The sequence below is a fragment of the Manis pentadactyla genome, chromosome 4, assembly GCF_030020395.1.
Source record: "Manis pentadactyla isolate mManPen7 chromosome 4, mManPen7.hap1, whole genome shotgun sequence".
Lineage (NCBI taxonomy): Eukaryota > Metazoa > Chordata > Mammalia > Pholidota > Manidae > Manis > Manis pentadactyla.
In genome coordinates this window covers 148,932,426-149,004,514 of record NC_080022.1, presented here as the reverse complement: position 1 = coordinate 149,004,514, position 72,089 = coordinate 148,932,426, and the positions used below count along the sequence as shown (strand labels likewise).

At 45.5% G+C, this 72,089-nt stretch overlaps 1 protein-coding gene across 1 annotated transcript; it reads right to left on the bottom strand.

Moving 5' to 3' along the window:
- Positions 1–22,772: 22,772 nt before the first annotated feature.
- LOC130683247 (acid-sensing ion channel 2-like) lies at positions 22,773–24,240 on the bottom strand. Its single transcript, XM_057499505.1, has one exon. It carries the CDS (start codon positions 23,370–23,372, stop codon positions 22,773–22,775), a length of 600 nt encoding a protein of 199 aa, XP_057355488.1. The 5' UTR covers positions 23,373–24,240.
- Positions 24,241–72,089: the final 47,849 nt, after the last annotated feature.

The window sequence follows — 72,089 nt, the reverse complement described above, 5'->3', positions numbered from 1 at the left end:
GCCTGAATTGTGGTCTGAGGCCTGATTGTGGTCACCCCAACTTAGTACCTGACTCCCTCCTTCGTTATGAGAATGGACTGAGATCGTCTGTGTAAAGGGAGAAGAGAAATACCAATTATTTACTATTTATTATATGCCAGATCCTGTGCTGGACAATTATGATCTGATTTAATTACATGTCCATAAATATGTATCATATATGTGTATAAAGGAGATATACATCATAGGACATATGTGATATATATATGAGAGAGACAGATGTATTTGCTCAATTTAGATGCAATGAGAGGATATGATTCAGGCCTCTTTTCTTGCTGGTTTTCTGTTCTTCTTTGTGTGGCGCCTGGGAAGGAGCATTTCCCTGGGTAGGGGTGGGTAGCGCCATGGTAATAGTAAACGGCAGTTATTCCCCTCTAAAGGAGGTGTTGGGAGGAGCCGCACTCCTGGGAATCCCCAGGGCCCTGGAAGTAGTCCAGGGTGGCCTGGCCCTATTGGACTGGCTACAGAACATCAATCCACGCCCTGTGGAGCAGCCCTGGCGCTGAGCTGCAGGGCAGAAGCCCAGGAAGCCAACACCCACGTGATGGCCACAGGCCAGGGGACCAGAGGTGCCAATGAGCCTGGTGTCACCTGGCTTGGGAAGCCTCACAGGGCCTGCCACCAGCAGAAGCTGTTCTTGGAGGCAGCCAAGGGAACCCACAGCCTCCCTGGGCCTTGCTGTGCCTTCTAAGGCAACCTGCTCTGTGCCAAGTGCCGTCTCCAGCAAACCGCACTGCTTTACACCTGCAGACAAGCCTCTGACTCAGGGTGCTACACCAGTGCTTCTCGACCAGGGACAATTTTGCCCCCCAGGAGATACTAAGCAATGTCGGGAGACATTTTTTGGTAAACAAAATGTAGGGGGAGGGGAGCTACTACTGACCAGATGTACTGCTAAACATCCGCTAGCGTGGAGGACAGCCCCCTCGTGAAGAAGTACCTGGCCCAAAATATTAACTTGATCAAGGCTAAGAAATCTGAGAGGAGAAACTGACCCTTGGAGACACCCAGTTCACACAGCGGATGAGTACTGATCAGCCTCCAGGTACTGATTGTCTGATTCCAAAGCCAAGGCTCCTCCTTCACGTCTGTGATGGGGAGACTAGTCCCAGCCCAGGCCATGGAAACTGCAGGATGGGCAAACTGGCATTTCTTCCAGCAGACGGAGTTGGGAGGATCCCGGCCCTACCAGGAAGCCCCCAAAGGCTGGAATTCCCATATAGGAAATTCCTGAGTCTTTGGATGGTGTGGTTGCCATTAAAGGTTTGGGAGTTGTAAATGATGATTTATCTGCACCTGGGATTTCATAAGTGGTCGGTTCCCTCCATAGCCGTTCCCCCCGGCCCCCAGGCACGGCACCTGGGGGAACTCCCTGAACTGCAGAAAGGGGCACACTGTCCTCTCACCAGGACCGGACAGTCATCTTGATCAGCTTTCTAGGGGCAGGTTAGATGGCCTGCGCCACAGGGAGAGAGAATGGAGGTCAAGAGCCTGACACATAGTACGTGCCCAGTAAGGGAAGGAGAGAGAGGCAGGTCAGAGTGAGAGCGCAGCCACGGCAGCAAGGAGGCTAGGAACACCGGCACAGCCAGGTCATGAGCACCATGCAAGCTCCGAAGTGGGACACTGCACCCGTCTTGTGATGAGGCTCCAGGTCAGCAAGTGCCCTGACCATTTTTTCAGTGCCGCTTGGCACTATATACCCCAAAATCTAAATCTCTGTTTATGATGGTCCCAAGATTAATCAGGTCTGACCTCAGTAAAGAAGCCTTGTTTTTGACTATTTTGAAGGACAGAAAGGCAGCCAGCTATTCCTAAGAGAGGGCAGCTAAGTGCTGAGCTCTAGTCCTTACGCAGAACCCCTGGACCCCTTAACCTACACCTAGGCAGTACCTTCCAGGGCCCTTGCAGTCTGTACCCCTCACTCTGGCAAAAAGAACAGCACCCTGAACTTTGGGATCCTAATCTACCAGGCAGCTCCTGCCAACCACGGGCATCATACTGAGAAATTGGCAACCAGAGAGCAAACTTTGAGGCACAGATAAGCTAGTCATTGCTCTGAAGCCAGACAGAATACCTGAAATACAGGCTCTCCCTGCTGGAAAAGCTGGAAAGCCCTTGATTAATAATTCCAGGAGCAGAACCTCCCAACTTCTCCAAGTTCTAGCCTGCTATGGCCTGGCCAGCCTAAGCCGAGAACAGCCATCTGTCATCTATAGCCAACCAGCTGCAATCAGGCCTGCCCCTTGGCAACTGGAGTGCTGAGAGCAGGAACGTGACAGGCACAGAAGACGAGCTGCAGACAGAGAGTGGCTAAGGGCTAGTGCAGGCCTTGCTGTGAAGGACAAGTCAGCAAACCTAGAGCTGCGTTTTGCTTCCAAATCTCCGGGATGGTGGTTCTCTGACTAGTAGTATTCAATCTTGGCTAAGCGTCAGAATTATCTGATAAGCTCTGAAAAACCCTGATGCCAGACTTCAACTGAGACATCTTTGGGGTGGCACCCAGATATCAGTAGTTGTTAAAGCCCACCAGCTATTTGAATGTGAAGCCAAGGTTGAGGATCACGGACCTAAACCTTCCCTTTATGCCTTGATTAGCTCTCTTAGCATCTTAGCATGTGATGATTACATTTTTTACAGCCAGAGTACTGTTTACACTCTGTCAGTGATTCACACCAAGGATTTGAGCTCCACAAGGATCTGATTAAAAGGTAAGAAGTCCAATAAAAGCAAGACTCTTATTTTGAAAATAATAACAGAACAATCCAACAGAAACCATACATTTGCAACATCTTTCTTGTAGAAACCATCCTCAACCAGGATGCTGCCAAGAAGGATTCTTAACAAAAGTAAACTGTGATCCTGTCACTCAGAACCCTCAAGAGCTCCCCATTCCTACTCAGACAGCTTGGGGTTTCTGCCTACCCTTGCAGCATTACTGCCTGCTCTTGACACCATCCAAGTGCACCCTTCACACACCCCAGGCCCACCTGTCCTGTACTCTCATACGCACAGCTCCTGGCCTGGTAATGTCCTTACCTGTCCCTTTCCCTTGTTAAAATTCTGCTCCTCTTGAGGGCCTTGCTAAAATGCCACCTTCTTCCTGAAGCCATTCAAATCCTCCCATTTGAAATGGCTCCCACCCTCCTCTGCACAACCCCCACACCATGCATAGTATGGACAATTCTCTCATCACAGTTCTAATGAAAAGTATGTGTTCATGTACCTGCATCCTTCTAAAATGTGAGATTTTTTCCCCCATGGCAGGGGGCTTGCCTTACGATTCTGGCACAAAGTAAGCCATTAGGGAATGCAAAATGAGTGAATGAATGAATGGATGGATGCATATGTAGATATGTGCTTGGTTCTTAGTCATTCCTTGCTGTTTAGTTGTGAGATGCTATGCCAGCAGACTGAATTATACTTTTCCAAGAAGATAGCTTTAAATCCATCAAGTGAAATTATCATTACCCATGTTCTGTGTTAATCCTCTGGGCTCATTAGCATGCCAGATAATTAGCAGCCTTGTGCAGGCAAGGTGGGAGCAGGTTGTGTTTGCTTGTGGAATATGTGGTGAGTGATGCAGAGTAAGGGACAGAGTCACAATGCCAAAGTTCCTGGAGACAGTCATGCTTATGTTCCCTGGGTACCTCTCCCCTTTGTAAGCACCTTGCTCCACCCACTTTGAACCTGGAAATTCCTCCCTCCAAGCTCAAAGCCAGAGAGCTATTGAATCATCCAGTTACCCAGGCTGGAGGCAGGAGGATATGAAGCTGCCCCGGCTGGCCCATGGCCCTCTGCCCCCTCCTAGCAGAAGCTCTCTGTCACTCCTAGACAGGCAGGCAAGTGAACAGAATCATGGACTTCAAGACCTTGGCAACTTCCTTGCTCTCTTGTGCCTCCGTCTTCATACCCAAGAAGCCAGGAGTGAAAGGACCACCCTCAGTGCACCACTGGGAGATGCTTTCAATGCTGCCTGGCACCTCGTAAATGCTCAGTGAACGTTTATCTCTCATCATTTATCCAGGTAGCTCAATTAAATGGAATCCACCTGTGAGACTTTCCCTTCCTGCTGCACCTCTGCTTCCACTGAAGAGAGGCTGCTGTGTGAATTCCGTGGAGAAAGGTGCAGGCAGCACAGATACTGGGCATCGGCAAGCCTCCAGCAAGTGAGGAGATACCAAGGGACAGGCTAGGATCTCTACCGCTAATGCCACATGACCTGCCTTTTGCCATGTGGTCAGTGTTGTTGCAGCACTGTGCCAGTGACCCTAGCGCCTGCCACCTCTGCCCCAGGCATGCCCAGGTTCAGGACCAGTGAGAACCATGTCTAAAAGATGAACAACCCCAACTTGAGATACCACAGGATTTGGAAGGAGTCTGTGGTTGCCATGACTACAGCTGAATGAAATCCTACTAACTTTCCCTCTTCTCTCCCACCCACAATCCTTCTCTAGTGAATTCTTTATCCCTTGTCCATCTGAGAACTCATCATCCCTCAGAGCCCAGCATGGCACTTATTACACCAACTCTATGCTCTGAAAACTGGTAATTAAAGGACAATAATAAGCATTTATCCTGCCTTCATAGAAGGAACTGTAGTTGATACCTTGTTGATGTGGAAAAACTCTTCTTTACAAAAGAACATCAACTAACAAATGTAGAGAGAATGAAGGAATTGGGAAATCACTATTTTTTAATCTTTCATGGAACTGCCAATTCAGGTTCAAATATTACGGTAAATAGAATATTTGCAGGTATCATAGCAGCTATCATCCCACAGATGATGGGAGAGGACTTGGTGATGGGCCATCTATGATGCAAGATCCAGCAGGTGCTACCTTAACCAACAGATCAAAGCTAGCATCTCTAAGAGTGGGACAATCACAGAATATTCTCTTCCTGCTATGATGCAATGGGAGGCACACAGCTTCATCTGTGCAGTCCTTCATTTGTGCAGTCCTCTGGCCAAAAACATTAACCTGAATCTCATCAAGTCCTTCAGCCTCACTCCCAGTTTATAAGAAATATAGGGGAGTGAGGAGCAGGTTAAGTGAAACCACAAGGAAATAATAATCAGATTCACAGTGTGGGTAATCGTATAGGTCAATCAGTCTGTTTTCTTCCAAAAGTCGATACTAAAAGAAGTGTGAAGAGCAACATTATTCATAATCGCAAAAAAATGGAAACAACTCAAATGTCCATCAACTGATGAATAGATAAATAAAATGTGGTACGTCCATATAATGGAATATCATTTGATAATAAAGAGAAATGAAATACTGATACACACTACAACATGGATGAACCTTGAAAACATTATGTTAAACAAAAGAAGTCTATCACAAAAAAAATATGATTATGTTTGTACAAAATGTCCAGAATAGGCAAATCTACAGAGACAGAAAGTAGATTAGTGGTTACCTTGGACTAGGGTATTTGGGTTTGAAGGAAATGGGGGAGGGGAAGTGGGTGGTGACTGCTAACCAAGTTACTTTTGGAGTTAATAAACACATTCTAGAATTCACAATACTGTGAATGCATTAAATCCACTGAATCTTACACGTTATATGGGTGAATTGTACAATGTAAGAATTGTATCTCAATAAAGTTATGTTTAAAATCTGTGTGTGTGTGTGTGTGTGTGTGTGTGTGTGTGTGTGTGTCTTTGGAGAGAACTTTTTGATGAAAGAGACAGAATAACTACTTTAGCACATGAATCTGGATTGTATCTTCAATGAATCCTGCATTTCTGGAGTTAAAAAATTGAAAAAATGTTTGGGGGACAATTGAGAAAATCTGAGTAAGAATAAGAGGCAGTGTGGTGGCAAGCAGAGCCCACACCAGGAAGGCCCTGGGGTGGGGCAGGAAGAGAGCCGGACAGGCCTGGGCCCTTGTGAAGAGGCATCCAAGCAGAGCAGGAGTCGGTGGGGGCGGGGAGATGGTCTCCATTCCGGGGAATGGAGCAAACAAGGCAACAGGACAATGGGAGGCAAGTTCCCTGCTGCTGGAGAAAGGAGGGACCGACCGATACAGAAAGAGGAAGGACCTAAGGTGAACCCTGGGGTCTTGGACTGGAATTGAAAATGTTGTCATGAATGCACGGTTTTCAGTGTCCATGTAAATGTTCATTCCAGCTCTTTAAATACCCAAGCTCTGTACACTGGGAGATCTGGGAGCAGTGGCACCCCAGTAGCAATGAGAACACCTGGAACCCAGATTTTAGTTCAAAATAACATTTCCCACTAAAAGGAACCAGGCCTCTTGGAAAAATAACTAGTTGCAGGATTAAAGAAGGACAAGAGAAAGGTGGACCTGGGACAGGCAAACAAGCTGAGCCAGAAATTTTACAAGTACTCAAAAGTTGCAGGGAAACGTCAAAAGGACAATGAAGTCAGCTTAAAAGGGTTCCCAAATATGGGGAATTTTGAGTTTTGAAATAAATAGTGATATTAACAGATTATAACCCATTGAATGAAATCGAAATCTCATTCTACACTGATATAAATAAATGAATAAAAAGGGAGAAGAGAAAGTTCTTCTGTATTCTAGAAAGCCAACTAAAAAACATAGATGAAATGACAGAATTAGAAAATCACCATTTGGCAAACATCACTGTAATAATTCAGCAAGGAAAATCAATGGATGATAAAACCAGAGGGCGAAAGAGGGATGAGAAATAGAGTGTTACACAGTCTAAGTACCTCCCTGGAAGACACCATGTTAATCAAGTGATAAAAGTTAACACGGTTAAGTATTGGGATGAGTAGTCACCGCATGCCTCCAGATAGACTGCAATGAAAAGAATTCTGCATCAGTTCTGTGAAATTCAGCCAAAAATTCATTATCTGGGTCCAATCAAGAGGAAACATCAAAGCCAAACTGAAAAGCATTCTGCAAAATAGCTGGCTTTTAAAAAAATGTCAAGGTCATGAAAGTCGTGGAGAAACTAAGAAGCTGCAGAGTGAAGGAGACTTGGGAGATTTAATGACTGAGTGATCCTGGATGGGGTCCTCTGGCCTGAGGGGACATCGGTGCGGCAGCTGGAGGAAGGCTACGCAGGCATTCTTGGCAGTCTTGCAACAGTCATATGTTTGAAATTGTTTCAAAACAAACAGTAAGAAAAAAACTAGAGTCTCATCTCCTTTTGGAAGATTTTTGGAGCCTACCCTGTGCTACCTCTGGACCTTATATAAACTTTGGTTGTTTAGTGTAAAGTAACCTATTTGTTTCCTGCTCAGCCTCTTCATTAAACTGTGAGCTCCTTGAGTTCCTGGCCTGGGCCTTATTCACTTCCGTTTTCTCTAGAGCTAAGCCCAGAACATAGAAAGCGTTCAATAGATGTCTGTTGAATCAATGTCCTGGGCAACGCATTACCTCTGAGATTGGCTGGTATATATCCATGGGCATACTGACTGTTGGTAAATTCCTCCAGACATTAAGCTGAAATATGCCTTTCTGCAAACCAGAGAGCATCTGTCTGCCCTGCAGCAATGAGCTATGTGTCCTGGACAGTGTCTGGCATCCAAGGGGCACACTGCCTGAGATGACAGGCTCCAAGGAGCAGTGTTCTTGCCTCATTGCTTCGGGGAGAACGGTGGCCCCTGTTTGTTTAATCCCAGCCCACTGTGGCAGCCTTGACTGCACAGAGCTCACTTGTGATTCATGTGAATGTCACTTGAGCTCCCAGAGGTTCACAGCCATAATTCAACGTTTGTTAATAGCCACTTAAAATGTCCCTGAAATAGCTTACAGGCCCAGGGGATGGAAGGTGTTCTGCTAAGAAATCATTCCAGGACAGCAGAAGCAGCCTTGGCCTAAACTTTAGAAGACAGTTACTTCCAGCTCATGGAGATGCTTCTCTCTCATCGGCTGTCTTCCTGCCCTCCATCAGAGAGGGATGGACATCTATCCGGGCCACCAGGGAGAAAGCAGGAACCTGAAATTCCCTCCATCTGCCTGGTGGACATGACATAGCATGTTCTCTGGAGAGAGGTCCCTCAATCATCATACCCGGTGTGGGAGAGAAAACACAAGAGAACCAGCCCAGGGGACCCCAATGGAAAGCCCCCAGTTCAGAAAGGATGCAGCAGAAAAAGACAGTACTGGATGAGAAGTCAAAAAGTTAGCGTGTGGCTGGAGCTGGCAAGGGGAGAAGGGTGGGAAGAAACTCAGGTAGGTTGAGGCCTACTGTGCTACATGCTTTATACATTATTTAATTCTGACAAAATCAAATTAAATAACTTGCCCAAGGTCATCCAACTAGCGTACGATTGTCGAATTTGAATCAAAGTAGTCTCATTCAAGAGCCCAGACCCTAACCACTGTGCTATACAGCTGCCACCTGCAAACGTGTCAGGCAGAGCACACCTAGGCTGGCAGGTCATGGTCAAGTCACTGACTCAGAGAAAGAAGTTGAAGCTCTCAATGCCAAGCTCTCAACCCTGGTTCCTTGAACATATTATCTTCTTATCCCAAAGTTATCGTTTTTGCCAACCAGAGTCAGATTGAAAATGGGGACATGGAAGTGGAACAAGCCAGAGGGAAGAACACATGCACAGCTGAAAACCGATGCTCATTTCCAAATGTCAGATTCCTGAGCTCCCCATTTGGCAACTTGGAGAGACAGCAAGTGGTACCCTGGCAAGAAGAGACTTCTCCAGCTCTTCCACTCTTCCAAAGCAGGTGCTGTGGTCCGCCTGGGCATTCCTGAGCCGAGACTGGGCAGGAAAGAACAAAGGATGGGGCACAGTCCCAAGAGCTGGGAGGACAGGAGGACCACAGGCAGATGTCTGACTCCCAGTCAGGTGGTGCTTTCCATAGGCAGAAATCATGGCAGCAGAAGCCAGAGCCTACCTACCCCTTAAAGGGAAAATTCAATTCACGAGGTTGATGCAGTGTCCCAGCTGTGCTCCCAGTGAGACCAGCTATACCCAAGATGCATGACATCAGCCCAGAAACCACCTGCAATATTCATCAGAGGAAAACGCCTAGGGTGTGCCATCTCTCAAAACCAGGCTTTTGACTGAGTTAGTGCTACTCCTTCTCCTTTAAGGCCAGAATTGTAGCGGGAAGGTCTTGTTCTAGAAAGCTAGAATATTCTCTTGCAACATAAAACCCCTCATCCCTCCCTCAGAACAGAGCACTGGGCTGCCTTTTCTCCTCTGTCAGTTCACGTGCACAAAGGCAAGGGACACAGGAAAGGGTTCAGAGGGCCACATGGGCAGCTGAACACTACAGCTTCAAGCTGAGTCTTCCCCTCCACCCCACCGTCCTGCTCTGGTTCAGCTCTGGCAGTTGCCAGGCTCCTGGTCCCCCGGGGAGGATGCAGATAAGTTAAGATTTGTTAGGTAAGTTAGAATGTGAGTCTGACCTCTGACCCTTTTGAATTGAAGACTTGCTGATGAATGGCACGACTTCACTCAGCTCAGCTCTGTACAAATATGCTTGATGTCTTTACAGAGAACCTACAAAGGGAATCAAAAGGCATGAACTTTTAATCCCCAGCGGGTGCCACTTCCTGACTGAGTGACCCTGGCCAGTCACTAGACTTCTCTGACCCTTACCTATGTTCAACTGTGAAACAGATACATTGTTACCTTCCCAGTTCCAGAGTTGTTTCCAGAACCAAATAGTATCTTATAAAGAAAGCATCAAGGGTCTAGAACCAGAGTACCTAGTTCAAATCTCTATCCCACCAATTCCTACCTAAGTGACTTTACCTTTGTCATTTAATCTTTCTGAGACTCAATTTTTCCCATATGAAAAACAGAGCTACACTGTAAAGGGGTTTATAGGGGGGACCTGGTATAGGAGAGAGCCTAGTAAACATAATATTCGTCATGTAAGTGTAGATTAATGACACCAAAAAAAAAAAAAAAAAAAAGGCAGTTCCTGTGTGGAGACCTCCAATGAGTCCTACACAAGGGTATAAAGGGCATATAAAAGTGTAGGCAAAGGGTCTGTTTGTGTTTATACAGAGGATCAAAGCCTAATTTGGCTACCCCGAAAATGAACTAAGATACGATATGAAAAAGAACTTCCAACATCAGCACTCTCTGCAAGACTCATGCCAGAAGATGATCATCAAAAAACCCCAACAAAGATCCACGCACTGCTACAGCTGTAGATGCACTCATCCCACCAGCTCCTGGACTTGCCATGGGAATGAAGGAGATATCTAAGCTGGCCTGTGCATACAGTAAAACAACAAATTTGACTGGATCTATACTGTTGGAACTCAATCAAGAATTAGGAGAAGTGCAAATTGTAGCACTCCAAAATCTTACAACTACAGACTATTTACTGTTAAAAGAACATATGGGATGTGAACAGTCCCCAGGAATGGGTTGTTTTCATTTGTCTGATTTCTCTCAGACTGTTCAAGTTCAGTTGGACAATATCCACCTGAAATAGATAAGTTTTCACAAATGCCTAAGGTGCCTGACTGGTTTTCTTGGTTTCACTGGAGATGGCTGGTAATTACAGGTATGCTTTGGTTATGTAACTATACTCCTATTATGTTAATGTGTGTGCGTAATTTAATTAGTAGTTTAAAACCTATACATGCTGAAGTTACTCTACAAGAAGATATGTCAAAGAAATAATCAATCTTCCCATGTTTTCTTCTGCCTGCTACTTCTATAGCTTTTATTCTTCCTTCCTAATTACAACCCTTAAATAGAATTCGTGCCTCATATCAAATTTACCGAGTATCATAATTAACAATAAGGCTTCTCTCTCACTTACCAACTTTACATTTCCCTGTATGGCCCCGGAAGATGACTGGTTAGCCAGAGACGGGTAAGATTCCTCAAGGGAGGAACAACCTAAGACAGGCACAGTCGCAGGGAGGCCATAAGGTGAGAAATTGGGGATCAACAGAGGTGAGGCTTAGAACCTCACCCCCCCTGTTCTGAGAGAAATCTTCTGCATCCATGGATGTTTTATTGCCCTTGTCTAGCTTGGATTAACACATAGTCTACAGGCACACACCTGATCATCTACATTTGCTCTCTTACAACACTAAACTATGTTTTCTACCTTTATCTTGTATCTACCTACCACTTCAGCATTTTATTAAAAATAATAATAATAAAGAGAGAAATGTGGTATCCACATATAAATCAAGTATTAAAAATCAAATGAGTATTCAGATTTGAACTGACTGTTTATAGTTCATAATGCATGAGCAAAACCAAAAGTTTCTGTGATGACTGCCCTTGTACTGCTCACCATGTAACTTATTCACTATGTAAGAATTTGTTCTCCATGTAAGAACTTGTTCGTTATGCTTCAGAAGATCGGAGACTGACGAAAATTAGGCTTGGGGTGGATTAATGATTGTGCATTGAGCATTGACTCCCCTATACAGAATTTTATGGTTGTTAACAACCATTTGATCAATAAATATGAGAGATGCCCTCACAACAAAAAAAAAACAAAAAAAACAAAACAAAACAAAAAAAAAGTACACACTTCCAATTGTAAAATAAGTAAGTAACCGGGATGTAATGTATAGCATAAGGAATATAGTCAAAATATGGTAACAACTTGGTATGGTGATAGCTGGTACCTAGAATTATCATGTATATAAATGTTGAATCACTGTGTTGTACACCTGAAACTAATGTAATGTAATACTGTGTGTCAACTACCCTTCAATAAAAAATAATTATCTACAAAAAAAAAAAAAATACCGAGCTACAAATATTACATATTTTGCAGGGCTGTCATTAAGACTGAATGAGTAAAGTGTTCAACTTAGAACAGTGCCTGGGATATACGATGTGCTCAGAAAATGATAGCAGCTATTGACAGGTTTTATAAACAACACGGGGCTGACCAAATGGAGGGAATTCTATTTTTTGATGCAGTCTGTGTCTCTACAGTAGATTATGCCCAACAGTAATAGCAGGAAGGGATGCCTGGCTTGATTGCAGCCTCCTTCCCCAATCTTACACTCTGGAGATTTGCTGATGTCAATACGGATTTTCAAAAAAATTGTTTTGCTCTCAGATCCCGTCACTATGTTTTATCATCATCTCAACTTAATAATAATAAAAATAACAACAGCAACAAAATAGTTGGTGCCCTACATCTGAAACAATGTTAAAAACTCCTCATTTTCATTCAAGAGCCAAAAGCTGTCCTACAAAGTAAGTGCCAATATTATTATTTAACAGATGAGGAAACTGAGGCCTGGAGAGGGCAAGTAATTTGTACAAGGTCATTACTAAGATATGGTTTATAGAAGACTAAACTAGAACACTTCACTTCTGACACCATATATGTAAGTTTTCCCCTCAAACCAAGCTACCTGGAGTTAGCACAGACCCCACAGGTTAAAGGCTCAGTTCTAAGACTGCCCCCAACATCAAGCATCAAGCACCTGTACTTCTGACCAACTAGTTATAAATCAGGGATTCCCACCACCTCTCCTCAGGTTCAATAATTTGCTAGAACGGCTCACAGAACTCAGCAAAAATGTATTTACTGTTGCTGGCTTATTAAAAAGGATACGGCTCAGAAACAGCCAAATGGACAAGATGCATAAGGCAAGGGACGGGGGAAGGGGCACAGATTGCATGCCTTCTCCAGGTGCACCCCATCACCCAGCACCTCCCCATGTTCACCAACCCAGAATCTCCAGATTACATGGGCACAGATGACTAAATCATTGGCCATTAGTGATTGCCTCAATCTCCAGCCTCTAATCACAAGGCTGGTTCCTCTGGCAGCAAGTCCCCATCCTGACACTACCTAGGGGCCACCAAGGCCACTTTATTAGCATAAACTCAGGTACAGTTGAAAGGGGCTTATTAGGAATAACAAAATCCCTATCCCTCAGGAAATTCCAAGGGTTTTTAATGCTCTTGAACCAGGGGTGAAGACCAAATATGTATTTCCTATTAATCAAAAAATCACAGGTGTGCAATCCTAGAGCCTACACCTGTCTGGCACTGAATTCAATGATTGCACCACAAGGCTAAAATCTTCATTATGTAATTACCTCAAGTGCCAGAGCCCCTCCACCTGTCCAACCCTTGCTGTGCTCTGGGGAGGGCATTCTCCTGGCCAGATTAGCCTCCTTCCCAGCCCGGTAGCTGTGTCTCTCCAGCCCACCCTCCTCAGATGTACTCTAATCCAAGTACTTCTCAGTCTCTGCAGCCCCCATATGGAATCAGGCCAGGCCCAACCACACCCAAGATCTGCTCTCTAGGATTAGACCTAGTGCCTAGAATTTATGACAAATTCCTCTGGGAGCTGCTTTGCAAGGTGTCACGGGTACTCATTTTGGGGGCCAGGTCACTGAAGAGCCACTCAAGCCTTGGCTACCACCCCCCACACACTTCCCGCACTCTCTCTGGATGATCTGAATATCTGCTCTTTTGTCCAAGATTCTCCCACAGCATCATTTTTATTCCCAGCTTCTGAAACACCTAGCCCAAGGCTACACAGTTTTGGGAAATGGGGTGTTTCTGCAGGCTGGATCTGCTGGCTTACATCTATTATCAGTCCTTTCCAATGCCATCTGCTCATGGCCCCCACCTCTGCCCTTAAATATCTGTTCAGGAAGGAAATGAATCAAAGATACTCAGAGTTGGAAGTAACTGTAGAGGTCATTAAACCCAACTCTTTACCTGGCACTGATCTATCTCTGCAGCATTGCCAATAAGTAATTTTGTGGCCTCAGCTTGAGCTGATGACAGGACAGGTACTCTAAACCCCAGGACAGCTCCTTCCAATCAGCTGGCATCCACATCTATGAACTTCTGCCTGCCCATTGGGGCTAGCTCTGCTCTCTGACCTCACACAGAAAAAGCCTCATTCCTCTTCTCTACCATTGCATTCTAAGTGTTTGAAGAAGGCAGTCACCTTGCCTGGAGTCACCCACTTCCCTGTTCAGACGAACCAGTCTCAGTTCTTCCCCACGTTCCTCATCACTCATGGTTTCTGTGACATATGCGGAGCCTCACCCCTGGTCAGCCATACATCTCTCACTGCCTCCTGCTTTGCAGATGGGCCCAAGCCACTGCCAACACCAAGGGCAGTCACCACCTCTTCATGGCTTGAAGCCAGGCTGACGCACATCCATAAAGAAATAACAGAGAAGGCTGGTGGGGGGTGGTAAAGAGGAGTTTTCAGAGAGAGCAGAACTGGGAAAGGATGGAGACATAGGTTTTGGTAAAGGTAGGAGCTGACATGTGAGCAGCTTGGGGTATGTAGCAGTGGGGAGAACAGGGAGAGCTTAGCTCTTAGGATATGGGCAATTTTGGGAAGGGCTTTCCTTGGGCAAAAAGCTCTAAAGAGGAAGAAACCAGCTGTGCCTGTAGTAGTGAATCCCAACCAGAGAGATGCTCGTTTGAATCATTAAAAAATCTCCCTTGGACACAGTTGCAGGCCCCAGTTGAAGACACAGATCTAGAAAGTTCAAGGTTTAAAAGACTTTTGAAACAAGGATTTCCTTCTTTCTAAGCCAGACATGGGTCCATATGCCTAGGCAATTCTCCATGTTACCAAACAGATGGAGAACCTAGCACTAATCACTACACAGATTGGGCTCCCCAGCCCAGCCTGAGACGGGATTTCTCATACAGGTGATTTATTGAGGGAATGACCTCAGAAACAGCCTGGAAGGGAGTCGAGGCATGCAGGGTTGGGCAGGGAGAAAAGGTAAGCAAAAATGTGGTTTTAAGAGTAGTCTAGCTCAACCTGATCCCATGGGAAGCTCTGGTGTACAAACTACACCACAATTTGTTCCATCTTAAGGCAAGATGACTGGCATTTTGTACTCCTGTGTCAGTTAGTCGCTGGCCACTGGCTGCCCCCAGGCGGAGAGGAGCTTAATTTCCCAGACATCTCCAGGAGAGGCAGTGCCAGTCAACTAAGGCATTCCTGCTCTCGGTACAGATGTGAGCCATCAGGAGCTGTACCCCCAAAGCAGTAAAAGGACTCTGGTCAGCACACCAATAGGTCTTCCACCAACACCCTTGCTAACTCACGCCTGCCTCCCCCTCACAAGTTCACAACTACTGCAATGAAAACTTGCAGTTAGACCTATGAGCTGCAGCCAGACATACAATGCCTCACGGACTGGGTTTTGAAAGTAGGGTTCTGTGTCTCCCTTACCCCACTACAGCCACACAGGGTGCCAAGGTGTTTTGGTTTCTGCAGTACAGATCTATCCACATAAAACAAACAAATGAATGGATAAATATATCTGGTTACAAAATAACACCAACTCTCCCTCCCACCAAATATAAGTTAAAGTTGTAGTTTCAGTGAACACTAATCTGGGGTCTGAAAAATTAATTTGGTTATGTTCTACTGCCCTAGAGTTTTCAAGTTGACAAGTCCTTGGGAATCACTTAGTTCAACCCCCTCATTTTACAGACAAAGAAACTGAGGTCCATAGAGGCTAATTACCTTGCTCAAGGTTGTGCAACTCAATCAACAGAAGCCAATAAATCCAAGTAAATAGGCTCCCTCTGTGTTTCATCCTTTATTTCTTCAGAGTATAAAATCATGGCCACTGGGGTAATCAATAGAGGATATATCTGAGTCATGAGAAAAAAAATGCTGGGAAACGGAAAGATGCTTTAGCATCCAAAAGATGACACTTTTCAGACTGTTGTTCCCAAATAAAGCCCAACTTGACAAACAGGTTTCCATCACTGGCTTCAGATTTATTAAATAAAGAACATGTATGTCTGGAGGCATCCATTATCCATTAACCAGTAAGTCCAGAGAACAGTTTGAAGTCTATTGTGTGGGGGAAATGTGATCTCTGGATTTTTAAACTTGCAGGGGTGATGCAGGCTGTTAGTTTCAGGTCATAATAATAGATCATGGGTCAAATGGCCCTGCTGGTCAAGTTTGGTATTTCAACCCAGCTCCATCACATGAACAAAGGAGAGAGAGCGCACAGCACACTTTCACATATCTGCAGACCCAGGTGGTGTATTTGTGCTCCAGTGGAGAGAATAGGATACTTGGTTCTTTGAAATATGAACTGCTCTGTGGAGCAAGACCTCTGACAGCAAACTTGGGGCTGAAAGCTACCAATTCGGTCACTGGTTTTGTTGTGTTTTGTTTTAATGGTATACCATTTCTGCTCTTACTAAAGAGATGAGCACCAAACTAGGATTCACTTTAATAGAATTTTCCTGAACTCATCCCTTCATTCAGGGAAGGACTTTGTACAGAAAGGAAAAGGGAACCACTATAGAGAGGGGTAAAGAGACCAATTCCCAATTCAATAAGGTCTTGGGTGGCTGTCTTTCATCAGCAATTCTGGAGGTCTGAGAACCCCCAGGAACAGAGGTGCAGACATACAGACTGACCCCACAAGCAATGAGGCATTAGCTCAGTGGTCTGTGCAGTAGCTCCAGCTTTGCCCTGTAAGCAGATGTTGTGGGCCATTACAATAGTCAGTCCCTACTCATTGTCCTATCCTTTTATCTCATCAGAGAGAATTCAATACACCCCTGAAAGCTTTACTTCCAGGGAGCTATAACCAAAGTTCTGCAAACTAGATGATCCCAAACAGAGGCTGGCACCATGGAGAATACTCACCCAGCTTGGCAGAGGTCACGTCTCCTGGGACATGGCAAATGCTCACAAAACTTTGGAAGTTTTTAAGGTGCTTGGGCATCTTAAGGAATATGACCAATCATCTAATTTGCATTAGGTGCTACTTTGACCATTTTTATATACAGCCTAGAGACTTCACAGGGGAGGGAGAGTCAGGGTCTATACCCGTGTGCTTAGGTGCACAGGGACGGTCATGTGAGGAGACCCTTATGGTCCTCGTGGTCCACGGTTTCTCAGGGTCATGAGGACTTGGGCTTCATCCTGGACCAGGCTCAGGCCATCTGCTTTGGTGTCAAAGAATACGTTTCTGGTTCATCCTAGCAAACACAGAACAAACAGTGGCCAAGATGGCTTCACATAAAAGCACAGCTGGGACTGACAATAAAGCGCCATCAAAGGAGAGTGACTGGTGTTCACTGGCGAACCTAAAAATCCAGGGAGGCTGAGTTAAGTGGGGCAGTTACCACTCCTTCTCACAGATCATCCCTGGGTGCTTCCAGCAGATAAGACATAGCCTGCTGAAGGAGTATTGATAACACCCTTTGAGACATATCTTTATTTTATTTTAAATAGATGTTTGAAGGAAGCACTAACACTCTGGACACTACTCAGGGGATCCAAGAAAAAGACAGAGAGCTGACACTGACTGGGTGTGTACTGCACACCAGAGGAGGCACCTGATGGACAGAGAGTGTGTGATCCCAGGTGTGCAGACACACACATTATGTCACTGAATGGAGCTACTCCCAAAATGCCAAAATAAAACGTGTAATTATATCTGGGATGCTAATTATGGGCAATTTTTCCTTCCTTCTCTATTCTTTCTCACACTTATCAAGTTTTCTCCAATGAGCATGGATTGTTTCTATAATCAGAAAGTATATTATTAAAATAATAACAATAATGAGACAATTCATTCCAATGCAGGCGAAATTCTGGGAACCTATACTGAAAAGGGAAGCTGAAAAAGCGGGTAGTTCACTTTATGTCAGCTGTAGAGCCACCACACGTTCAAAAAACTTTAAGCCCACTTAACACTCTGAAGATATATTTTGAGAGCTTACCATGTGCTAAGTGGTTCTAAGTCCTGAAAATATAAAGTTAGTAAAGACATCAAGTCTTACAGAGCAGATAGATAGAAAGAAGTAATGTATAAATATTATCAGTGGTTAAAGAATTGAGGTATTAAAATAAATCATCTCTAAGGTCCCTTTTAGCCTAAACACTTCATGATTCTAATGCAAGGGAAAGAATAATGGCTGTTCTATCTGAGGAGTAAGCCAAATGCTGATTAGAAAACAGAGGACAAAGAGATTAATTTAGATTATGGTCATGGGAAGATGGATTGGCAACGGTTTCCCAGAGAAGGCTACAGAGATATTAAATCTGGATTAAAAAGGATGAGGATGATTTAAATAAGCAGCCAAGGAGAGAGAGGTACAAAAGGTAGGAAGCAGGTAAGAAAGGCCCGTGAGCAAAGGCTTCTAGGTCAGCTCAGGAAAGAACAAGTAATTATTTTATCTCAAAATTTCTCCTGGGCATTTACCATGGGCAGGCCCTGTCCTGGCATGATGTATATAGAGAATGTATCTAATGAGACAAGATTCCTGCTTTCAAGTAGCCCCCTGTCTGAGGGGATGGGAAATGGGCTGCGATCTCTCTGACGGCAAGGACCTGGGGAGACTTCATCACTGCTGCATAGCAGGTGCTCCTGATAAGGAAGGGATATGCATGCACTGACATGGCACACTGTGATAAAGCTGGGTGCCCTACTGGAGCTGAGGCAGCTGGGCTTCCTGAGAGGAGGTCAGAAGCATGACCTGGAATGCAGAAGCCAAGATGGGGGCAAGGAGAGGCTGTTTAGGCAGCAGAACTGGTATGAACAAAAGTACTGAGAAAAGTGAACGTTGAACATATTATGAAGGTAAGAATGCCACAGATACTGTCCTCTAAAGCTGTTGGTGAGACACGGTATGAAACAGTGGAAACAGCCGTGGCCTGGAGTCAAGAGAGCCAGTGCCTGGCTCAGGCTCTGCCAACCCTCCTGTGGTACCCTAAGCAAAGCAAGAGGTCTGCCCCATACTTGGCATCTGCCACGCACTAGCCCCCTTGGCATATGCAGGACTTCACTGGCTCAGTACAGCTCTGAGCAGTGGGTACTACTGATCCCATCTTAGAGATGGGTAAGTGTGGTTAAGAGACCTGCCTGAGATTACACAGTGAATCGGGGTACAGTTGGAATACCAGCTCAGATCTCTCCCCAGTGCCCACATTCTCCACACGCCTGCTTCTCATGCAGTAAGTAATGAGAGATTGGACCCACTAGCCTTGGGCAAGAATTCTAAATGTGTGAGCTTCTAAACCTGCCCTCCCCATCTCTGCAACACTATGGGATATAGATGAGTAAGATCTAGAGAAGAGCCTCTAACAAGATCTCATCATGGAGAGATCTTTCCTTCAGTGAGAAAAGAAAGAAATCACCTTTCCTAAGAAATCTCAAATTCAAATCACAAACATCCACAACTAAGGAAATAAGGTTAAGAGTGCCAACTGAAGGGTCGTTTGCATTCCTGAACTTGGAGGTAGATAAACCCATTTGATGAGAAGAGAAACAGCAAGAAACGGCCATGCTAGTCACAAACGCTGGGCTGCCACCTGTCAGCAACAGTTGGCTAGTGAACCCAGCTGCAACCTTCACTCTAATAAACCCCATCTCCATGAGGCTGGGCTTTAACCTACTGCCCTGACAAGCAAGCAGCAGCCCCCTCCCTTCCTGGTTTATCCTCGCAGCATTACTCATCGCTGACTCCTATAGTGGGCTCAAACATGGCAGGTAGGCTGGACAATAATAACCCTCCTACTAATGTTGAGAACAACCCCGCCTTACATCTGCACAGCTGTCAGAATGCACAAAAGGACCTCTACATACATTGTCTCACAGGTTGCATCCTCCCAACAACCCCATGAGTTAGAAAGTCATTATGTATTATGATCACATGTTATATGAGTAAGTCAAGGCCTAGAAGGGTACAAATTATGACCCAGGGAATGAGCTAGAAAATGATGGTGCTGGGACTCAAATCTACGTCGTCCTAGTCCTAATCTTAACCCCAGATCCCCTAACACTGTGGCTGGAAACATTCCTCCATGTGGCCCTCCCACCCTTCCTTTCCTTCCTCTCCAGGTCAGTGGGACAGTGTCCACTGAGCAGTCACTATGGAACCAAAGCCCTCTTCTGCTTCCCCAGGAAGGAAAAGTATGTGCTAAGTGAAGTCAGAGTGTCCCAGGTGAAGGCAGAGAGTGTACCTACCTGAGCATGGAGCACACCTGTTTACATAGCACCCGGAATTCCACCTGGCTTCCTGGGATTTCTAACCTCCATAAACAGCCTTTCACTCTGCTAGAATCATGGCTCATTCACTGATTAAAGGGTATTATGCACTTCATTGCACATCAGCTAAGAACTTGGAATAAGGAAGCTTATTTGAAAGCATTAGCCCTGGAGATGGCACTAGGTATGCTCTGCAGAGAAACAGAAAAAGCAATCCACCTGGGACAGTCCCTCCCCCATACTTCTGGAATAAGTCAGTCGCAGCACAAAGAAGCCACTCGGCATAGGACAAACCCAGGCAGAGCCTAGTAAATAAGCCCAATGGAGAGGGATGTGCAACAGAGAGAAAGCAGGAGACAGAAGGCCAGTGAGCTGACTTCTCCAGTAATACCTGTGAGGCCGTCTGCTCTCTTCTGGTGTGGGAGCCTGAGAATAAGCACACCTGTACCCCAAGCCAAAGGGAGAAGGGGACAAGGGCAGTGGGGAGTGCAAGGTCTCAGAACAAACTTGGCATCATGTTCCCCCTTGCAGAGGCGCAGCATGGCTGCTCACTGTGACTGAGGGGTGAAAACGTCAGCCTCCTGCAGGAACTGGGAGCCCTTTTTTGACACTCCCTGAACAGCTTGAAGATCCAGCCCTGAAGCTCATCCACTTTCAATGCTGGGGAGGTCCTACACTGAGGGTCAGTCTAAGGAGGGACACTCAACCAGATCAGTCTTAAGACTTTGTGAGAATGGCGGGTAATGGCATGCCACTTACTAAGTAATAAACCATATTCACAGGCAACTTTCATGTTTGTGAGACGTCCTGGAGAGATCAAAGGCTCAGGCCCTTTGGTATCCCAGCAACTCCAATGATGGGCTAAGTACAAAACAGCATCCCAGGGTCAAAGAACCTTTACTTCTAAATGGAACTTGGTCATGAATTGAGAGAAAGGCACTATTTGGGCATGCAGTCATGAGGATGCTTGAGAACTTGGGCCAGAGTCTGCTACCCACTGCAGTTTCTGTCTCTCTGTTGTCTGTGTGTTCCATGTGTGTTCAGACAGACGAGGAACATCTGAGTGCATTTCCGAGCTGCAAGATGCAGTAGTGAAGCTAAGCATTGCCACGGCACTAGAAAGCACAGGGTGGAATACAGGGATGGTTTCAGCCTCCAAGAATGAGATATTTTCCTCCTCTCTCCCCAAGGCACCTCAAACATCATTTGTGCATGACATGCTTTAAGATCCTGTTCGCTCCATTTAGAAGGGCTTCCGGTATTGCTGGTCCCTTCCCCCGGCTCAGACTTGCTTCCTCCTCTTTAGCATACACACACGGACCTTTGATTATGCTGTGCTCTGCCTCACAATGTTTAAAACATACGACAAAACAGCTCCCCCAGGAAACAGAGCCCCATAGGATGTGAGAGGCAATGCCCCCACCCCCACCCCAGCACTCTGGGCTTTTCCAGAATCAGAGACAGCCAACAGCCAGCACAGAGGCTTCAGGCAGATTGGTTGTAGCATTAAAAGAAACTCAGAGCAGGAGGCTGATAGGCAGTGGGTCTAAGAGCGGGTGGGAACAATGCACCACGGTAAAGGTAGGGCATCTCTTAATTAGGCAGAGTGCCCCAGACAAGTGTGATGTCAGAGTCCAGTTCCTTCACAACTCTCATCCCAAACTTACAATTGCAATTTGGCTCAAGGCTCTGAGACTCAAAAGCTCTCAATTCTCCTCAAGGCAGCTATAGGAGAAGCAGCCACGCTAGGCTTTTGAAGGGTCCCACAGCTCCTGATGCCCCAGACTTGCCAGGAAGTGTCTGTAGCTGCAGTATGACCTGTTATGCCAAGTATGCCCAGCAGCCCACGAACTGAGTGAAGAGAAAACCCTAGACGCCAGAGCCCTCCCCCCATCCTCTCTCTGCACCTCCAGGGAGCCCCATCCTGAGCGTGAGCCACATCCCCCTCGGCTTTTCCTCTTCACTCAGCTCCACACTCCTCCTCCAGGCTTTCCAGTCTCACAGCTGCTTACCCCCTCCCCACACACACTCTTGCAACCACGTTGTCAAGCGACGTACATACAGCAAATCAAGCCTTAGAGTTTCAAGCTGAAGCTCCCAGACGAGGCAGCCTGGACCGCTTCACCCTCACAGGGATCTCACTGACCAACCTATAGCCAGGCCTCCACCTAGACCCTCCTCTTTGGCCTAAGCACCCTGGACATCTCTTTGCTTCCAACCTGCCAGAGGACCAGATGGAGACCCAGGGCCCCAGCCTCTCCTCTCCCTACAGGGAGCTCAGAATCCACACAAGAACAGGAAGCAAAGAGACTTCTACACCTTTGCAGCATCGCCTGCTCCAGCAAGCTCTCACAGCCACTGGAACCATCCAGGCTGCCTGGGGCCCCACACCCCCTTCTCGGTCAGCTTAAACTCCAGCCCAGCCTACAGGATGCAGTGCCTGATGCCACTTCCGAGCAGGGGGAGAGAAAGAGAGAGAAAAGCCACCTCGTCAATGACAAGCTGTTCCAATCACACAGCTCAGACACCAAGTGCACTGGGCAACGGACAGCTCAGGCTTCCTCCCTCTGATCAGCAGGAGGGCAAATCAGCATGTCTGGGGAAGTGATTCCCCAAGACAAGCCCCCACTCACCATCCACAACTGACCAGACAACAGTGCTCCATCCTAGCAGACAGACTTCTCCAATCAGTTCCAACAACTCTGGCCAGCTACCCCCTTGGCCTTCAACAGAGGCACTGCTCTCTCTCCTGCTCCAAGCACAGGGAGACCTCGAACCAAGCAGGAGACCACCAGAGTGGCCCTTCTCAAGAGGACCAAGCACAAAAGTGAGCAGAAAGCCAAGTACTCACCGTGGTGAAGTCCTGGTACCCACACTCCTGTCCTTTGAACTTGCAGTAGAGCATCATATCCTTCAGGTCATGGCCCACGCGATGCAGGAACTCCAACATGCTGAACTGCTTGGGTTTGTAGTGTTTGAAGTTGGCCTTCTGCCGCAGGGCCTCCAGCACTGTGGGGTCAGCCAGGTGCGGGTCTGGAATCTGTAGGTTGACATCCAGCAGGGCCAGCAACTCCCCGGCATGGTACAGGTCGTTAGTGGTAAGCCTGGAGAACCGAAAGCCATTGAGGTTGCAGAGGGTCACAGCCGGGAAGACCAGGCTTTGGGCCACCACTTCATCCACCTTGGTGACATGCTGGTAGGAGAAGTAGTAGGACACCCTCTCAGAACTCTCCACCAGCAGCAGGCCCAGCGAGCCCACGAAGGCCACGGCCCACAGCACGCGCCGGATGGTCACCGGCCCATACACAAAGATGTGACGGATGCCATGGAGCGTGGAGGTGTTGGCAAAGATCTGGATGCTAGAGGGCTGCAGGCTGCCCTCGCTGGGGCTCTCCTTGAGGTCCATGGGGACCCTGTGCAGTTCCGCAACTGGCTTCAGGTTGACCAAATTTCAGGGAAGAGTTCCCAGTCCTCGGGTTCTGCTCAATCCTTGACGTTCAAGGCAGAGTAAGCAAGGCGAGCATCAGGCCTGGCGCCGTGAGTTTATCCTGAGAGCCCAGCCGCACGCTGTCAGGGGTGAGTGTTTATATAAACCCATTCAAAACTCTACCTCCTGATTTTTTCCAGGCGATAAGGAGGGCTGGTTTTATTTAGGGAGACACCAAGGTGATGTGGAAGAGATGTGGGTGGGAAGGGAGAGCTTAGCCAATGGAAATAAAGTCCTCCCCCCTACACACGCCACTAGAGACAAGATTAAAAGCGAGAGCGAGGGAGAAAATGCTTAAAACAAGTCTCTCGGCGGCTGGGAGCCCGTTAACCAGTGCATACTGCCCGGTGTTAACCATCCTGAGCATGTCCGGGCGGCCTCGCTGATGCACTGCGGGCGGGCGGGCGCGGCGGAGCCTCCCGAGCCGCCGCCGCCGCTCCGTTCCTCTCTCCGTGCGGTTCTGGACTCCGGATTCCGTTTCTCGCCGCCGGCCGCCGGCCCTCCTCTCCTCCTCCTCCAGCCCCCCGGTTTGGGCAGAATTCCAAACGCCGGCGGGCCGCGGCCAGCGCCAGGGAGAGGAGGCAGCGCGCGGGCGCGGCGACGCGGGGGCGGGAGGGGGGCGGCCGCCGGGGGCTCGGCCCGGGACCCGCCTCGCCCCCGCCTCCCGGAAGTCGAGCGAGCGGAGGACGCCGACCAGCCTGCCCGCCTCCCGTCCCCGCCGGGCTGCGGGGGCGGCAGGGGAGGAACTGCGACCCGGCCAAAGTTTCTTTGGGGCCTTCTTCGGAGGGAGCTCCCGGGGCGTCTCGCCGACGGTGGAGAGCCAGCCCTGGGAGGGAGGACGCGGCACCCCGCCCCCATCGATGGCAGCAAGGCTCTTGATAAACTCCCGTCAGCTGGTGTGGGGGTGGAGGCAACATTCCTTTGCACCAATGTCTGCTCCCCGGGCAGACTCAGCCTGAGGTCTTCAGAGGGGAGACGCTGACAATGGGCAAGGAAAGGAGCCACCTAAGACCACAGTGCCTCTGCTGCCGGCGGAGGGGGCCGTTCCGGGGGGGCGGGGAACCCCTCCTGAGCCAGAAGAGCCAGTCCCCCCTTGGAGAGCCAGAGAAAGGGCAACAAGTAGTCCCCTCCCCACCCCAGAACTGGCCCGAGATTCTGTATCTGAAAAAGAAAGACAGCTGGGGTTCCAGGTAGGGCTGCATGCATTCCCTTCGGGTGGTGTGTGTGTGTATATTCTGCCCCAGGATCCGCCAGATGGAAGCACAGCTGGAGCTTATAGGTGGGAGCAAAGGATTGGGCTTCCGCTTCCTACCTCCTTTTTCCTGAAAATCCGCTGGAAATCAGCCCCTGCCAACAGGTGCCAGGGATCAAACGGCTGGAACCTATAGAGTGGATGATGCTAGATCCCCATCAGGAGGAATGAACAGAAAGTTCCAGTGGCCAACCCAGTGCGTCCTGCCAAGCTGGGGTAGAGCCACATGGAGGCACCTTGTTGAGCCAACCTGGTGTCCCTAGGGCACATCAAGCTTAAATAACCCTTCTTGGAAAAAGGTTGAGAAGGCAACTTAGGGAATGTCCCTCTTGGTTTGTATCTACTCTGAAATATTCCTCTATCCCATCTGCCCTATTGCTAAACCAGATCTAAGCTGAGAAGAGTGTCCAGATGCATTCTGAGGCAACATGTGGTATTAAATCGGTGTTTTATTGATCTGGAGCTCAAAGAGCACAAATAAGTACGCATTACCCGTTACAGAGGCTGTTCAACCTCATGCATGTGCCATCACGGAGGTCCCAGACCCCTGACTGTAGGGCTGCCTAGGTGGGGCACAGGGCTTTCCAAACAGATGCAAAAATTAATTAAGAATCTATTATCTGTCAGGACCTGTGTGAGGGTGTCTTATCATATCACTTAACCATCTTGACAGGTATGGTTGATATATTACCCCATTATATGGATAAGGAAACTTACAAAAATTAAGCACCACAGCCAAGTTAGTCAGCTAATAAGGGCCAGAGCTGGGCCTTGAATTCAGGCACATTTGCGTCTAAAACATTGGTTCAAAAAGCAGATCCAAAACACTGCTTCCTAAATTTGGGGAGGGGACAAGTATTTCTAACCTACTTCCACATCACACACACACTCACAGACTCACCATGTACCACACACGTACTAGTCCCTCCTTCCATATAATAAAACAGACCAACTCCTCCCCACCAAGCCACAACCCTGTTGTCCATGTTTTCACAGCTCAAGGCCTCCTTGTACAGGAAGACTTCCCTGATGAATCTCTCATATCTTTGGTTCATCAGCCTGTTTAAGAAGCATGTTGAACTTTAACTCTGTACTAGATACTGTACTGGTTCTGGGGAAACAAAGAGAATAAAACACATTTCCTACCCTTGATAACTCAGGGTTCAATGTGGGTAGAGGCAGGGTTGGTTCACAAATTAGCCCCAATATACAGAGAGCAGGGAGAGACCAGAGAAAGAGCCAGCCCACTCCAGATTGGTAGGTGGCAGGTTTTAATAAGCAAGGGAATTTACTGGCAAGGCTTGTCTTAGGCGACCGCAAGACTCATAGATCTCGACACTTGGATGCCAGAATCTTAAAAGTTTATATAGAGGCCTTCATTGGGTGCAGTTACATATACTGTCCAGATGGTCTCAACAACACCTTATTCTCTCAAGGCTGTGTACTTAGTGCAGCTTTTAGCCTGGGAAAGGCAAGCAGAATGCATATTTCAAAGGCAGAGGAGGGGGTGAGGAGCCTCCAATTGCTGGGGTCCAGCTCACCAGTCAACTTTCGATCATGCCTTCTTGCTGACCTCCTTCAACACTCCACACCATTCTCATGACCTGCTCTTACAATATCACATCCCTTACCCCACTTTCCTTCCACAATGTGCCCTGAGGTCAGCAAGGGGTTTCACTAGCAGGAAGGTAGCTCATTTCTGGTGGCTCTCTGGCTGCATAGGAGATAGATACCACAGCAACAGAATTCAAGAGAAAACACAGATTAAAGTAATGATTCCCAAAACAAATTTTTCCACTGAGAGCCCCATGGTCTGAACCACTGACTTATGAAGTCCCCTAGGCTGGGGGTCGGATCACTCTGGGTATTCACTGTGTGTTCATGTAATTCAGTAAAGATGATACATTAATGGACTCAACAGGTGTGAACATAACATTCTGCTTGGATAATGGCCCAGGTGCCTCCTTGGGAGGTAGTAATAATGTCCAAGGCCAACCTGTTTTGGAGGACAGCTTTTCTCATTCGAGGCATTTCAAGGTCCCCTAAAGACAGGCTTTGTCAGCTATCACTCAAGACTTGCTGGGTGAATTTACTAAAGGCTTCTCTGTGCACTGGAACACCATCCAGGTCAGTGGAGAAAACAAAAGACGGCAGGCAAATGATCTTACCAGTGGAAAACAGAACGTGCCCATCTGGCCTCGAGGGAGGTTGGCAGCTTTAGGGACTTAACCTGTCTGTGCATATCATACATGTTGGCAGCATTGCCAGGCATGAGGAGATGGACTGGGGGTGGGATAAGCCAGCCCAGGAGGCCCTCCTCCCTTTTTTAATGGTGGGTGCTCCAGTCCAGGTATAGTGCATTTTAATAGGTTCAGTTTGCAGCTGGACAGCGGGATCCCAGTGGGGTAGGATCCCAGGGGTGTGAAGGAACTCGCTGATCCCAGTGGGATGTCTCATCACAAATTCCAGTAGATAATGTCTCTCCCAGACATGATGGGGCTTGTTCTCAGCAGTATAGCATGTTGATCCACAGTTCAAATCAGGGCAATGACTGTTTCAGCAACTTCCATATCTTTTTATGGCATTGGGTGACTTGGTAGGGGTCCCCAGTCTGGCATATGTGGCAGCAGGTCTTACTAGTTGATCATTCAAATGTACTAAAGCCTGGAACAGTACTTCAGTCCACCTGGGCAAGGTGGTTTTACTTGTTAGTAATTTAATCTGCTTCTTTAAAATTCCATTTTTCCTTTCCATTAACCCAGCTGCTTGCAGGTTTTAGGGGAGATGGAACTTCCATTCAATGTGATGTTTTTTTTACCTAGTCCTGCACATTATGAACTTTGAAATGTACCTCCCAGTCACTGTCTATTTGATGGCAGTATCCATCCACGATCCTCAGCTTCTCCAATCTCCTAATGGTGGCAGCCTGGTTTGAATGACTACAGGGGAAAGCTTAGGTTAGTCCAGACATGGTGTCCACACACATCCTCACTCACAGAGAAAGGGACAATATAATCAACTTGCCAATCTCTCACTGGTTGGAATGCCAGACTCCTTTGGCAGTTGCTTTGGGCATTGTTTGGAACACACAGGACATGCTGTTCCTGCATTACCCAAGTCACTGTATTTCAAAGGCAATCGGCATCCTTGGCAATATGCCATCCTACCTGGGCATTACAGTGGCCATGCATCTTATGCACTCCATCTGCTGTATCTACTGAATGGTCAGTTGCTAAGGCTCAAACCCAGGCTAAGGCATCAGCTTCCTGACTGCCAGGGGGCATCAGAGCATTATGAGCTGGGACGTGGGAGTCAGCAAGGACTGCCTCAGGCTCATGTTTTTCCACATAGCCTGACCTCAAAAGGTGTTATTTATGATCATTCCACTGTCCAAACCATGTTAGTCCCTTTGGAATAGCCCAACTGTTGGTACAAAGGGTTAATGGCCAGGGCTCATGAGTGATCACCAACCAGCCAAACCACTCTGAGTTCAGCCTGCGGGCTGCTGCGGTTTGTTCCTGTTTCCAGACATCTGTGTACCAGGCATCAGCTGGAATTTCCTCCACTCCCTCCCTACGGGCCACAGGGGCTGCCCCAGGTAGGAATGGGGCATTTTGAGGATGTATATACTGTCCAGGGCCTCCGCCTGCATTTCTGGAGACAGTGGGCTGGGTTCAGGTGCTTCTCTGTTGTGAATAGGCATGCCATACAGTCACCGTGGGGGTCTGAGCTGCAGCAGAGGGGGGTTCCATGGGAGCATATTCTCAGCCCACCCCTTGATAGGAAGGGAAGTTCTGATCCCATCCTATAAATGCCCTTTCTTTACTAGCGGCCTAAGGGATGGGGGGCATTGTATCAGGTAGAGAATAAAAGTCTCCCCAAATTCCCAAATGCCTCCAAAGTCTCCTTCCTCTTTCACTTTCTTAGGGGTTAGGTAGGCTTGCACCTTATCAATCACAGCTTCTGGGACAATGCATGTCTTACCTGACTAAATGACTCCAAAAACTTTTACAGTGCTGCCTGGGCCTCAGATTTTCTGTAGGGTCACTACCCATGCTCTCCCTTACAGATGTTCCAGCAGTCTGCAGAGCGTCCTGCAGCTCAGGCAAGTCTTACATGTTAAATTACATCATCAGTGTAATGGGTGCACTCTAGTGATGTGGGGAAGAAGAATAGGGGCAAATCTCTGGCTACCATCCCACGACATTTCGTGGCCCTGTGCAGGCAGTCTGGGAAAGCATTTAGTGGGTCCATTGTTGCTCCTCTCATTGTGAAGGGAAATTGATTTTAGTTATCAGAAACCAATAACTGTCAGTCTTTCCATGAATCTCCTTGAAAATAAAGCACTTTCTCAGCATCACTTTTGCAAAAGCCTCAGAGAAAACAGTAACTGCCTGTAAATAACAAAAGGCTTAAAAATGGCCATGGTTAAACATTTGAGGAAAGTCATTATAGTGCAGTTGGCACGGAAATTTGGTTATTTCTGTGACATACCTATTAAAGTTGTGAATATTACACCAGGATATACCAGATCTGGGGCAATTTCATACAGATTAATCCTAAAGAAAGTTTAGCAATACTTTTATTTGACAATGCTTCCCATGTAATCTAACATATCAAATAAGCCTAAATAGTTTAATGTCCCTCTTTTATAAGGAGAGAGAACACATCTTTGGAGATATTCCAGGGACCCTCTGAAAAATTCCCAAAGTTAGTTCATGGTCAACAAAAATTCCTTTAGAATTTGATTTTGGGGAAGTTTGTCAAAGATATAAAAAGGTTCTAAACACTTGATTAAATAGGAAACTAGGTCACTGTGAAACAATACTTAGTTACCTATTTAATCAAAGTGACAATTTAAGACCTCAAGGGCAAATACAGAAAGTTACACAGTTGTAAAAAACTTAACTCTCTTAGTAGAGACCTCAGTTTTCTTAAGTAATCAAAGACATGATAAGGACAACATGAAGCACAGGAAATTATTCTGATAAAACACAGAATCTGTTTTTTAAGATTACTTAAAAAGTAAAGAAAAACCTTTCACAATCTTATCCAAATTATCTTCACAGTAGTCTAAGAAAACTTCATCCTTCTAGCAGATAAAAGAAAATTAAGTTTTAGTTTTACATAAGTGCACTTATTGGCATTAAGCTCATTATACTTAAAGCCAATTAATTAGCGTTCTTTTACGAATTAATTTGTCAGTACCCTCAAAGATAGAGAAACATCACACATGTGTAACATATATCCATAAACATATAGACACATATAACCACAAACATATAAACAGACATATATATACATATAGGAGACTCCATAGCTTCCATTCCAAAACCTTAGCCATAAATCAGTTACAGCAATATAAAACCCACTAGTTTATAAATAACAGTTGAATCCAAATTGTATCTGGCAGACAGAACAAGCTAAGGTCACCCTCTCAAATTGCAAAAGCTTTTTACTAATATTTGTGGAGAAGACATTTAACATTTGTATTTGCCCTTAACAAATAATCTTATGGCGCCCGTGGACTAGATTTGGGGCATGGAATCTGCTCTAGCATCTATATTTTTAAAAGCCTCTTTGCCCTCTTTTTTTTCCTTCAGTCTCAGGCAGTCATGGGCTGTGTTTACATTTCAAAGACATGATAAAATTTACAACTTCAAGGCACAGAGAAAGCATGCAAGTTTTCTCCTAGGAGTTCTGGGGTATATTTCTCTATTACGAGAAGTCTAGGATAATTACAATTTTAAACTTTTCTTGCATTAGGGGTCGAAGGCACGGGATACTTCATCCACTTCATTGTCAATATACCGAAATATCCACTTTTTCTCCTCACTTTACCAGGGATTCTACCTCTTAGCTTTCTAAGCTATTTCTACCGATCAGGCTTTGTCACAAACACTCAGACCCTAATCCATATTGTGCCCTCCTAGCTTTGCAACCCAGCGCACTAAGTTCTCCCACTTCTCCTACTCTCCCACCTTGTCTGCCAGTCCCGAAGCTAGCAGAGTAGTGGACAACCCCTTCTCTCACTTCAGCTCTTCTACCAACTTTCCAACTGGAGGGTCAGCCTCTACTTGGGCATCGATGGTCAGCCAAACTGCCCGCAGGAGAGGCCAACCCACTGCACAGCCCTCCAATTCTCTTCACCGCAGTGCGCCTTGCGCAGTTCCTCAAACAAGAGCATTAAAGCAGCTGGCATTTTCCGGGTATTCCCATATTCATGGGGCAGTTCACAAGCATCTAACATATGGGTCATTTCTCCCTACATAGAGGTCAATGGCCAACTCGGGATTTCCTCTGGGGTTGCCTCTTTCCCAAGACTCATTTCTCCTGTCTCCTGGCTGGCTCACCAAATGCTGGTTCCCAACTGGCCCCCAGTATAGAGGGAAGGAGAGAACAAAGAAAGAGGCCGGCCACTCCAGATGAGTAGGCTGCCAGTTTAGTAAGCAAGGGTGTGTACCTCTGAGGCTTGTCTTGGGTGGCCACAGACAAGCGGAACTCTATACCCACTGACCAGAATCTTAAAGGTTTCTATAGAGGTCTTAGCTGGGTAGCTGGGCTCAGTCACATACACCATGCAGATTGTCTCAACAACACCTTAGTCTCTCAAGGCCATGTCCTTGGAATAGCTCCCACTGTGGGAATGGTGGGCAGAAAGTACATTCTGAAGACAGGGGAGGGAGTAAGGGGCCTCTGATTGCCCAGGTTCAGCTTGTGGGTCAACCTGTAGTTCCATACTCTCGATGGCCTCCTCCAACAGGCAGAGCTTCACACATCTCTGGATATGCACACACGTCCCTTCTCTGCAGCAAGGAGAGGGGGAGAAGCAGCACTGCTCACGAGTCCCTTGCAGTGGCCATGCCTGCTCAGAAACCAAGTTCCTCTACCCTGTGCTCTTCCCATCCTCTTCCTGCACCAGTTCAGACCTGCTTCTGCTCATGAAGCCTCTTCGCTCACAGAATGAAATTTTTTCTCAATTTACATCCCAGACATTCTTTCTCACGTGTGCAGAAATGGAGCTCAGGGTCTAATCACTCCCCACCACTTACATGTGCTGACTTGTTACACTTCTCCATGGGTTTGTTTTGAGCACTACAAATGTAGCATGGCAGCACAAGGTGGCAGAGTCACCTGGGGTCACCCTGAATTTGAATCTCTACTCTCCCCTGCCCATTATTGCTCTGTGATTTTGGAAAGTCACTCAAACGTCTTGAATGTCAGTTTCCCCACCTCCAAAATGGTGGGGATTACAGTGGCTTCCTCACAGAGCTCCTGTGCAAATGGAATGAGATGAGATTACAAAGTCTCTGATACAATTTAGACACTTAGCCATTGACACTTTCTCTTGATGGTTATTCAGGGGATGATTGATGTTGTGATGTTGGTGGTCCCTTCCAGGTGACTGGGGAACCACTTAGAACCCTGGAAGTTGTCATTTGCCCAGAACACCACATCTCTCACAGTATCACCATCACTACCAGGAGGCCACGGTGACAGAGATCATTGCTGGCCAGGGTCACACACACTCCTCACTTGTTCTGCTTCCTCTTCGTGGCCTTCAGGTCTTCTGACCTCGACTAAAGTTTTCTCAAGTGGCCTAGGCACTTTGCGGTAGGGTGGAAGGATGAGAGGGGGATGGCCATAAAGGAGGATTTCATTACTGAGCTCTTGGCTCTGTGCTTGATAGTTTATGGATATTATCAGTCACACTGAGAGGAGGGTGCTGCCAAGCCCATTTTACAGATGAGAAAGCTGAGTATAGAGAATACAGCTACCTTGCTCAAGGTCCCACAGCTAAAACGCAACAGAGCTGATAATCAAACCCAGGTATGTCTGAATCTGAAAGATATGTTCCACAACCCCCAAAAAATGCTTCCACAGGATCTCAATAGTGCAGACCATCATGGCACTGGTTTGGAACAGGAAGCGTCTCAGTTATAGAATATTCTTTGAGAAACATGGCAGCACAGTTTCCTGGAATACACAGCAATTCAACCTGATGACTAATAAAATGTTTCTACCTAGCTCTTCTTAAGGACCCTCTTTAACAGATGAAACTCATTTGCGATTAGCAGAATGGTTTATATACAAACATCAGATATTCCAGCATCCTTAAAAATGCTTTTGCGGTATTCAACTGGTTAAACATTCCTTTCTTCAGTCAGATTTACAATACCTCTTCACTCAGCACTGGTGATGTGCAAAGGGGGGAAGTGGGGACTGGGCTTAGATTGGGTCTGCCTGGCCCAGACTTGCAGGCTCTGCCTTAATTTTGTGTAATTGTGCTCTTTTTGGTGAAGGCCAACTATTAAGTATATGGCGAAACATTAAAGAGATTTCTAGATAAATTCATTTGCAAATCAGACAGTTATCTCCCTATTAGACCATCTAACCAGATTTTTGCTGCGGTAAATTTATTCACTTAGGAATGACTAAATGAATGCATGGATGAATTCACTTTCTCTGACACTGAGGCTGCTTTACTGAGATGCAGGGAGGAGGATCCTCATCCCACCCTGTAGAAGTTGGGGCCTGCCCAGAACCCAGGGAAGGTGAGGGCACAAAGCACACACAGCCTCCTGCCTCTTGCAAACAGTAATGGGAAGAAGGGTCACAGAGCTGGGCTCTACATCAGCTTGAATGCTAATTTGCTACTTAACATGTGCTAGATACACGCTGCTGTCACCCTTACCTCTTAATTAAAAGAAAAAGACATTCTTTCCTAATATACAGATGGCATTATTATTTCAGACTTGGAGGGGCCGTGATATACAACTTCTCCTGGCTCACCACTGCCTTGAAGAAAGGCTAAAGATCAACTATTATAAACCAAAGCATTTCCCTGCTGTTGGTTGATTTATAAATAAACACCTCATACACCAAGCATTTCCATGTAGCTCCTTTGGTGTTCACTTAGCCAATAATTAGTCATGAAGGGGATACCAGGGAGGAGCATTTAGCAAAGCTGAGCATTTAATGCATAGCTTATTGAGATTTTATTTTTAGTTGTTCTATTCCAGGAGAAAACAAAAGAAGCCAGTCCACACTGAGTGGACTTTTGGGACTCAGCAGCCAGTTGATCTAAAGCCCTGGAATGGATTTAACTTGCTGTGTGGCCTTCAGAAAACCATGTAACATCTCTGCACTGTTTCTTCACTTGTGCTAAATCATTGCGGAAGCCTCCTGCTGTACCAGCTTTCTCTGCCCCTGCAAGTTGACATGAGGCTTGACCAAATCATAAATGCCTAGCTAATGGGATAAAAATGAGTTAGAATCTGGGATTCTCGTCATTAGCCCCATGTCACCGCCTGCTGGAGCAATGTGATGACAGGGCCAGGTGTGTCTGAATCACCCAACATTTGTTAAAAATGCAGATTTCTGCTCCATTCCCCCTCCCACCAGCTAGGACCCACGGAATCAGAACCCCTAGGGGTGGGCCTGGAAGGGTCCTTCTTTCATGGGGTTACGGAGGGCAGGATGGGACCCACGGCCACACACCAGGAGTTCTTGTCTATCCGCCATGCAGAGCTGGGCTGTGGGGTTTTGTGTTGGCATTTTGCTCTACCTGGGAAGATTTCCCCTGGGGTGGCTCTTCCCCCTTCACTCACCTCCCTGTCTCTACCTTCCACTCCACTCATTATCCCATCATGTTTTCTTCTCAGCACGAATCATTTTTTGAAGTCCCTCTCCTCTCCCTGTGACTTCTCCGTTACTCCTATGGAACGTAGACCCTCTCAGCCCCCAGGGGCGGCGATCCTTCCTGGCTTGCTGGAGGCTGTTCCTCCACACGAAGGACAGGGGAGGTGCTCAGGAATATAAGAGTTTGTGACTAAGTGAACACTGATAAGTTCCCCTATCTCAGACGCTGAGGCTGCTTCTCTGAGAAGCAAGGATGGGGGTCCTCTTCCAACCCCGGGGAGCCCAGGGCCTGCCCTGAGCCTGGTTCCTGAGGAAGGAGAGGGGCGCCTCCTGCCCCCCAGCCCTGCCCACTGTTTCCCCAGCACCCAGGAGAGACCAGCGGAGCCTGAGCCAGGCCATTTGGCAGGGGGCTGCGTGCCAGCACCTCTCAGCCAAGGCTGTCAGACAGGATCCCGACCAGAGGGGCTGTTGACTAAGTTCTCAGCCTGATCGTCTCTGGGAGCCTGTGGAAACTGACGCTGGGTATGGACTGAGCACTGCTCTCCTCCCTGATTAGCCTTGTTCCCTGCTTGCCGCCCTGACTTCGAGTGTTTAAAGACACACATGTCCTCTCACATAAACGAAGATCTCAAATCCAGCCCATGGGTAAAAGAGAGTACCTAGGCCCTTAGGCCCCGATTCCTGCTTTGATTTCACCTCATGCCCTTCTCCTGAGGGTGTGACTGTCCATCCCAGCCCCCCTCCTGTCCATCCTCTGCTTATGTTATCCATCTTTAAATATTCTCTATGTCATGGTTTTGTCTTTATGCATCCCCCTTTCTGAGTCTACCTCGGCTCCTATTTCCCCTGGGAAGGAAGTAGGGAAAAAAAAGCATCGTCATTTGTTTTCCCTCTTCTCTCCCTGCCCAGAATCGACGGCCACACACAGAAGTACAAGGAACAGACCCTCTGGAGTCAAGAAGCCACAGAGAGACTTTCAACAAAATCTTTATTAGCACCACCTTAGCCGTAGGTGAGCTGGCAAGCTGTGGAACTTCCGAGAAAGAAACACAACAGTGCCCGAGATTCCGGTCCTGCCTTGTTCTGAGTGGAACTTCCTCGCCCCCTGGTGGGCACAGCTGCTCCTGGTCTTCCAGAGCAAGTCACGGGGGACAGGGGTGTTTTCTCCTACCTTGATCATTTTGCACAACCTCCTTTCCTCACCTACCTTCTGACATCAGTACCGCTTGCTAGTCCTCCACCTGCTCCTTTAAAAGTGCTTCAGTGTGCATGGTAAATCAGCATGTACGACCGTGGACCTGTTTGCATTTGATGACTTCCGTATCTCCAGTATTCACTTTCATTCAGTTCATTTAATCCCCACCTTTTTCATAAAACAACATGAAATAAAAGTAATGAAATGGGAATAAAAGAGAGGGAAACAGGATGAGGGGAAGGGAGCAATGCATTTATATTGATAATCATGTTCATGCTCATCTTTGTCTCACATCTATGCTCACGACCTACTACAAGTTCATCTCACGTTTCCATGTGCCCAGCTCTGACTACAGGGAATAAAGAGGACACAGCGGGCAGAGCCCCTGCTCTCATGGAGCCTTCCATCTCACGGGTCAGGCACTGATAACGCCTTCTGTCAATATCACGCTCAGCCTCTTTGATTTCGGGGAGTGGAAGAGATGTCACCGTTCCCATGATAGGAAAGAGGAAACGGACTCAGAGAGTGAAGGACTCTGACCAGAAGGAGGGGGATCTGGGACTCAGACCCTGATCCCTGACCTCGTGTTCCCTCCACTCTGCCATCATGCTCACCAAGCTTCTCCACAGACCCTTTGTGGAGCTGTGACGCAGTGAGGTGGCGCGGAGATGCCACGCCAACTGGCTTTGACAAGAAGATTTGGCTCTGGGGAAAAGGCAACGCATGAGGGCTGGAGAGAGTGAACGGCAAGGAAGGGTGGTGGGAGACAGACCCTGGGGGAAGAATGAGGACCTGGCCTGAGACCCTGAGTGTCCCTGTGTGTGTCATCCAGGGGGCTGCAGAAGAGCCACTGGAGGCTGGGTTTCAAGAGCTTACTGGGGAAGGAGTAAGAGTGAGGTAAATGTCTGTTCCCTCTCTCTGTTAATACAAATGGACACATGCACATATGTATATGTGTCACCTTTCTCTGTGTCTGAATATGCATTTAATTTAGCAAGGATTTATTCCCTGCTAATTTTAGTCTGGGTGCTCTGAAAAAGCAGTATGGGAAGATAACAGTAAGGGAGAGGCATCATTTCACTCCTTTTAGAGGAGGTCGTGGAGAGGATGTGATCTCTTGCTGACCCGCGAGCTGGACCTGGGCAGTTGCAGGCTCCTCTGTCCTCCCTCATCTTTGGAGTGTACGTTCTGCTCACCAGTCCCCCAGTGAGAGCCAGTCTCCAGGTCACAACCTGAGAGAAAGGTGTTGGTTGAGACCATGGGACAGTATACATAATGGAGTCAAGGTGAGGCCTCTTTATAAACCTGTAAGATGCTGACAGGCAGGTACAGGGGTTGGCTTGTCTCTCGCTGTCACCGAAGTTAAGTGCCCTTGCTTATTAAAACTACCACCTACTGATCTGGAGTGGTCAGCCTCTTTGGACGCATATACATCTGCCCTCCATGTTAGAGGTGGGGGTGGGGGCAGTTTGCGAACGAACAATTGTACCCAGGCAGTGGGCAGGATCAGGGTCTGTGCATACTGCATAGAGGGCTCTGAACTGTGGCCTATAATGGTACATGGCATTGAAATGTCCAAGAAGTCCTTCTAATGTACAGATTGGGTTTTCATGGAGGAAAAGGAATCAACAGTCATTGGGAGCTGGCTTCTCACTTTGTCCTGTGAGGTTATCCTGCCCATTCTACAGACAAGAGACTAAGGCTTAATGAGGTTAAGTAAATTGCCCACGGCCCCACTACAGGTGTGGAAATGTGCTTCCGATAAGAGTCCAGGTCCCTGGATCATGCTGCTGACCGTGTCCCTCATGAGGCCGTGGGCTTCTGGGGTGAAGGATGGAGTGCTGGTGTCAGATGGCTGTGAGTTTAAGTCCTGATCCCAGCACACACTTGCGCTGTTTCTCTGAAGCATGCTATTTAACCTTAGTTTGCTCATCTATAAAATGGGGATAGTGAAGGTTCCCAATTCTTAAGGGTGATGGCAGGATCTGATGAGTCACAGCATATAAAGTGCTAATGTAAGTATCAGAAAAGCTCAGCAACTATAGCTGTCTTTATTAGCAGCATCATTATTATTAATACTGTTGTCAAAAGGAGACCCAGGTGACAGGGAGCCACACCCTGTGGACTTGTGATCTTTCTTTGGTCCCCATGCCACCGCCCCTATCCCCATGCCAAATGGGAAATGTGCAGCCGTGAACCAGGGTTCAAACAGGAGGGCAGATAAGCAGGCAATGTCAATATTCATAAGCGAGCATCCAGGGAGGTCCCGTGGACCAGATGGGACTCTCACAGGGGGTTCAAGGCCTTCCTGCTGAGATGGGTGGGGACACTGATAGGGTCATTTGCATCTGCCGGAAGGTCCTCCCTACCCCACAAGTGCAGTGATTTTGATCTCCCCTCTGTGGGAACACCACAGCACAAAAATCTGCACTTTAAACCTATGTCTCCTTAAGCCCCAAAAGAGCCTCATAAAAGAATCTTTATTTTTCTTCCAGAAGAAACAGTGATCAATCTCACCAGCTTTCAGCTGTTTTCACATCCATTTTCTCTTGACATATAACAGCCCTAGAGTATTGTGAGCTCATCTGACAGGTAAGGCATCAGAACAGCATGGAAGTTAACTCAGTTGTTTATGGTTTTCGTGCATTGGGATTAGTGGGTGGGTGTGCATATGTCAGATATCTCCTAACGGGTGTTAAATGTGCGTGGAGAAATGGAGAAGGGTTGAGGGGTCTGTTTGTCTGAACAGGAAATGAGAGAGGCATGGAGAAAAATGATCACATACCCCATGTCTGAGTAAAATCTAACATCCTTTCAATGTCCTGCCCCTGTCACAATGTAACGTCCCTGATATTTCTGATATCATTTCTCTCTTGTGTTGTCTGCCTCCCTACCTAGAATATGAGCTCCTGGAAGACAAGGACTTGGGGCCGCCTTATTCCACCAGTTTCCTAGCACCAAAACCAGCTCCTAACACATGGTAGAGAATCAATCAGTACTTGTTGCATTAATGAATTGAACCTTTAAAAACTCCATTTTGCTTCTTAATTTTTCCGAAAATGTCCCTGGGTCTTGTAGTCTTCTGTGTAAACAGAGATATCCAACTGGAGGTGAAGAATTTCTTTAAGAAGTAACAAAAAATGGCCTATAATGTCTGAATGCCTTGTTATATTATTGCCCACCTCCCTCCCAAACAGGAGAATTGTCCCACTAACTATAAGCATTTTGAGGATTGAGAACATGGCCTGTTGGGCATTATATCCTCAAAGGCTAGCAAAGAGCTCGATACATCAGTAAGGCTCAAACAATTTAGAAAAACAACAAGAACAAAGAAACAAGTCTTCAGTACCTATATGCCCTTTTATTCAAATATTCCCTGATTTACTCCCATGTGCCAGGCTCTTAGATACAATGTACACAAGGCAATCATGGCTGCCTCCCTCAGGCCCAGTGTAAGAAGTGTTTCTGCACAAATGAGCTTCCTACAGTCATATATTCTTTGATATTGCAAGACAGACCACAAGCCCTTTAAAAAGAAAAGAAAAGAAAAGAAAAGAAAAAAACAAGCATTAACAACTGCATTCCTTGTGTTTCCGGCCAATGTGGACCTGAAGACACTGGCAATTAGGTGGAAGCCATTACTGCAAAGCCAATTTGCTTCTAGAGTTACAGTTGTACTCTAGCAACCTGAGTTACACTCTGGAGAGGTCATTAGTTGCTGTTGACACATTATTGAGGGCAGTGGTGTTTTTTCCAGTCCAGGATGCCTTCAGTCAAGTGTGAAAGCAGGAAATGCGGGTCAAAATAATTAACCTCATGCGATTTTGGCAGATCTCCTTACAGAATCACCCAGATGCACCTAATGATTATGCTGAATAATATAAATGTATCCTGCTTTTGCGAAAGGTTTTTCTTTTCCTATCTGCTTTCCCCAGCCACCCACCTGCCTGATTTGTTTTTCCTGGCTCTCAGTCCATACATCTTTTGACTTGCTTTCTTTCCTTTATTACCTTCTCGCTTCTCACCCTTCACGGGTCCTATTGCCGTAGTTCTGCTGGAGTTTTCTGCACCATGATCCTCATGCCAGATCATAACTGTCAGGGGAAAACCAGAATTTCTCACTTTGTACAGGTTTTTCTTGACTGTGTTTCTGTGAAGTTGGTTTCACCAATCACAAGCCTGCGTTAATTCTACTCACATCCCAACAATCCCGTTTACCACTCAGTGCCTGAGGCTGCCCCAGGTCCCCATGCAGCATCCCCTCTGGCCAAGGACAGCATGGCTTTGGGAGTCAGCTCTGGGTTCAAATACTGCTTCCATCATTTGTTACTGTATGTGGGCCCTTGAATGGCTCATCTATGAAATGAAGAGACAATATTTACCAGATTGTGAGGAATAACTTGGAGAAGTATCTGGTTTCTCTTACAGTGTGAGTTTCAATGAGTGTTCATTCCATTTCCTTGTCCACTCATTCACTCTTCATTCAACAAACATGTCCTGAAATCCAACTAAATGCAAAGTGCTGTGCACTATGTAAGTTTTGTAACTGGTATGACCTATTTTGCCATTTTGGGGTACACTTACAGTCACATGTTTTTTTTGTTCTTGTGAAATGAGTCACTTGAGCCATCTATCCTAATCAGGATGAAGTCCAGAATCTTCCTCCCTCTTGATGTTACTTTATCTTCCCTGCCACATTCCCACTGCTTACCCAAAAATTGCAGGTCCTTGTCAGTGGGTTGAGTATCAGTGCAGTCCTCAGACTGCAAGTGCAATTGTTCCTCCTCACCACAAGAGGGCAGTGCTGAAGAACGGTCTCCTGCACATCCTGCGGCTCAGTGCTGACCTGGATCACTGTGCAGGCTGCAGTAGGGAAGCTGTGCTTAGTCCAAGGTTACAGTTCTAGCAGTTCACAAGCACACATGCTTAGCCACTGTCCCTAGGTCTGTACACCGTGTCAGGGGAGTCAGGAGCTAAGAAGCTTCCAGACTCTTTCACACACTGGGCTTCAACCAGGTCTTCACGACCAGTCCACATGGCCCTTCCTCTCCAGCCTGTGAGCTTGGTGAGGGCCATCACTGCATCCTGCTGATGTCCCTCATCACATGCCTTTAGGATCAGGGTCACCATCTTGGCCCCACTCCACCCTGTGGGCCTACGGGATCCCTTTGCAGACCAGGCCACACCATTTCAGGTCCCTGCCCAAGGAGAGAGAAGGTTCTGCTGAGTCTCAGTGCGTCCTCCAACAGCACACACAGGTCCTGTTGCCACCTTCCCACAGGAACATGGGTGCCTCCCACGGAGAAGGTCTGCTCCAAGTGTTTCCCCTGAACAGTGGCAGTTGTATGTGACCAGGGGCCCAGCCTTGGTTCTCGGAAATACAAACCAAAATAAAGCACTGCCTTGAGGAGCTTCCAATCCAGGCAGATGTCAGGTAACCCTCCCAGATCACTCAAGGAATAATTATGTCTCTATTAATGGACCAAATCCCACCTCATCAGGAATGGCTTATGGAAGACAGAGAAATCCTAGGTGCCCAGGAAACATAAGAAAAAGATGGCCACAGAGGCACATACAGGGAGCAGCCTCCCCGAGCACCCCTACACCATTTAAGCCACATCCACTGTCACCTCTACCACTGTCACCCCCACCACTGCCACCCCACCAGGAGACAGCCCTTCCTAGCCTCCCTGCAAGGGGAAGAAGGCTCCTGAGCTATAGCTAGGCTGTGGGTAGACCTGGACCAAGGGCCAGTTTCTAAATCAGTCTCCCCCTCCCACCCCTCACTTCCCATGAATAAACGTGCACTGTAGGAATAAAGGGATTGATGCCAAGGACACACTCTGCTTCCCCTGCCCCCCACCCTGCCCCCTACATACCTTCCCGTTAATTCACTTTGAAACTCAAGGCCTGAGACACTTCGGCCTTGAACTGTATTCTATGCTGCTGCTTCCTTTCGGGGAAATCCAGCAAAGTGCTGCCATGATGTACACACTCCAAATGCGGGAGAACAGGAGGGGGAAGGGTGAGTAGGCTTTGAATAAATAAGGCAGATGAGGCTGAGCAACTGTTGAAACATGAGGAAATTGCTTCTAGCAGTTTGGAGTCCTGGCTTTACTCATAATTTAACCTTGAATATAGTTTTCAGAAATCATTAAGTCCTCAAAGCCTTCATCTCCAGCAGTGATTTGCCATGATTCAGGAAGCAGGAAGTTAATCTGTTTGTGTATAAGGAGGTAGGTAATGAGAGACAAAACTATTCATTCTGCATTCCCTTAACAATCATTTACTGATGCTTGCTTAGTTACAGGTGCCGGCTGAGACCCGGGAGATCTGTTGCTGAACAAACACAGCCTCCCTCCCAGCAAGGATATTACAGCCTAGTAACAGGAAGGGACAAGGAATCCGCATGTTCAGAACCCCTCCTGCTGGCCAGTGAGTGTACCAGGAGCTTGTGTACCACTAACCCTCACACCAACCATGCCATTTTTCTCTGTTTTATACTTCTGTAAACTGAGGCTCAAAGTAGTTAGATATTTTACCCAAAGGCACATGGTTAAAATCAGAAGATCCAGAATTCAATCCACGATCTGTAATTCCAAAATCTGTTCAATTCTTAACACTTCCTCCAAGAGCCAGACAGGAATAAGGCTTTCCCTGCCCCGCCTTCTATACCAAGTCTGTTTCCCTGGGCTGCCCATGTAGGTAGTAAAGTAGGGAATACAAATGGTGGTGGTGCCTTAACAGGCCAGGATATTCTTTCTGACACCGTGTGACTAGATTTCATTTAATTAAAAATAATATTAAGACAACCAAAGGGAGGGGATAAAGAGATCAGAAGCCCCTTTGGTAAGGCAATAACATGCTAAGGACAGCAGTAGTTACTATAGCGCTCCATGTGAGCACTATGTGACTGCCCTTTAATCGTCACAGCCCTACAGGGAGGGTCCAGCATCACTCTCACTTTACAGAGGTGGAAGCCAAGGCCCAGAGAAGACAAGGGACTTGCCCAAAGTGATGTCGCTGGTGAATGGGGAAGCTGGAGTTTGACTGCAGGGTCCAAGGTATCAGAATGACAAACAGTATTTCTAAGGATGATGGGATAGATAGATGACAGACAGACACTGGTCTCAGGTACGCAAGGACCTCAGGGACTTGGTGAGGAAGAGGAGCCCAGGGCCCAGACTCCAGTGAGAGCTCTCAGCCTGCCACTCGGGCCACATAAAGGTGCACGGTCCCTGTGGAAATGCTCTGCCAAGACTGACCCAGCCCTTCCACCAGGGAAGAAGGTCAGTCGTCTGTAGATACTTTGCTGTTATCTGGGCACACATGTTTCTGCCAGCTGCCTTGACGATCCTGCCACCCTGACCCCAGTGATCCGGCTTAAGGCAGAGCAGAAAGCAGTTCCCAGAGCTGGGCTCTCAAAACTTGCTTACTCAGTGTGCACCCCTGGTGGGACCCCAGTGGGGCCACACCCCTATGGGTTCTTGGCGTTTTTCACCAGGGAGGTGGGGGAAGGTGGGGAGGAGCAAAACTTCAGTGTTTCAGGGTTTTCATCATCTCCGCAGATGAGGGTAGGGTACCTTGAACAGGTTCATTGGAGATGCTCTAGAGCCCCTCTTGCCTGTCTCACTCCTTAGCCTGTAATATCCTCAGAATGCCGGATCACTGCCCAAGGTGAACCAGTGAAGACGATACATGGGGTAACCATATTCAGTATCGAACCCCGGATATTTTGAAATGGCAAGGGGCACTGTTTATATGATGTTGGGATATAACGTAACATAAGCTGGTCCTAGACGCATGTGACTCTAAGGTCACCCCACTTATACAGGACCATCTACATCAGGCACTGCTCCAAGTGCCACGCATATAGGAACTCATTTAGTCCTCATGGCAGCCTTAAGAAGGAGGAACTATTATCATCTCCATTTTACTGATGATGAAACTGAAGCTCAGGTTCACTGGTTGGAAAACAGACACTGCTCTTAATCTATGTGCTCCATTTCTCCCTCCCCCCACACCATCCAGCCCCCAGCAAGAGAAAAGTTTGCCTTTTCGCTCACTCTGGCACTAAGATTGGTCTCTGCCAGAGACTTGGGGCAGAAGCGAAAGGAAGAAAAAGGAAAAAAAAATTTTGGGCAGAGAGGGGGCAGCCTTTCAGGTAGTCAAGGAAGGTGAGCCACAGGATGCACCCAAGGCAAATGTCTGGTCACCTGAGGCATGTTTGTGACTCTCAGGATTGGCACCTGGTGCTTTGAGGTCACAAAATGATAAAGATTCTTATATTCCTGCACCTGCTTTTGGGGATAGCTGTCAGAGCCTGAGGTAAGGATACAGTAGGAAGATATACACATGTCAGCCTCATATCTTCCCACCCCACCCAGTCATCCTCCTGTATCTTCCCAGGCAATGGTTCAGTGAAACCCAAGAAGCTTCCCAGTTGCCATGGAAATGGCAAGGATCCATCCAATAGGAAGTGAGAATGGTAGAAGCCGATTCTAGAACTTTCTCAAGCAACCCCTGAGCAATTTCTCCAATTACCCATTGCGTCAGGAGCCAAGGGTTTCTCTGGGTCATAGGAACAGCCCCAAGGATCTCAATATCATCAAACCAGCAGGCTGGTGACCACATTTCCACCCCAGCCCTGTCCCAGGTCCCATACACAGAGCTTGTCAGTTCCCATTTTCCAGCTTGATACCCACTCATCTTTCCACAGATCTAAAGAGCAGCTGTAGGGGGACCAGCACCCAGGTAAATTGGAATAATCTCATCCATGAAGAACAGTCTTATGTACCAGGCAGGCTCATTGCCTTTCTACCTAGACCTGTCACCGTTAGAGGGAATCGAGGCTCTGAGGACTAGTTACAGGTGGCACAGGGAAGTCTAGGGGGAAGATGGGGAATCACAAAGAGAGCAGAAGCATTGAAAATGACAACACTGAAATGGGAGCAAAGACGGAGAGGAAGGGGAGCAGGTCATGGGATGGGGCAGAAGAGCAGGCCCCAGTCCTGGAGCAACTCACTCCTTTTCTTGGACCTCTGTTCTTCTTCTGTGGAGATTGTTTCCATCTCCGAGATTTGGCATCTTTAAGGACACAGTGAAAAGGCACAGGGAGCTAAAAAAAAAATGTACCCAAAAAGCTTCAGAAATGCCCCCAGAGAAGCAGGGCCTAAGTCTTGGAAGGACACTGCAAGGATGCTGCCTTCCAAGTTTTCCTTAAGACTAGATGTGCCTCCTCCTGCCCTGTGTGTCACCCCCAGACTCCCTTATCATACATTTAAACTGTAGGGTCTTGGTCAAACCACCCACTGGAAAAGAGCCATTGTCCCCACACCTAAGCAGTACAGAAGCAGGAGTAAGAAACAAACAATCACTTGCAGACTACAGATTATCCCGGGTAAAACCCAACTTTGAAATTAGCTTGAGCTTAGAGTTAGTTCTGTCTCTTCATCTGTTTCTGTTATAAGTGTAAGAAACAGAGGGTTCCAGCTTCTATACCTGATGAGAAACCCAAGCTTTCCACTCCAAAGGTATTGCAAAGACTTTTGTTCACTTTGATGCCCCAGAAGTTAGCCTGGATGGTCCAAAGCCAAGACTGGATGTCCGGGCCCTCAACCACCCCTTTCAAGATAATTCTAGGCTTGGTGAGAAGGCCCTTCTACCGGTAACTTTCCCCTGATGTCTGAGGCCCAGAGGACAGACCTCTCTTCTGTCGGTCCCAGGGTGCAGTTGGAAGGTTCATTTGCATATACCTTCATTTATTATCTTCCCAAACCCTCTGAGACAGAGCATACCGAGACAGGTTTCCTCATTTTACAGAGAAGGCCAAGGTGGACAGAGAAGAGGAGATTTGCCCAGCATCACACAATTGATATATCAGAGCACTATATATATTTTTTAAATGGAAGTATGACCCCCAAACCTATGGTCTCTACCACTCTGCTTCCAGGTTTTGGGTCCTAATTGATGGGAAGAGAGGAAAGGGTGAGGGGATGGAGGGAGGAGTAAGTCAGGAGTAAAAAAAAAAAAAAATCAAAGAAAGAAAATACAGTACAGAAAGGATTTCTTGTTTATTTATATTGTTTATTTATTTCATATTGTTTATTCTGCACTGTTTCCTTGGCTCTTTTTTCTTGGCTGAGAGAATGCATTATTTATCCACCACACACAGAACTTTTGCAGTCATAATAAATGTCAGAAGGGGAGGAGAGAGTTATCTAAATCCACAGCTATATTCCAGTGCACTTAGGATGACATATTGAGTCTAATGGAATCCATTTGGAAACAAAATGAAGATATGAGCTTTGATGTCTCTTCTTTCCTCTTTCCTTTATTCTTTTGCTCCTTCCTTGTTTTGTTTTGTTTCACTATAAGAAAAAATGTACAAGCATGTTTGTATCCCTCCTGCACCCATTCTCCTTCCTCCCTCTGCTGACCCCGGTGCTGTTTGCATGCATCATCTGCGGAACCTGAAATGAGTCCTGTGACCCTAGCTGTCTCTCGCGTGTGCTTTCCCACCTCTGATTTTGTAACCCACTTGGATATCTTCAACTCTTTTCCTTTTGAATTCTCGAACATATTCATTTTCACCAAGGCAGTCAATACGTGCTCTCCAGCATTCGGAGGAATTGAGTTTGGGGATACCAAGGCATAAAAGCAAACAGATGGGGTGCTGTAGTTCCAGAAATGGTGGACCCCCTGGGCTGGTACTTGTCAGCTCCATGGTGCACTTCAATCAGTCACAGGGACATTGCATTATTGGTTCCTGACCTTTTCATCCTCCTCGGGTGACAGTCCCTGGCCTGATTCTCAGTCGTGTTCAGCCACCACGAGCTGTCAAGCTGGTTTGTCCGCTGTAGAGCTGGGCGACTGATGCTTTTACAAAAGATGCCCGAATATGTAGCTCATTACTTTTTCTTCCTCCTGACATGAGGGGAACGAACCTGGTTCAACAGAGGAGATTTAGAAGATTTTTGTTCCATTCCTGGAGCTTCACCAAAAACAGCCGAAAAGATAAAATGTTTTAATTACTGAAGCCAGAAAACTGCCAAAAGCCTCAGAACAACAAAGTATTCATTATATTTACTGAATACTATCTGATGGAGATGAGAGAACCTGGTGGGAGACCCTACATACACCCCATCTCTGGTGGGAGGACAATTTCCTAAGAGTAAGTGTCTTTGTTCTGAAATTAACATCCAGGGAAGCTCTGAGAGGAGTGACATTATCTGGAGTCTTCCACAAGCTACAGGACAGACAGACTCTGTGGGGAATCAATCCCCATCTGTGGAAATGAGAGGGCAGAGAGCCTTACGAGCCACGACGGCAATACATATTTCCACCTTCACAGACAACGGATCCACAGTGATGATACAGCATCAAATAAAAAATCAGATCAGTATTAGAGAAGGAGGAAGAGGAAGAGGAGAGGGAAAGAGAAGGAGAAGGGGGTGAAGAAAGAAGCTGGGTTCAGGGATAGCAAACAAACATTTCTTGTTTTTGCTAGGTAATTTAAATATACGTATTTTATTTCATTCTCAAGATAGTGCAAAATGGAAATTATTTTCTCTGTTTTACATATAATTAGATTGATTGGTATAGAGGTTAGAACATTTTAATACGGTCCAACAACTATAATAGACATTTTAACTCAAGTGTTCAGATGCCAAAAGCCATGCTCCTTCAGTTACGTCGTCATCACCACCACCATATTCATCTTCTTCATCACTGACAGGCATTGAGCAGTAGGTGGGACATCACTGGGAATGAGCAAAGTCTCCAGTGAATTATCACAACATCTCCGTTTTGCCCTGGAGTGAACCGGGGCTTGAAGAAAGCTACCTAACCTTCCCCAGAAGCTGGTACAAGGCAGAGCCCAGATGCGTCTGATTCCTTTCTTTTAATCATGCTGATCTACTGCCTCCTACCACTTCCGGGTAGACCCGTTGATTACTGCCCAGCACCCTTCCTCGCTGGGACTTGGGCTTCTCATCTACCAAATGAGCAGTTTGTGTTCCATGATTGAAGATTCCTTGCCAATCTGAGCTGACAAACTAATCTACTTGCAAAGCAGGAATAGGGAGGGAATGGTTTTGGTTTGGGTTTGTGGTTCTGAAATAACCTGTCTTCACTCTTCCCAGGAGAGCAGCAGTAAATATACCGATGCACAGGCGACAAAAGAAGCTACAAATCCTGTAAAATGAAATCACGTGGCAAAGGTGCTTATTCTAAGGAAAAGAATAAAACAGGCCCACAGGCATTTTGCTGTCCCTTTTCACACAGCTGCCCATCAGAGGCACCTCTTGGCATACTTTCAGAATAGCTGCTCTATTCAACCCAATGATCCAAGTGAACAATCTGGAGCTCAGCACAGTGACATCCCATAACCTGCACCCAGACACCTTGGATGCCCTTCCCCTGCTTACACGCACCCAGTCAGCCACCAAGCCACTGGTTTCATCTCTGCAGTAACCTACAATCACTATGGCATTTCCATTGTCTTTGCCCAGAGTGTTTGTAGTGCCCTCCCAATGACCTCTGCATGCTGTAGTCCACCCTCCTCAGTGCTCTTAGAGCAACATTTTTCAAACACAGATCTGATCATGACACACTCTTATACCCACCATCTTAAGTAATAAAGTAAAAAATATCCCTGGCATATATTAAGAAGCCATTCTTAGTCTGATGTTACTGTATAGGTCCAGCTTCACCTATGCCTTAGCCATACTGGACCACTCATGTCTCTTAGATAAGGAATGAATTTCCATGCTTTCATGTCTTTTTTTTCCCCCTCTCACCCAGAATGCTCCCTATCCTCTCCCAGACTCCTGGACTCTACTAAGTCTACAGAACTCCTCTTCATGCTTCAAGACCCACTCAGCTGTCAGCTTCACTAGGATTTACCAGCTTCGCTGTGGTTTCTCGGCTAGAATTAATCACTCCTGTGCTCTAAAGCTCTAGCACTGAAGAGAGGACATTTTAGAGTGTTGGTTTTGTTGTTCACTGTCTTTACTGGACTGCAAACTCCCTAGGGAAAAAGAAGATGCCTGAAAACTGAACAGACAGCACAACATATTGTGTGTGTCAATACCTATTTAAGACTAGACAGGTGGCTTTGTCAGGTGACCTAATAAATACTTGAATGGTTTATTCAAATGATTTAAGTCAGAAACCAAGGAGCATCCACCCCAGAATATTTGGGAAAACCATTCGATGTCATTTTATAAGAATTTATAAAAAGAGTTTATGAGGTCTATTCAAGAAACACATATTAAATGCTATTTGATGATTGGCTGCCATAAAATTATGCAGAAAATAAAGAATTATATAACAGAAACTTCAATAGCTGTTGTTAGCCTGGTGTGGAAATCTATATTCATATCCATGAAATAACCAAAAAGAATTCAATATATCACAAATTAAATTATGAGATTAATAAAATCCCAGTCAAAACTCCAAAGGGAATTTTAAAAATCTTGACAGAATGAAGTACACTTGGAAGATGGAAAGCAAACAAGAGCTATATTAAATTAAGTCCCAGCAGGTATTTGTGTGGTAATTGATAATCCGATACTAAAATACGTAAGAAAATGTAAAGGACCTAGTGCCTTCTCTAAGCCCATCTTAGAAAACAAAACTAAAAGGTTGATTAAGTAAGATAGTAAGACATATTTTGAAGTTTTAATAATTAAGATGTTGTATTTGCACAAGAATAGATGATCTGATGAGTGGAACAAACCAGAGGGATCACAAACAGTCCTACACATAGATGGTTGCAAAGAATCATATTGCCTGTGCTTTTGTGCCTGTCTTCTTCCACTCAACTCCATGTTTGTGAGATTCGTCCATATTGTTGACTAGAGTATGAAATGATTCTCATTGCTATGTTTTAGTCTTGTGTGTAGTGTGCATCTCCATGAGTGGAGAGAAGACAGTTATTTTCATATGGTTCTGGGTCAATATCCATATGAAAAAGTGTATTTTGTCCCTTCTACCTCACATTACACACAAAAAATCAATTTCAGACAAATTGCATATCTAAATATGAAGGTTAAAATCATTAAGATTCTATATAAGAAAGCATGTTAGTGAGGCAAAGATTTCTTAAACATGTTACAAAAAGTGCTAACTGTAAAAGAAAAAAGGAAGCATTAGATTACATTAATATTTTAGGGATTCATCAAAGGGCACAGTTACAAGAGTGGAAAGGCCACCTAAAGGGGTCAAAGATGATACTTGCAATATACGTGCGTAACAATGAACATAAATCCCAAGTATATGCAGAACTCTTACAAAGCAGTTTTTTTTTTTTAAAAAAAAGCAACCCATTAAAAAGAAGGCAAAAGACTGGAAGACCCAGTTAACTAGAATGGCTAGACAAATGACCAATAAAGCTTCCAAAAATGTGTTCAGCCTCATAAGTTATCATGGAAATGGAGATCATACCTTGATGCCACTCACACCAGAATGGCTAAAGAAATAAGATAGGAAATACTAAGTGCTGGGAAGAATGTGGGTACCTGGAACTCTGATACACTGCTGATAGGATTGTAAGTTACTACAACTGCTCTGGAAGACTACCTGTCAGTATCTACAAAAACCGAACATACTCTTAGTCTATGAACTGGTAATTCCACTCCCAGGAATACGCAGAACAGAACTGCATATATTATGTCCACACACCAATGAACTGTGCACATGTGTTCACATACAGTTCTAACATATTTATACCAGCGTTATTTGTAATAGATCCAAACTTGGAAATGACTCAAACATCTATCAGCAGTAGAATAAATAAAAACATCATGCTGTATTTATTTATATATATTAACATGTATTCACACAAAGAAATATTATACAACAATAGGGATGAACAATTTAAAACTGTATTCAACAACATGGATGGGTGAATCTCACCAACACAGATTGGAGTGGAAGATGACAGATGCAAAAGGACAGGCAATATGATTCTTCCCATATAAAGTTCAACAACAAGCAAACCAGTATCGATCAAAGTCAACATGGTCACTCTGAGAGTGCACAGTAGCTGGAAGAGAGCCTGATGGTCTGTGGTGCTTCTGGGTGATGGTAATATTCTGTTTCTTGACCTACCCGCTAACTGGGTAGATGTAGTTGGTCAGTTTTGTGAAAATTTACTGGGCCATTCACTATGACATAAGCACTCTTCATATGTATGTTGTACTTCAATAAAAAAATTAAAAACATGTTAGAACTCCTCATAAGAGTGACTAAAGGAAAATAGAAGAAAACAGATACTGAAACACATTGTAAAGTTACAAGAATGCAAAAAGTATGGTATTGGCCCAAGTCTAGGAACAGAGATCAATGGAACATGTTAAACATGTTCCAAGAAATATACTTTGGCATATAAAAGAATTAATTATATGATCTAGATGGTATTTTGGATTAGCAAGGAAAAGGAGAATTATTAGAAATAATTTTAACTAGTTAGATGGGAAAAAAATTAATACCTTCCTTAAACCATTACTAAAATCAAGTACAGATGAATTCAAAGTATACATATATTGTGTGTCTTTAAACTTTTGTTTGCTTACATAAAAATATTTATATAAACATGAAATCATAAAGCAGTAAGAGGAAAATGCAAGGTGAGGCTAGGTGGTGACCTTGGTAATAAGGGATGAGGGAAACTTTTCTCAGTGTAAAAAGAGATGAAAAAACTACAGGCAAAGCATTATACATACAATGTAATTTATAAAATTAGAAAATATAATTTGAAAGAAAGATCACTTACAATGGCAAAGGATTGACATCTTTAGATATAAAGAGCTCTTTCTAAATAATAATAACAAAATAACTTCACTCAAATAGAAGTATATACAATGTATTGAAGTGGGTCAGAACAGGCTTCCCCAAGATGTACCTCACTGGCATGTGGACTATTTTGAGTTAAAGGCAGTCGAGACCCTATAGGCTTAAGAGAGACCTGTGCCTATCCCTCAACTCTCTAGAAGAATCTAAATTGGAGTCTTTCACAAAATAGGAGTTAATACTAGAAACACATTTTATCTGAGTGATGTACCTGTATGGTGGGGCAAACATCCTACTGCTCAGTGCATTGCCCACCTCCCCTCTGAGCCCCAGGCCCTTACCTGATTCTTTAGCTCAGGATGGCATAGATAACGCACTTTACTTTTCTGCCTTTGAACCTCTCATGTATGTGGGGTTCCCATATGTATGAAACTAAATTTGATTTTCTCCTGTTAATCTGTTTTGTGTCAATTTTTTATTGAAGTGTAGTTGATATACAATATTATATTGGTTTCAAGTATACAACAGAGTGATTTTACAGTTACATACATTATTAAATGCTCACCCCAACTAGTGTAGCTACTATCTGTTAACATAGAAAGATACTACAACATTATTGACTATATTCTCTATGCTGCCTAACATCAATCTGATTTTTACACCAGCAAGAAGAACCTTAAAGCGTAGAGGAAAAATTCCCTTCCCCACACTATAGAAGTATGTATTCTACAAAGTGATTGGATTCTAAATTAGTACTTTCTTTATGAAAGATAAGTTGGCAATATGCATAAAAAGTCATAAAATACCTACACTGAGTGACCAGAAAATTCCACTTCTAGGATTTATTCCTAAGGAAGTCATCAGAGATGCAGTCAGAGACGTATGGAAAGGAAAATTCATTTCAGTGCTGCTACAATTACACAGAGTTGAAACAAACTAAATGTGTAAGAAGAGACTAGTTAGCCAATCATGGGATATGCAGCTAATTAAATTTAAAGAAAAACAACAGAAGAAGTCAAAACCCTTTTGGGTCTGGATGAGGCCACCAGAACTATTTCCTCCCCCCAGACCTTTGGGGATTCTTGAGCATAATATCCTTTGCCATTCACTGCATTTCAGTAGAAAAGGTGGGAGGCTCTTTTAGTCATGATGATCTGCCAACCTGGGACTTCCGGAGCCTGGGGGAGTTTGTATTTGCACCATTTATATGGACATTCAATGTGTTAAAATTCCACATTTTAAAAATGAAAACCCAATTCTCCTTAAGCTTTAACTTGTAAGCCTTTCTTTTTCTATTAATAAACCTAATAACAGAACATAAATTGTAAGCAGTCAAGAACCATGCTTGTAAAAGCCAACAAGTGACATGGGAAAATAGGCTGTGTTAAGGGAAAAGGACAGGACATGACGTATGTACAGTATATTTTGATACGCACATACACTCCAAAATGTCTGTAAAGGTTCTTGAAATGAATGGATGACTTTCAATTTTTTATGTCTATATTTTTGAATGTTTGACCCTTGGAAAATGTGTAGGTGTTTACCTTTATCATTATAAACCAGTAAAGCTATTTTCATTTTGAAAAGAAATTACGCAGAAATACATAAGATGTTACAGATCATGAATTCATCTTTTAAAATTGTTTCTGGCAATGGAATTCCTTCTCAAAAGCAATCTTACATGGGAAATGAATACTCGAACAAATAATGAAAAAGCAGCTCTGTTGAGTAAAATTCAGACCTATACCTGCTTGTTCTCCTTACCACCCCCCAGACCCCCCCCACACACACACACATCTGAGACACTTCCAAAGAACCCCTAGGCACCATGGGACTTAATTTTAAAACTTATTTTAGATGACCATTTACTGGTAGTGATGAGAAAATACTCAGAAAGTTCTCAAATCCCTCCCCCTCTTGGCAGGTGTGGTAGGAAGCCAAGAAAGCCAAGGAAACAGGGATTCTATTGAGGCATCAGAAATATAGAGGATTCATAAGGTGCTTGGGTGCTTGGGATTCAAACAATGTAACAGTGCATTCCCCCCTCCCCCACTGGGACTCAGTGGTATGGAAAAGCTTGTTAATCACAGTTATGGAAGCCCATTAGTTTATAATACAGTATCCAGGTAACCTTTACAGAAATGGATTAAAATATAACTAGCATCCTGAATACAACACCTAATAGCTCCTACTGCAACAGTTCCTGGATGCTGACTCCCCCCTTAGCTTTGTAGTAAAAGTATAAAGGGCATGGCCCTGCTGTACACAGGGCTCAGACCTTTGGAGATCACTCTCTCTGAGCCCACATGTGTGAAATAAACCTCCACCCTCCAAGACCTCCGAGTGCCACTTGGTTCTTCCATCAGCAATCCAGTCCAGGGTTTCCGGGTTTCTGTAACAGTATAGCAAGCCTTTCATGGTATATGTCTATGTATTTAGAGTAGATCCTAAAGGAATTGGTAAGATAAGATCCCATTTTTTGAAACTACCCCCGTGTTACAGCATTATATATATATACATCTATATAAACAGATAGGCATTGAAAAATAAATCATATTATATCTGAATGTAGATACCAAGGTTGTCTACTGTTTTTGTATGTTTGCTTATCTGTATTTTCTAATTTTCCTACAATGGACATGTATTGCTTTTATAATAAGAAAAAAAAAAGCCTTTTTCTCAGGGTGAACAGGAGTTGAGAGAATGATTTATTTTGGTTACAGTCTAGTGCTATTTTTCTGCCAGTAAGAGATCCAGGTGATATTTGAGAATTATGACTTTAGGTCTAATTACTTTAAAAAAAAAAAATGCAGCACTACTTCATCTAGGCATATTTGATAAACAATAAAATTCTCAAATCTTAAGTGTATGGCCGGATGAATTTCAGCACATATATATATAATTCCTGTGAATATAATTACTTTCTGTGGTTCCTCTCTTCAACTTTAATATCTAATTCTGGATGTTGCTTTAAAAAATGTTTTATTGAGGTATAACTGACTTACAATAAACTGCTCGTATGTAAAGTGTACCATTTGCTCAATTTTAATAAGGAAAGGAGAGTCAAATGATTCTGGGGTTCAGTTCCGGATCTGGATCTTTCCTGACCTTAGGTGAATTGTTTAATCTATTTGACCTCGGTGTTCTCATCTCTGGCTTATATATTTATCTCTCAGGGGTTTTGAGGGGACTAAATAAATCAGGATTGTAACTAGGCAGTGTGGTCTGCAGCACACACTAGGCGCCCAACAAATAATGGCTGTCACTGTGGATCTTTTTCCAAATAGGGAGACTGCAGCTCTGAGATTAGAAACATGCTCAAGGTCACACAGCAGGATGCAGAACGCAGCTCACTGCACAACCTGCCGCTTCATGTCAGAAGCCTTTCTCCTAAGGGGACCCCAAACAGGGAACCCCTCTGTCTCCCATGCCTGTAACTGGCTGCAGAGAGAGTCATACTAACTGATCTGTCATGTTGTCTCAGGCAAATCACCCAATTTGCAGAGCTATTTCTCATCTGTCAACAGGGAGAAATGAGATCAATCATGGCAATGGAATTCCAGGGAATGAAATTCCAGCCACTGGAATTCCAGTGGGAGGTTACTGTGGCCTCCCACTAGGTGCCCTACTAGGCAACTTTGCAGATACTACTTGTCTATTCTTCACTACAACCAGGCTAGGCAGAGAGTGTTACTGAGTCCAAGTTCATGCCACTGGCTGTACCACCTGTCAGTAAGTTGAGAGACGAGGTATTGGGACAAGGAATGCAACTTTATTCAGAAAGCCAACAGACCAAGAAGACAAGAAGACGTCAAAGTACCATCTTCACTCAGGGTTAATTTCATGCCTCTTTCATGCTAGGAAAAGGGAAAGCTGGAGGGGGAGCAGGTCAGGAGGTGACAGACAGCTGCAGACATCTGGCTGTCAGCCGAGGGTCTGAGGAGAACTAAAAACTCCATATCCTTGGATAAATTGACTCGTGCCCATTTCAGTCTGGCCACAGTGTTCCTTTAACTCTCTGACAGGGTGTAACTCCAGGGAGAGGAAATCCCAGAGCAAAATAGGTCTAAAACCAAAATCAGCCCTCCTGCTAACCTCTCAGGTTCAGGTAAGCCCTTGATTGCCCAGGTAATTACCCATTGATATGGAAATGAACTACCTTTCTCCATCCTTGAGGAACTCCTGTTGATACACAGATACACTAAAGGCAGGAGAGATATTCTGGAAATATTACAATTTTACCCACACTTGTACACAAGTGTCCCTGCAGTCTGATGAACCATAGTATAAAACTGGAAACAGCAAGAGAGTAGATAAACAGATTGTGGTATATTTATACATTTGAATACCATTTAACAATAAAAAGAAACAAATTACTTATACAAACAAAAGCATGGAGAAATCTCAAAACCACTGTTGTACCAGAGAAGCCGGACACAAAAGAATACCTATTGTACAACTCCATTCACATAAAATTATAGAAGAGACAAAACTGAACTAAGGCAACAGAAATCTGATCAGGGATTGCTGGGGCAGGTGACGAGGGTTGACTACTGTTAAAAAAAGAAACAAAAAGTCCAAAATGGAGTCATTTGCTCCCCAGGACAGCAAGCCAAGACTTAAACAGTTTCAGTCTATTTTAGGAATGTAGACTTTTAACAGTCATAATGCAATTTCCTGATCAGCACTGGTGAGGTAATCTGCATGATAAAAAAATCTGGCTCTCTCTTGCCTCTAAAAAGAAGATGCAATAATCCCTTCTTTTCTTTTGCTGGTAACTTCCTACCCTACCCTCCTTCTTTCAAAAGTTTTCCATTTTATACAACTCCTCAAAGCATCTCTCAGCTTACTAGATGCTGCCCAATTCATGAAATGCTTCATAAAGCCAATTAGATCTTTAATTTTATTTGGTTAAATAGTTTTTTAGTAGTATAATGGACCAAGAGGAAACTCTTTGGGGTAATGCTAATGTTCTATATTTTGATTGGGGTGGGTAAATCTAAGGGTATGTACATTTGTCAAAATTCATTATGGATGCACATTTACAATGCAAAAATTTTATTGTACATAAGCAAATTGTGCACCAATAAATTTGCTTTAAAAAATAATAAAGCTTCCTAGATATTTCTTACGTCCATTAAAGTGTAAACACCACTTACCTATGCCAGGTTGCACGCCCCAGCAGGAGCTGGCAAGATCTGTTGTCTGTCACAAACCTCTTCCACCATAAGGTGGCATCAGAGAGCTCTGAGAGGTGTCATTCTTGATAAATCCAGCAGGTGGCAGCAGGTCTACACCAACCTCTAATGAACCAAGTTGGATTTCCAGGATATTTTGAGTCCTGAGTGTCTCCTCTGTTATTTCTCTCCTCCAGCCGCCACCATCCCTACCCAGATACTGACATGAGGAAAGGGAGACCTGCGTGGAGGAAGATGGGAACATATGCATGACCCCCACATATACAGACACTGTTCTCTTCCTGTAATAAGCAATAACTCACATCTACCTCAACTCTGTAATGCGGAATGATTTTCTTTATTGTATAGATAAGCAAACAGATGCCCAGAAGGGGAAAATATGTTCCTAGGCCCTGAGCTAGAAGTGATAGAAATGGGTTTTGAGCATGACTTTCTTTCCAGATAACGCTGTCCGAACCTATGGGCCCAAAGGACCAATGCAGCTTGTAACAAGGGTAGCTGACACTGCCTGAGTGCTCTTTGAAGCAGCGTTCTAGCTGCTCTATACGCAGTGATTCATTTGATCACAGCTAGATGAGGCAGGGGCTGTATTTATTCCCATTTTAAAGCTAGGGGGTAAAACTACAGCACTGAGAGATTAGTGAATTTACAAAGGTCACACTGTTAGTAAAAGCTGGAGCTGGCACTGGAAACCTGGGTTTGGGTCTGGACCTCAGACCCTTAACTACCAGACTATTGACTAAATGGCTATTTTAACAAGCACTGTGGGGAAGTGGAGGCGGCTGCTGGCTGAGGAGGGAGTATCAGTCCATTTCTCCCAGCTCCTTCCCAACACTCAGGGTGGGGAAGAAGAGCTTCTCCCTCCACCACTTTTCCTAGGGGGCGAAGGAACATTTAGGGCTTCACTAGTTTCTCTGTCTGGTGATTCCAGACCGTGGGCATCTTCTAAGCCCAAAGACTATCCAGCTGTCTAGCCAGCCAGCCTTTACAGAGTACCTACTGAATGCCAGATATAAACTATGGAAACACAGTGCTTGCCCTGTGTTGTGGGGGAGATCATATGCAAATACAGGCAAAACAAAACCACAGAGAGATGACTAATCAGCACATGGATAGCACAGAATTTTTGCCTAGTCAGGGAGGACTTCCTGGAGGAGGGGGCAGTCTTCCACTTTGAGAGTGAGTGAGGCTTGGAGAGATGGAGGCAGGGAGTAGTGTACAGTCTTGGCCTGAGTGGGGAGCTCTGAAGAGAAGAGACAGGTCAGCTAGACCACAAGGACAGTCCTGGAGGAATGGCTGCAAATAAGGCTGGAATGGTGGGCTAAGGACAGAGGGTCCTGTGGGCTCAGAAGAGGGCCTTTACCTGTATTTTTATAAACTGATATCTTAGGATGGCCCAAAGTCACTATAGGTGTGTGGGAAGGGAGTGGCAAGATAAAATCAGTTCCTGGGAAGCTTAATGTGGACCAGCATTTGCCGACAGGAACAGGAATGGGGGTGAGGAGCCTGGAGGAGACAAAGAAGGGAAGAAATCTAGGTCATTTAAAGTATCTCCTGTGTGGCAGGCATGAAGTACTTCACTTATATTATGACACCTCATCCTTCCAAGGGCCCTAGAAAACGTGCATAATTATGCATTTCATAGGTGACTAAAATGAGACACTGAGGTTAAGGATCTTCCCACGGTTACCTGGTCTAAACCCTACAGGGATAGGGTCTGAACCCACACAGGCTAACACCAAAGCTCAGTTTCTTAACCATGGTGCTATGGGGCCTTTATACTGCGATATAGCACAGTCCAGGCTGGCTAGTCTAAGAGACAGTTCACCTTTTCTGGAATATATCAGCAAGGCTGAGGGGCTCGGGTTGATGAAAGTATTAAGGACTTTTTCCCAGGAAGATGCCCCAGTGCTCAAGATGTCCTCTGTCTATAAACAAACAGTTTGGTGATACATACCCAGGACTGTGGGAGGGTGGAAGCTGAAGGGCTCTACTGGCCGGTGAATGCCGAGCCCATCATAGCAAGTACGTGGTGGGGCCTCTTTGAGGTGAGTGGAAGCCAGGGAGGCCCCCAGGAGACAGGAACCATCAGAGAAACGCACCAGCCTTGCCACTGCTAAGCATCTCCATCACCTGTTTCCTGAAAGGGAGGAGACGAACCCTCTCCTGCCACACCTGAGGCCCAGGTATACCTGAAGGCCTAGGAGGAGGGCAGGGAGGAAGTGCTCCTGAAAGGACATGGAAAATTGTCCTGCCAGCTCTTTGGATGTGGCTGGAGATGGGGATCGAGTTTTCTCGTCTGATAGGCTGAACCGCGTAGCGATTTCCCCAGAAGCGAGGGGAGACCCACCTAAAGAAGCAACAGGCCTAGGAGCTGGCGCCCAGCGAGTGCCTCAGGAAGTTTGCCAGTGCCGTTATGCATGTTAGAACCACTGCAGGGAGAGGTAGAAGCGTGCACGGGGGAGAGGAATGGGAGGTATCAGGTGCCCTGGGAAGAGACTGGAGGGGAGGTAAGGCCAGCGGCGAAGCAGCATTTGTAGCTTATAAGAATTTAGAGAAACTGCCACATACGTGGTTCTGTACACTTTAGTCATCAGAGTTCCAGAAGGTTGACCTCCAGGGTGAAATCTGCCGTTGAGAGAAGTGACCTTTGAAATGGGGACAGCGGTGATGGAGAGTGGGGACAACATGGTGATGGCAGTATCAGCTGTGTCCAAGAGGCTCGGACAGGTTTGGGCATCCGTGAGGAATTCAGGGAGAATGCTTACAAGAAGCCTGCCAGCTATGGACCTGAGCCATCTCCTGAGATCACACTAGAAGGGAAGAGGAAGCAGTCAGGGGGGGTGACGGGGTAAGGACGCCTCGATTAGGGGAGGCAGCGTTTAATTTGAGGCCCTATCAGAAGAAGCCAGGTTGTGCTGTGCATCAAACAAACCTCAAGGGCTTTACACTTGGAAGTTCACTTCTCACTCAGGCCGAAAAAGAATGCAGAGGAAGGACTCCGCTCCACACATTCACTCATGGACCTGGCACCTGGATGCCACCAGCTCCTGAGTGACAAGGAAGAATAGGTTTCCTGAGCTTCAAGTGGGGAGTGACACCTGACTTGGAGATTATTTCAGAAGGCTAAGCGCCTTTATAATACATGCAGAGGACAAGAGCTGGAGAATGTGACTGCCAGTTGAGTCTAATAAGGGGGTGACACTCTGATTGCATTACACCCATATCATAGATGGGGAAACTGAGGTTAGGAAAGTCAATTGACTATCCACAGTCACCTAGTTAATGAATGGCAGAGCCTGTTGATCCACTTGCATGATCTGAAAGCCATGCACTGTTTGGGGGGCATGATACGTGTGGAAAAGACGGTGGACTGGAATCAGGATGCTTGGGTTCTAGTGCTGGCCCTGCCACCAACTTCCTAAGTGACCTTGGGCACATTTCTTACCTGGAGGCCTCTATTTCTCCATCTGTAAAAGGCCAGGTGAGTTTGCCCAGAGCCCTTTCCATTTCTACTGTGAGTGTTGCAGGAACCCAGCTGGAGCTGGCGGCTGGATGGTGGCCAAGAGGGGCAAGTCTGCGCCTTGCAGGGGGACTCCAGCTCCTGGAAATCAGCACTGGGAGAGGATAACCCACCTTCTCACCCTCTAAGCCTTCTTTGACAAGCATCTCCAGTGGCTGGGGTGTTGCTGGGCAGCTGAAGTGGGGAAGGAGATGCTGGATTAGAGCACAGTGGGACAATGCCCTGGCATTGCCCTCTGCTCCAGCCTGAGCCCTGGGGTGCTGAGAGGTAGGGCCAATGCTCCGAGACTGCAGCCTGCAAGCTGCCCCAGTGCCCCTGCATTCACAAGGGCTTCACGTCTCCTCCTGTGTGTTCCTGCACGTGGCCCACCCCCACCACATGCCAGGCCCCAGCCTGAGAAGCAGCCTGATGAATGAGGAGAGGCTGCAGGGACAGATGGGGAGGGTAAAGCCAAGGGTGGGCAGAGGGAGGGCAGGTGGGAGCATATGGATAGGTCTTGACAGTTCTGAGGCCCCCACAGAGGGTCCTTCCCCAGCCACCCCTGCCCCTGGCCTCTCTCTCCTGGTCACAGAGTTCCCCTGGACATCTGACCTCCCAGCCGCCTGTCTGGGGATTTAGTCACCCTTGGCATTTAGCTCCTCTCTCCAGCACTGAGGTTCCCTCTCTGAACATAGAGTTGTCCCCATCTCTGGCCTTTCCCTTCCCAATCCTGAACACAAGCCCATCTTTGATATTAAGCCCTCCCCCCATGTCTGGCCCTGAGCATCATACACTTTGTGGTGCACAGACCAGGCCTCTCTGACTTGGGACCACCTCCACCAGCTCTGCTCTTAGCACCTCCCAAGGCCAATGGTTAGCGCCTCCTGATACTGAGCACCCTTGTCCCCCACCCTCAGTCAGCCCTTCCCTGGCTCTGGGCCCTGCCTCCCTGTCCTATCATCTCCTTTTCTGCAGTCTTACCCCTTAGTTCACATTCATCCGGAACTTACTGAAGCTCTACTCCATGGCAGTGACGTGCCCTTGGATGAGCTCACTACACTCGCACACCCCAGCTCCTCTACCACACGTCCTTCCTTCCCTGATTCTCCCCACGTAGCCTCTGGAATTGTGGAAGAATCCAGCATGCATCCTTTGCCAGCCTCCTGGGGTTACCTTTCTTGACTATCTGTCATAACTGAGGACCCCATTCCAAACAGATGACAGAAGTGTGACCACTTCCCAGGATAGGATTTCCAAGGTGTTAGATTCTCCATGTGATTTTTTTCACTTTGCAGCCTGAAATACTACTCTGAGCTTTCCCTCCATCACTTCCAACCACTTCTCCTGCACCCCAAATATGAATTCAGTATCCATTCCACCTCCTTCCTGGCATTCCCACTGCACAGCAGCTCAGAGCCGGGTTATGTATGATACTTGCTCTGTGAGGTTTCAGGAATCATTACACAGGAGAGGAGAAAACTGCCCATTAAATATCAGGTTCCATCCTTGGGTCAGCTCTCACCTTGGGCCCCACCTGCCCCTGCATTCAAGGTCCCTCATCGGAACTGAGCCCTTCCCTCTATCTCTGTGCTTACCCTTCCCCTGGCTGCCTCCCCTGGTCCTTCCATCACTAATGGAAACTGCAAAGCCTCTGCAGTGAAAGTCATCTCTGAGCAAGGACGTTCCCTTTCCAATTTCTTATATCAAGAAATGAGCTCTTTATTTCCAACCTTTCCCTTCCTGATGAGGCCTAGAGAGCCGAGACCGCTGAGCAGCAGGTGCCCAGAAAGTGTTTTCCCAAATGGAATAGCAGGCTTACTTCCTCATCCAGTGGGCTGGAGGATGGTCATAGTTTATTTCCCATAGCATTTTTTTTTTACTTTTGAGCAACTACACACACATTTTCAAAGACACAGACTTCACCAGCTCTTCAGCATTGTTTGGCGCTTGGTCATACCACTTATATCACCTCTGCACGGAGCCATGAGTGGCCCTGGCAGTGGGGGCAGGAGAGGAAAGACAGTAAAGGAAGTTGAATGCAGAAGCTCAGGCCAGGCTTCTGGAATTCGGCTTCCAGAGTCCTGGGCACGTCACACCTTCCCCGGGTGCTGTTCTCACAGACACGCTCCTCAAGGGGTGGAGACTATCCGCAGACTCTTGGAGTGATTTCTGCTCTGATGATCTGAGATTTGCCTGTAAATCACGAAAGAGAGTCTGAGGCCACAGAAACATCAGGATTCCAGGAAGCTGCAATCACAGACTTGACTTTCTGGTCCATTCAGCTGACGCCACCTGGCAGAGACTCTCAGAGGCATGCAGTCCAGACTGCCCTCTTAAGGAACACAGTGAAAAAGGAAAGAAGGAAAAAAAGAGAGAAAGGGAGGAACACAGGGGGAAAGAAAATAAATATTCACTGAGTACCACTTATGTACCAAGTAATATCCAGGGATCTAAATACAGTATCTCCTGGCTCTTTTTAAAGAATTGAGATGTATTTACTGTATTTACTAAGTGTGCAACAATCATTACTATTTAATTCCAAAATATTTTCATCACTCCCCCAAATTACCCGTACACATTAGCAGTCACTCCCTGTCCCCATGCCCTGGCAGCCACTAACCTACTTTCTGTTTCTACTGATTTCCTCTTCCAGAAGATTAACACTCAATGCATGGCATTTGCAATAGGCATCTTTCTCCTAGCATAATGCTTTCAAGACTCGTCCTTTATTCCTTTTAATGGCTGAATACTATTCAATTGTATGGGTCTACTACATTTTGTTTAGCCCTTTATCAGTTGGTGAGTATTTAAGTTGTTTCTATTTTTTGGCTATTATGAATTGTGTGGCTAGGAATATTGGCGTATAAGTTGTGGGTAAAACTGTGGCATTTCCAGAGTACCTCTCCTGGCTTTAGTGCATCTGCATATCCTCAGAGGTGGAGAGAAGTTCATCTCCATGTCAATGGGTAATTACCTGGGCAACAGAGGGCGTGTCTGAACCTGAGAGTTTAAAGGGAGGAGCTGGCGTGAGGAGAGAGATGGCCCTGGACTGCAGTTTGTAAGCAATAAACGGGTTGTAAACTTTATTTCTCCCTTTGATTTTAGTTTTTAGAGGTATATTTTGCCCCAGGATTTCCTCTCCCTGGACTTACATCTGGCAGCAGTCGGCAGGGTGCCTCTGAACCTGAAATCTGTCATAATGGGTGCGACCTTTGGGAGGGCTGCTCCTGTGGATGGTGGAGAGGCAGGCCCCGTGGATGCCACTTCACCTGTTATTATCCCCCCAGCTGTGGGGCTTCCAAGTTGGGAACCCTTAGTGGGGAATTGGTCTAGGGTAAAGTACCTCCTAGATGGGTGGGGCCCTCTCCAGAACTGGGGAAGGGTGGAAACACACGAGAAGCTGCAGAATTAGCCCTCCATGAGTTGGAAGACTGCTTGGAGACCTTAGGGGGCCATGCAGCGGCTGGCATTGTAGGGTCTCTTTTCATCAAGATAGTGGAAAACGTCATACAAGAGAATCTCATTGGTGATAGGCGTTTACCCCCAAAGGAGTATGCCGTGTACATTTCTCCCATCCCTGAATTTATTTTGGGGGTCGATATCCTGCAGGGCTGTGGTTACAGACCACTGCAGGTGAGTTCAGACTGAAGGTACATATGGTAAAGGCAGTTCTGAGGGGATGTGCTAAGCACCCATCTGTAGCTCTGCCTGTACCTCGGCGGTGACAAATATTAAACAGTATAAATTGCCTGAGGGGCACAAGGAAATTGGAGAAACTCTAAAGGAGTTGGAGATGGTGGGTATCATAAAGCCAACTCATAGTCCTTTTAACTCCCCCAGTGTGGCCAGTGAGAAAGCCAGATGGCTCCTGGCATGTGACTGTAGACTACAGGGAATTGAATAAAGTCACACCCCCATTGCATGCTGCTGTCCCCTCTATTGCAGACATTCTGGACACCCTCAGCCATGCACTGGGAATGTATCATTATGTAGTAGACCTTGCTAATGCTTTCTTCTCTATTGATATAGCACAGGAAAGCCAGGAACAGTCTGCCTTCACATGGGAGGGCTCGCAGTGGACATTCACTGTCCTTCCACAGGGATATCTCCACAGTCCCACCATCTGTCATGGACTTGTAGCCCAGGACTTGGCCACATGGAGGAAACCGCGAGCAGTGCAGTTGTATCACTACGTAATGATGTTATGCTCACATCTGATTCTCTTACAGATTTAGAAGGGGCAGTTCCTAGACTGGTGCAACATCTACAGGAGAAAGGATGGGCTGTGAACAGTACCAAGGTTCAGGGACCTGGTTTGTCTGTGAAATTCTTGGGGGTTGTCTGGTCGGGTAAAACTAAAGTTGTTCCTGCGCAGTTATAGACAAGGTCCAGGCTTTCCCCACCCCTACCACTGTGACAGTATTACAAGAGTTTTTGGGTCTTTGGGGCTACTGGAGAGTGTTTATCCCACACTTGGCACAAATTCTGAAGCCATTATATTGGTTGGTATGAAAGGGCATCAGGTGGGACTGGGATGAGACATGTACAGTTGCTTTTACTACTGCCAAGCGGGCAGTCAAGGCCGTACAGGCCTTGAATGTAATGGACTCATCAAGGCCCTGTGAGCTGGATGCTCATGTAACTGAAGATGGTTATGGATGGGGCCTTTGGCAACGGCTTGAATGGACACACCAACCTGTTGGATTCTGGTCACAACTATGGAAAGGAGCAGAGGTCCGGTACACCGTGATAGAGAAGCAACTGGCTGCTGTGTACCATGCCTTGCTGGCTATGGAGCCCATTGCTGGAACAGCTCTGACCAAGTTAATAACCACCTATCCCATCACAGGGTGGGTGTGAAACTGGACCCAAAGGCCACAGAGTGGTGTGACACAGACACTTACCCTGGCCAAATGGGCCAGTGCAGTGCCCTCTCTACTAGCCCCTTAAGTGGAGAACTCCAGTGTTTATTGGGGCCAGTGACCTATACCAGTGGAAAGCAGGAAGAACTTGATTTTCAGCCCTTGGTAGCCGAGACTCCTTATCAGGAGGGAAAAGCCCCTATACCTGAAGATGCTCTGTACACAGATGGCTCCAGTCATGGGCAGCCTCCAAAGTGGAGGACTGTGGCTTTCCATCCTAAGACTGAGACGATATGGCTGGAGGATGGAGAGGGAAAGAGCAGCCAATGGGCTGAGTTGCAGGCAGTATGGCTCATGATCACTCAGGAGCCCTCCCTCATAGTTGTCTGCACTGACAGCTGGGCTATCTATTGGGGCTTGACCCTGTGGCTACCAACATGGTATCATGCCAACTGAATGGTTGGTCACCGACTCCCTTGGGGGAAAGAGTTGTGGCAAGACCTATGGCCTCTGGTCAGACTAAGGCTGTTACTGTATATCACGTGACTGGCCATTTGCCTTTGGCATCCTCAGGGAATGATGAAGCAGATACACTGGCCCAGGTGCGCTGGCTAGAAGGAAAGCCTGCCTCTCATGTGGCCCAATGGCTGCACCAGCGTTTGTTGCATGTGGGGCAAAAAACAATGTGGGCTGTAGCCGTCAGCAGGGCTTTCCACTGACCTTTGAAGAAATCGGTAAAGCCCAGAAGGAGTGCCTTGTGTGCTCTAAGAGGGACTTACACCAAGTCCCACAGCAACATGGTATAATAGTAAGGGGGCCAATACCCCTTGTCAGGTGGCAAATAGACTATATTGGGCCTCTGCCTATATCAGAAGATATTGGTATGCCATGACTTGTGTGGATACAGCTACTGGACTATTGGTTGCTTTTCCTGCATGTTGTGCAGATCAGCAAACCACCAAGAGGGGCCTGGAGTGTCTCTTTGCAGTCTATGGCCAGCCGCAGGTGATTGAAAGAGATCAAGGCACCCACTGTACTGGACATGCATTACAAGAATGGATGCAGCAATTAGGAATAAAGTGGAAATTTTATGTACAATATAATCCTACTAGGGCAGGCATGATAGAGAGGTACAACGGTGTGTTGAAATCTGGCCTGAAGTCAGACACCAATATTCTATGTGGTTGGTCAGTTCGCCTTTGGACAGTGGTGCAGCGTTTGAATGAGAAGCCACATAAATGAGCTTTGAGCCCTGTGGATGTGCTCACACACTTTACTGTCTCTCCTATACAATTGTACATCCAAACAAAGAAGAGCTATTGAGACCAGGATATGGCCAGAAGAACAACATCCTGCTGCCAGCCCCTACTGCATTAAGCCCTGGAGACACTGTTGAATGGACATGGCCCTGGACATTTTGACACATGGACCAGCGATGGCTGGCCCTTCTGGCTCCTTGGGGGAAAGGTCTAGAAGCTGGTCTCATCTGTATTCCTAGAGTAACAGCTGAATGGCCCCCAAAGGTCATGGTAGTGTACCCAAAACTGTGTCCAGGAGGTAAGAGCATCTTGCAGGGAAGTTTGTTTTATCTTTATGATCAGTGCATGTACCTCCCATAGCCCTAGATATTGACCCATCTGTAACTCCCACAGGGAGGGGGGTGAAAGTCTGTATGCTAGACCAGGACGAGATCCTGTTCCTGCCACTGTTTTATCACACGACCACTCTCTTGCATGCATCCTACCTGATGGACAAGATTTGCCTATGCTGGTGTCATTAAAACATGTATCTTATCACCCTTGTTTTCTCCTGCAGTCCTTGTGGCCTGAATGTGCCCCTGGCTGCAGCTGCCGCATGATGATTGTTCTGAACTCTCAGCTACTGCCTGCCTATGGAATGGATGAGCTATGGACTTAATCTGTATAAGACTTTGAACCTAGCTGAATCCTCTAGCTTGAGGACTGTCATAATTTTATTGCTGTTGCTATTGTTATGTCATTAGTCTGGTCACAATGCTCCAGTTTTCTCGCCCAGGGACCATTAAGGAAGAAGGGGAATGAGTAGATTGTAAATTGAGATTTCTGGAGGGGTGGCCTGTGCATAAAATTGTAATATTTCCAGAATATCTTGCCTGGCTTTAGCACATTTGCATATCATCAGAGGTGGTGAGAAGGTCATCTCCATGTCAATGGGTAATTACCTGGGCACTGAGGGTGTGTCTGAACCTGAGAGTTTAAAGAGTGGGTCTGGCTTGCTTGCTTGCTTGCTTCATCAGGAGCAGAGGAGAGAGATGACCCTGGACTGCAGTTTGTAAGCAATAAATGGGTTTTAAACTTTATTTCTCCCTTTGACTGATTTTGGTTTTTAGGTATTTTGCCCTGGGATTTCCTCTTCCCAGATTTACAGTTTTTGTATGAATATATGTTTTCAGTTCTCTTGGGGAGCTACCTAGGGTAGAATAGCAGGGTAGTATGGTAACTGTATGTCTGACTTTCTGAGAAACTGCCAGACTGTTTCCTAGAGCAGTTGCATTATCCTCATCAGCAATGTTTGAAGGTTCTGATTACTTCATATCCTCACCAACACTTGCAATCACCCTTCTTTCTGTTATAGCCATCCTGTGCACGTGAAGTAGTGTATCATTGTGGTTTGATTTGCATTTCCCCAATGACTACTGAGGTTGAGACTTCCTGTGCTTATTGGCCATTTATGTATCTTCTTTTTATATCTTCTTTGAAGATCATACATTTCTAATCCATCCTGCCAAACTCAGCCTTTTAATTAGAGTGTTAATCCATTACATTTAATCCATTTTCATTTTATGTAATTACTAATAAAATAAGATTTAAATCTACTGTTTTGTCAGTTGTTTTCTGTATGTCTTTTTTGTCCTATTCCTCTATACCTTCTTCTCGGTTAAATAGATATTTTCTAATGCATCATTCAACATCTCTTCTTTTCTTCACTATTCTTTTTAAAATGTATTTTCTTAGCATATGCTTTGGGAGTTATAATTTAACATCTTAATTTATAACAATCTATTTTATATCAATATCAACCTAATTTCAATAATACACAAAAATGTTGTTTTAATATTAACTTCATTCCTTAACCCACTTTTTCACTAGTATTGTCACATAAATCACCTTATTACTAAGTACTTTATACTTCATACTCTGTTATGTCTATCAACACATATTTATTGTTATTGCTTTAATACAGTCGTCCCAAATCATATAGGAGAAAAATAGAAACAAAAAATACAAACAAAACACAAAAATGCAACTGAAAATACAATCATATTGTCTTTTATATTGACCTATATAGCTAGTTTTATTGATGCTCTTTATTTCTTCAAATGATTTCTGGTTTCTGCCTAGGGTCTTTTGTTTCAGTCTGAAGGACTCTCTTTAGTACTTCTTGTAGGACAGGTTTGCTAGTAACAAAATCTCTCAGTTTTTATTTATCTAAGAATGTCTTTATTTGTCCTTCACATTTGAAGGGTAGTTTTGTCCAATATAGAATTCTTGGTTGACAGTTTTTGCTTTCAGCAGTTTGAATAAATCATGCCTCTGCCTTCTGGCTGATGTAATTTTTCATGCTAAATCAGCTGTTAATCTTATTGAGGATCTTTTATATGTAGTGTGTGTATGTGTCTGTGATGAGTTACTTCTCCCTTGCTGCATTCAAATTATCTCCTTGTCTTTGGCATTTGGCAGTTTGATTATGGTATGTCTTGAGGGGGACCTCTTTAAGTTTGTTCTCCTTGGAGCTTGTTGAGCTTTTTGGATGTATAGATTAATGCTTTTATCATACTTGAGGATTTTAGGCCATTATTTATTTAAACGTTCCTCCTTCCTCTTTCTCTCTCTCCTCTCTCTGTGCAACCTCCATTATGCATACGTTGGTAACATTTTTGGTGTTCTGCAAGCCTCAAAATTCTGTTCATATTTTTCATTTTTTTCTTTCTGTTCCTTAGACTGGATAATAGACCTATCTTCGTATTTCCTGATTATCTTCAATACACCCCTCTTCATGTTTCCTGATTCTTTCCCCCACTTACTCAAATCTGTCTTTAAACTCCTTTAGCAAATTTTTATTTTAGTTGTACTTTTCAACATCAGGCTTTCTATTTGGTTGTTTTTAATACTTTCCATATCTTTTATTAATACTCTCTATTTAGTGAGATGCTTATTCTCATACTTTCCTTTAGTACTTTAGATATAATTTCATTTCATTTTTTAACATATTAAAAATACCTAATTTAAATTCTTTGTCTGGTAAGTCTAAAATCTAGGCTTCCTCAAGGAGAGTTTATATTGACTTTTTTTTACCCTGTGTATTTGCCCTACATTCTTGTTTCTTTTTGTGCCTCATAATTTTTTGTTGGAAACTAGACATTTTAAATGATATAATGTTGCAGCTCTGAAAATCAGGTTCTCCCTTTTCCCCAAGGCTTGTTGTTTTTTGTTTGTTTGTTTAGTGACCTTTGTGAATTAATTCTATAAAGTCTGCACTTTTGTTATGTGTGACCACTGAAGTCTCTTTTTGCTTAGCTTAGCTGGTACATAGTGACTGGACAGAGATTTCCTTACATGCTTGAAACTAGTAAGTCTCCCAGCATTTGCCTAAGGGCCCTGGGTGTGTATGTTGGGGCATACTTTCAACATCAGCTAGGGTGTTCATAATTCCATCTTAGCCTTCACATCTTGTTTGCTCAGTGCCTCAAAGTTAGCTAGAGGGGAGAGCTTAGGGATTTTTCAGTTCTTTCCTGTCTATATGCATATGCATAACCTTCTAGATTCTACATAACTTTATGAGGTATTGATAATCCCACTCAATGATATGCAAACTGTGGCCAAAGATGTTAAGTGACCTTTGACTCTGGAAACATATGCCACCTTATTAACTCGTTTCCAGAACTGTAACCATCACCCTCACCAGCACTCACACAGAACTGCAACAATAGACCTTACTATGATGATAACCATCAGCTTAAACCCAAAACCCTAACTCTAATCCACACCATAACTTCATCTTAAACCAAACCAACATATAACCATAACCATAAACTTTCCTGTACCTCACTTCCTCACCCTCACCCTTATCTTCACCCAAACCTCACCATAAACCTAACCTAAATATGACCTAATGCTAACTAACATTAAGACAGAATCCTAACTCTAACCATAACATGATCCTCACACTCCATTGATCCTTGAAACTAACACTAACCCTGCCTCTGGCCACACATCCTAACACCACATCCTTACCCTCACATTCACACACATGTAATCATAAGCCTAAATCTCAACTTAATGGTAAACATAACAGTAAGCCCAAAACCAAAGGCTAATGGTAATCCTATCCTCATCTTACAATGAAACCTAAACCTAACCATAATGCTAAGCCTGCCCACTCATGCTAACCTGTCACCCTCACCCTACCTTCACCCACACCTAATGGTAACCCTAAACCTAAACCTAAACCCAACCCTAACACTGAATCCCAAACCTAACTCTCACTGTAAAAATATCCTCACACTAAACTTAATATTAAACCTAACCCAACCCTAACTCTAAGCCTCACCCCAAACTCTCATCCTCACTCACACAGAACCATAGCCATCAGCCTAAACCCAAACTCTAATCCACACCATAACTTCATCTTAAAGCAAACGCTACACCTAACCCTACCCCTAGCTCTGGCCACTAACGGTAACCCATCACCCTCATCCTCACCTTCATTCATATCTATGGTAGCCTTAAACCTAAACCTAGACCCAACCCTAACACTTAATCCTCAGTAAGTGTGTTTATAAGGTGGCATATGGTTCCAGAGTCAAAGGTATTAACTCCTAGGATCACCTACATTCCTTTTATTGAATCTCTTCCGTGGAATCCTAGACAGTGATCATCTTCTATGATGTGGTCTCAGTTTCTTCCAAGACAGCTCACTCCTCCTTATAGATGCCTTCTTCCTCTGCTTGTCAGATAGGCAGCCCTGTGCAGTGGAGCGGTCTTCAGAGTCCAGAGGTTTAGCTCTTGACTCCTTTTGATCTATGTGACTTTGACAAGTCACTTCCTCTCTCTGAACCTATTTCTCCATTTGAAAAATGGAGAGAAGCATGGCTTCTTGATAAGGGTTTTGGAGGACTGATGACCTAAAGCAGTTCAGGGGGCTTGATAGAGGTGCTCCATGATAGCAGCTAGTATTGAAGTTTTTCCGTAAAGGAGCTGACGTCCGTGCCTCAGCAGTTTCCATCAATTTTACTTATTCTCTTCCTTTATCCCACTTCTCCAATTTGTACTTTGAGATCATTCCATACAAAGATTGCATGCCTCTTTTCATTTGCTAAACCACTCTAAGCCCTAAACAACTCCTCAAAGATATGGTCTCCACTTCTTTCACCACCCTCTTTCCTCTCTTCTAAATAAGACCCACTCTCCTCCTGACCCCACAACATGGGAGGTCTTCAGGCAGTTCTGACCATCAGAGAGAGAAAAGAGCATCTCTCCTTCCTTCATTCCAAAGCTTATACTTCTATTAATTCATCCCAGGTCACCTTTTTTTCTGTTTGTTATGCCACACTGTGGAACTAACTGAGGGCTCATGTTTGTACCTAAATTTGTGGAGCACAGTAACCAATATCTTTCCCATCTCTTTTAAAATGAATCTTGGTAGAGTCAGGCTATGTCCCAGGCTCCTGAGGCTCTGACTTTCACATCCATCTCAAAACCTATTAATCAGTAAATTTAACGAGAATGAATCTTACTGTACCATCCGAGTCTTACCATCTCCCTATGCCCTTTCACCCATTAACTGTGAATGTCCTAGGTAGATGAGTTCCTGAGGCTATTTAGACAAGAAACAAGACTGGGGCTTAGGTGATGCTGAATTTAAGTCCACAAGTATTTATTGGACACCTGACATGGAACATGCACTTGCAGGCCCAATGTTTTTTGTGACCCTCATACTGATCCTCTGAAGAAAATATCATAAAGCCATTTATACATGGGAGTTGATGAGGTTGTGTGGTTTGCACAAAATCAGTCTGCTAATAGCTAAAGGGATGAGGCACAAATTTGGGTTTATCTGACTCCAGAGCCTATATTGTCCATGTTTCCATTTTGCTAATAGAGTCTATGAATAGTTTTCAAGCCTCAGAGTACATATAAATCACCTGGGAA

Bases quoted from the DNA above. Each gene is read 5' to 3' on its own strand.
- LOC130683247 (XM_057499505.1), bottom strand. From the start codon at position 23,372: ATGGACCTCAAGGAGAGCCCCAGCGAGGGCAGCCTGCAGCCCTCTAGC.